General features: G+C 38.7%; 3 protein-coding genes and 1 long non-coding RNA gene across 17 annotated transcripts in view; all 4 read left to right on the forward strand.

The window, feature by feature from the left end:
* The first annotated feature begins 14,309 nt into the window (after positions 1-14,309).
* LOC133798526 (uncharacterized) lies at positions 14,310-24,331 on the forward strand. Of its 9 annotated transcripts, XM_062236854.1 has the most exons (15): positions 14,319-14,509; positions 16,369-16,477; positions 16,799-16,862; positions 17,433-17,843; positions 17,968-18,023; positions 18,448-18,556; positions 18,756-18,823; positions 19,169-19,246; positions 21,265-21,329; positions 21,880-21,946; positions 22,046-22,228; positions 22,957-23,013; positions 23,123-23,218; positions 23,567-23,695; positions 23,862-24,331. In XM_062236854.1, exons 4-15 carry the CDS (start codon positions 17,438-17,440, stop codon positions 23,916-23,918), a joined length of 1,371 nt encoding a protein of 456 aa, XP_062092838.1. In that variant the 5' UTR covers positions 14,319-14,509; positions 16,369-16,477; positions 16,799-16,862; positions 17,433-17,437; the 3' UTR covers positions 23,919-24,331. The 9 variants fall into 9 exon arrangements, 8 of the variants coding, with proteins under 8 accessions (XP_062092835.1, XP_062092841.1, XP_062092840.1 ...); XM_062236851.1 differs by lacking the exon at positions 16,799-16,862 and having other exon boundaries at positions 14,310-14,509; XM_062236853.1 differs by lacking the exon at positions 16,799-16,862 and having other exon boundaries at positions 16,394-16,477.
* Positions 24,332-31,642: 7,311 nt separating this feature from the next.
* Positions 31,643-32,587, forward strand: LOC133796127 (uncharacterized mitochondrial protein AtMg00810-like). The gene has a single exon (XM_062233608.1). It carries the CDS (start codon positions 31,643-31,645, stop codon positions 32,585-32,587), a length of 945 nt encoding a protein of 314 aa, XP_062089592.1.
* Positions 32,588-52,973: 20,386 nt separating this feature from the next.
* Positions 52,974-58,028, forward strand: LOC133798528 (uncharacterized). Of its 5 annotated transcripts, none has more exons than XM_062236860.1 (7): positions 52,974-53,174; positions 54,158-54,459; positions 55,560-55,668; positions 56,734-56,864; positions 56,961-57,032; positions 57,203-57,349; positions 57,517-58,028. In XM_062236860.1, the coding sequence occupies exons 2-7, from the start codon at positions 54,196-54,198 to the stop codon at positions 57,808-57,810; spliced, it is 1,017 nt and encodes a 338-aa protein (XP_062092844.1). In that variant the 5' UTR covers positions 52,974-53,174; positions 54,158-54,195; the 3' UTR covers positions 57,811-58,028. The 5 variants fall into 5 exon arrangements, with proteins under 5 accessions (XP_062092844.1, XP_062092845.1, XP_062092846.1 ...); XM_062236861.1 differs by having other exon boundaries at positions 52,975-53,174; positions 54,202-54,459; XM_062236862.1 differs by lacking the exon at positions 52,974-53,174 and having other exon boundaries at positions 53,176-54,459; positions 57,530-58,028.
* A 10,316-nt stretch (positions 58,029-68,344) lies between these two features.
* Positions 68,345-72,089, forward strand: part of LOC133798529 (uncharacterized) — a 5,772-nt gene continuing 2,027 nt past the window's right edge. For both annotated transcript variants that reach the window (XR_009875921.1, XR_009875922.1), the window contains exon 1: positions 68,345-72,089. This exon is cut by the window's right edge. This is a non-coding gene — a long non-coding RNA (uncharacterized LOC133798529).

Here is a 72,089-nt window from a genome sequence, read left to right on the forward strand (position 1 = left end):
CAAAAAAGACAAGGTCCTCAAGAATAAGACGATACCTTTGGTTAAGGTATTGTGGAGGAACAGCAAGGTCGAGGAAGCGACCTGAGAGCTGGAGTCAGATATGCAGAGTCAGTATCCCGAGTTGTTCAGGTAAATTTCGAGGACGAAATTTCAGTAAGGAGGGGATAGTTGTAATGCCCCTAATTCTCCGTTATGGTTTAATGGCAAGAATAGTAAGCCGGGAGGGCCATACTTGTGTTAATTAAGCCATTAAATGATATTATGCATGTATACATGAATTATATTATAATATGATGTTAAATGTATGCATGTGGGTCCACATTTTTAATTACAGGGGTGTGATGGTAATTTGACCCGTTAAGGGTAAAATTGTATATTTGTATGCATGTTGGTGATATATGATGAGACCACATTATAATGTGGGTTTGTTCGAGCCATTCGGCATGAGACGATCTTGGAATAATGATTAGCAGTTTAGTCACAACAGGTTTAAGATCGGGCCTCGGGTTGAGTCTCGGGGTGATTTTAATGATTGGAGCGTTACCGGGTATTAAAGGGTAACGAGATGTGAATTATTAGTGTTTGAGAATATCGAGAATAGCGGGAATTGGAGAGCGTTAATCATGATTAACGAGATAAGTGGAAAATACCATATATGCCCTTGGGAGCCTTTAGAAACTTTAAATTGACCTAAGGGTAAATAGTCATTTCACCCCTAGGATAGATATAAGTCATTTTGGCTGAGGAAGAGGTAGAAAAACAAAGCACGTTTGAGAGCTTTCCCGTATCATCTTCCCTTCAGTTTTCTTTGTGATCTTTGAATCGATCTTGAGGATTCAAGCTTGGGAAGCAAGCCTTGGAAGTTTGGGAGTGTGTTCCTCCATTGAAGGGCTTCATAAGCTGAGCTTTGGGTAAGTTTATAACCATAGAATTCCCTGGTTTGCTCTGTTTTAGCTTTGTTTTGCAGCTGTGATTTCTAGGTTGAGACTTTGGTTTTGATGGGAGTTTTGGCTAGGGTTCCTATGGTTGGGATGTTTGGGGTATGTTAGGATGGTTTTTGGGTTCATTTGGCATCAAAAATGGGTTTTGGAAGCTTTGGAATCAGGTGGGAATCGAAGGAGATGAAGAAGGGCGTTTCAGGGCATTCCAGTCCTGGAGGTAGCGCTATAGCGCCCACCTTAGGGTGCTACATCGCTACTCAGGAGGCAGATGGGCATGTTGGGGGTTCTGAGTATAGCGCTGGGGCGCTAGGGGTTGAGCATTGTAGCGCTACTCTGTTCCTTCAAAGTCCCGTTTTGAGTGTCTTTAAGGGTTTTTGACTTGGGGTTTCAATCCTTAAGGCCCGGGATCGAATCTACTCACCGTGTGGGCATGTTTCGAGGTCCCGAGAGTGGAGCTTAGGTTAAAACCCTATCCATGTTGATTCTCTTTAATCGAGGTTATAATTGGTTGTGATTAGGTGACTACTAAGGTATCAAAGGTCGATCGTTCTCAGGAGTCGTTCTTATTATCATTTCTCGCTCGAACCAGAGGTAAGAAAACTGCACCCCAAATGTGACATGCGTGGTTATTCATGAGGCATGTTGATTGTATAAATGTGGACATGAATTGATTGTGGAATACTTAGCAAATATTGCTCACTTGTGCATGGTACTGACTCATTAGTCAGATTTGGCAAAGGTACTAGTATCAACTGTGAAGCTGTGACTCATTAGTCAAGTTCGGCAGTGGTACTGGGCACTGGTCACATTGCGCTGACTCATTAGCCAGGACGGTCTTAGCGTGTTCAACGCAAGCCAATAAAGATTAGATCTAGTCGACTTTCTGCATTGAATGACTCAAAGAGCATTAATGCCAGACCGACCTCAAGTTCGATGAATATTATAAGCGCTTGAAGGCTAGTGGCTTACCTAGCAGCCACTCTTCCATTTGAATTAGTGACTTGCTTGTCAGTCACTCAGTATGGTTTACCAGAACCTGTTGAAGGCTAGTGGCTTACCTAGCAGCCACTCTTCCATTTGATATAGTGACTTGCTTGTCAGTCACTCAGTATGGTTCACCAGGACCTCAAGTGATATTCACTCATCTGTTCGAAAGCTATGAGCTCTGTGTGATTATAATGATAATCATTTGATGATGTTTACATATAATGCTATGTTTTCTTGCTGGGCTTTGGCTCATGGGTGCTATGTGGTGCAGGTAAAGGGAAAGAAAAGCTCACCTAGCCTTGAGTGGAGAGCTTAGGTGGTGACGTGTACATATGCGCCCGCTTGACCACCACGGCCAAGGAGTTCTCAGAGGAACTAGGGGGTTTACCCTATTTTTGCTGCTTAGGTCGGCGGGGTTTCAAATTTTGGAACAGTAATGACCTTTTTGAGTTGTAAATAACTTGTAAATGTTCTTGTGGGCCCATGAACAATTTTATGTATCAAATAAAACATATCCTTTCCTTTTTATTGGTTTTCACCTTAACCTGTTAATAACACTTAGAACATGTTTTTAACCAAAGGACTCAGGCAATGAGTCAAATTTTTGGTTCACCGTAACTGTTCTGGGGTAACCAGGGCGTTACACTTACCAGATTAAAGAAGTCCTTCATCCAGGCACATACAAACTTGCACGTTTAAATGGAGATCTCGTTCCGCGCTATTGGAATGGAGAACACTTGCACAAGTATTATCAGTAAACAGTCATTCTTAAAGGACTGGCTTGTATTAATTTTTACTTTTTACAAGTTTTGAAAAAATGTTAGTCATGTTATATGGCTAATCGCTTATAAGTGTAAGATCTTTCAAAGATCACTCGTAAAGACATGTTTAGTCCATTTAAATACGAGATTTATAAGGGACTGTGCGCAACCAGTCATTCTTGCCAAACTTTGTAATTTTTTACAAGTATTTGTTCATTACATGTGTTGTTTTGCTGTATTATAAGTTTTGCATTTTATACCGAGCAGTAATGTTCGTACAGGTTGTGGTCAAGGCAAGTGACCAAGGACCTAAAGCTCCTCAATCACTTGGGGGGCATATAAGGCACATAGAAAGCAAAGCATACCAAGAGGTATGTAAACACATGAACAAAATAAGTGAAATCATACTACGGTACTTAGAGTATTTTTCAAATTTTATATTTTGCTAAATCAAGCCAAAGTACTATGCTAGGTTCGGTCATGCGAACAGATATTATAGAAAAATAGAAATATTATAATGTCAAAGGAATACTTTTACACCGCGAGCAGTATTGCTCGGATGTAAATGTTAAATTAAAAGGTAAAGCTGCCCATGCAGCAATAAAAAAGTAAGCATTGTTTTAACATCATGACCTGTGGGTCATGCATGGAAAAGAAAACAAAACAAGTAAAAAGAAAATAGGCTAAGAAGCAGCAGGAGGATCCTGGGGAGCATTTTGGTCGACTGCATCTTCTGCAGCTTCCCCTCCATCCATCCCCGTGCCCAGCGAAATCTCTGGGGAGGCAGGAACTCTGGCCCTTTCTTCAGTAGCCAATCGAGCAGCACAACGAGCCAATTCAGCTGTCCTGGCATCCTCTGGAAGGTAGCCGAAGTTGGCACTTTGATTGTGTTTCTAGAAGTCGTAGAAACATCGAAGTGTCACATTCTTGTACCTCTCCAGGTCCTTGGCATTTGTGAGCCTGAGTTGCTCCACTTGGCACTTAAGGACGGCGATTCTCCTGTCCTTCACGAGATTTTCCTCCTAAAGCCTCTTGACTTCACGCCAGTGGGTTCAGCTGGCCTCCTGGTATTCATCTCTCTGTTTTCTAGCATTTTCCAGAGAGGCTTGTTTCTCTGCCAGGTCCGCAGCCAAGGAATCCTTCTGCTGGGTCACCACCTCTAGCTCCCCCGCATGCCTAGCCTCCACGGCTTGAAGCTCCTCTGTTAGCTTCGCCTCCCTAGCACGGGTCTGCTCGATGCTTGCACTGCGCGGGCGTGAGCAGCCATCATGGTCAGCATTTCCTGCAAGCAAAGAATAAGAGTTAGACTGACTTCAAAAGGGAAAATCAAGACCATGAGAAATAAAAGAGAAGGAAGATTACTTACACTGGCCACTTCATTGAGGGCTCTATTGAGGATCTAGTCGACTCCCATTGTTTTCGCATCAGCCATTGCCTCCTTGCAGCAGGCATGCTTAAGGATGTGAGCAAGGCAATCCTTGGCTGACCTTAGGGCGCGACCCGATAGTTTGGCCCCTGGGGGAACCCCCTCAGTTTGTTGGGTCTGGTCGGTAGGGGCCAAAGGTGAAGGAGTCGTGGAAGCAGGAGCAGGAGGAGGCGGAATTTCCTTCTCGACGGGAGCAAGAGGCTAGGCAGATGCTTGGCTAGAGGGCCCATCCTTCGCAGGATCGGTGGCTCGATTCTTCTTGGCCGAAGGCACCTAGCTGGACTCACCGTCGTGTTTCCTGGCCGATTTCCTCTTTTGGACCAAGGGAACCTCTTCCTCCTTCTGAGTGCTGTATAAATCGAAAACGTTTGCAGAAGCCATTTCTGCAAAAGAGATAAACATGCAGACAGTAAGCCAAAAATAGATGATAAGTCATGTTGCATCAGAAAAGAAATATAGAAAATTACAGAGTCAAATACTCGAGCTATTACTACTGGTCGCTACACTATTGACTCTAGTAGTCATACACTCACTCTCTGGCATGAAGAAGTTTGGCCCTAGGTTTGGATCATATGTAAAATTTCCGTCCCCATCGAATAAATGACAGGGAATTGGCAAGTTATCTAAGAGTGAAATAACAATACCATTTTCGTCAGAGGACTCGTCTAAATCTATGACAGTCTCGGCTGCCTTTTGTTTTCTCTTTCCTTGAGGGGAAGAAGACCTTTCTGCTGGGGGAATGCCAGTAGGTTCTCTGATTGTAACCCCAGTCGGTCTCCGTCGAGGAGGAGACACTAGTGGTTGCTGCTCGGGGTTTTCCTCGGTAGTGGCACTTCCTGCCGCGGGTTCCCTCACATCCTGGTGAGGGGCCAGGAGGCCAGCTAGCCTCAAGTTGGCCTCGGTGACCAGGGACTTGACACTCTTCTCAACGTCTGTCATGCTAGCCAACATGGCAGACCTCAACACCATGTCTGGTATTGGGTCTGGTCGTAACCATGGGCCTGAAAAACACAGGATATTTCAGAAAAATGCGAGGAAATTTGATGAGTAAAAACAGCGACTAGTGGAAAAAGACATTTACCTCCTCGAGTGAAGGCCAAGTTTTTCGCGACCATGTCAGGCGTGAGGAAATACTCCTGACTGTACTTCCCCACGTTGGAAATATGGGTGTTGTCACTCAGGAAGGTTCAGGTAGGGCTGAGCATAAAATCCAAAAAACCGAAAAAACCGTGTACACCGACCTACCGAACACCGAAAAAACCAAAACCGTTTAAACCGAAAACCGAAAAAACCGCCGACGGTGCAAACCGCCACTGTTCGGTCGGTTTGGAAATTTTGGGTGAACCGACCAAAAAAACCGAAACCGACCGAACACAATAAAATAATAATATAATATTATATAATTATTAATTATTAAAATTTTTAATGAAAAAAAAAAAAAACTTAAGGCACTTGTAAATGTAATTATGTTCTATATATTTATGTTTTAAAAACATACAAAAATGGATTCTAACAATCCAAAATTTTTAATTTTTTAACTAAAACTTTCAAAATAAATAAATAAATAAATAAAAAATAATCAATTCGGTTTGGTCGGTTTAACCGACCAAACCGCGATCCAAAACGGTCGGTTTTTTTTTAAACTGGTTTGGTTCGGTCGGTTTTCGGATTGCACCAATCCGAACCGAAATCCGAATTCTTGATTTTTTTTGGTGAAAAAACTGCCCAAACCGACCGATGCTCACCCCTAGGTTCAGGTGGTCTCCTGGTGACAAAAATGAAAGAACCCCGTACCAGATTGTTGGGGGTTGGACTTAAGGTCAAAGAGATAATTGACCTCATGGGGGGTAGGCTCTGGCCATTTTTTATGATTATAGAGGATATAGAGTGAAGCAAGCATTCTATATCCGTTGGGTGAAATTTGGAAGGGGGTGACACCAAAGTAGTTCGCCACCCCCTGGAAGAATGGATGGAGAGGAAGGGTAGCCCCAGCCTCTATGTGATACCTAGACCAGGCGCTGTAAACGCCTCCAGGAAAATTTGCCCTCTGATCCATAGTAGGGATTTTGTGAATTACCCCAGTTAGGCCATACTTTCTGAAGTAGTTGGCTAGCATCCTAGGGGTTACTTGGCTAAGTGGGGAAAGATACCACTCGACATCAGGAAGAATTGAATGCCAAGGGCAGGCCCTAACTTGGATGTGGGGGTCTGGAACAATGTTTTCTCGACCACTGGTCGAGGGAACCTGTAACGCCCTAGATAACCAAGACCATTACACTGTGTACTTATAAAGGTGCAAGACTCGCTAATCAAGTCAACCTTTTAAAAACGTGTCACTAAACATGTAAGAGCTAGGGTTAAAAAGGTTTTGGTCTCAAAAGACTCATTTCATATATTAAATTGTAATAAACACAGGATCCCATAAGAAAGTAGAGTTAAAATAAGTTTACAGACTCCCACAAGTACATGAGAATTCACTAGCCATACTAAGGCAAAACAGACAGTCATCAGGTTTCATGTCCTTGCCCAGACCTCAACCGTGGCGGCCGAGCACCTGGCTATGTACATTCCGCTTGCTGAGCTCTCCTGTCACGGCTGGTCCAGTTTGCCCTTGCCTTTACCTGCACCACGTAGCACCCGTGAGCCAAGGCCCAGCAAGAAAATATCTTAAACAATTCAATCAATGAAAACAGACAATCAACTTATTAAGCATGTATTCCCATCAGATATTCCCCAACAGATATTCAGCGCATATAATCAGATTCAAGATACACTCTATCACATATTACACTCATATCACATAATAATCAGGGCCAACGACTTAGGTCGCACCCTCTGTTTAACCCACTGACTTCGACCCGCTTAAACCGAGCTCAGTGCATAATAAGTTGTCCTCGGCTACCAGTGGCCGAGCCGCGCCCTGTGCGCTAGTGAAACCCTTGGCACCCTTAGACCGTTGGCTCACCAAATGGCTTGCATGGCATAATACCAACTTGTCAAGCATTTACAATAGGGAGCCCTTAGTCCCGTCACATATATTCAACCAAGTGCAGTTTTCTTACCTTTAGTCTGTACAGTTATTGATTACGAGCAACGACCCTCAAGCACTATCTGTTCCCGAGCCTAAGCCTTTATCACCTAGTCACAACCAAAGTATAAGGTTCCATGAATATTCGAGTATAGGTTTATAGTTATAAAACTAACTCCCAGGAATCCAAATTCCATCAAGCCCGATGGTGAAATCAATCCCGAGCACACTAGACCACTTCCCCGTACCTAAAACCCTCAAAGACTCATGTGTGCAACCAAGGGCTGCAGCCCCTGAAGCCTAGCCGCGGCCCTTCCCCAAAACAGAACCAACACCCATGCTGAACCACACACGCGCTGCGGCCCTTGCCTTGGGCGCCGCGGCGCCCTCCCATGGCCGAGCCTTCTTGGCTCTTTTGCATGCTAGGGTCGCAACGCTCTAGAACAGAGCCGCGACCCTCCCCTTCGAACCCAGAATTTACACCATTTCAGAGCTTAAAACCTCGGCCACAACCACCCTTAAGCTCCCTACTTCAACACCTAACAAATCCAACACCTTTAACATGACTTAAACAACTTAATTCCATAGAAAACTCAACCCAACACACACTAATCTACTCTTTTCAATTCTGAAACTCAAGAGCTATAAACACTCTAACCAGCCATTCAAACCCAATTTAAAACCTCTAAACCAAGAGTTGTAGCTTACCTCTTCTGTTGAATCACCTCACCAAGCCAAAGCCAAGCTAAATCTCCAAGTTTCCTTCTTAATTCTGCCTTAAGACATCAAAACCATGCTTGTTTCAAAACTTGACCAAAACCCAGCTAGAACTCAGAATTCAACCACATAAAAGAAGATTAGATGCTTACCTTAATCCCTATTTTAGTTCTTGATTTACTCCTGAGCTAAACCTCCAAATCCTCACCACAAATCCCAGAAATTCCAGCTTGTTTCCCCTTAGTTTTCTGTGTTTCTTTCCTTCCCTTTGTTTTCCTTAAGCGTGAGAGAGAGAGAGCTGAGGTAAAAGTGTTTAGTCGGTTTGTGTTTTCTAAAAGCTTCCTTATGTCTATCTCACACATTAAGTTAATCCCGAGGCTCGGGGTGCCGGAACCTTCCCCGAGGCCAAAATGGTAAAATCCCCCAATATTCCCGCCTAGACATCCTAACCTCAAATATATCTCCATATATTTATTTTCATGACCCGATAGTCCAAATCGCTACCCGCTATCTAAAAATACCCCCGACTCATCCAAAGTCATATCTTAAGCCTCGTTGTGACTTTTCCTGCTGTCTGACCCTAGAATCGCCTTGAGTCGTGCTTTGCAAACCTGTCCACATAATAATGTGGTTCTCACATATATCACATATTTATTTCATATCATATTACCACATAATATCATCAATTATCATATAAATATCACTAAACATATAATTACTCATTTAAACCACAATTATTCCATTAATGCCCTCCTGGCACACTAATCAAGGCCCTTAAGCCTTATTAGCGATTTTGGGTCGTTACAGAACCCCAGCCTACGAATCAGGTCAGGTTGGAGGGTTTGAAGGGTGTTCAGGTTTTTTCTTCTTTTGGGCAGTGGACTTGACACGACCCATTCTAACTGGAGTTGGTTGAGTTCTGGCATGAGAAATTCTAAAGAAAGGAATCTTGTGGACGCACTGAGCTGGCTGTTCTTCGCCCTCGAACAGCTGTGCAAGAAGGTCGTCGTCAATCGGCCTCTCACCTCCCCACAAATCTGGCATTAAAATCTGTGGACAGAAAAATGGGGAGGTGAGGAAGAAGAGCCTAAAAAGTTAGTTAGAATAACGCTGCTCATGTATAAAAGTCTAACTTTTATACAGCAGCATTCTAACAAAAAACTAAATTTTTCATGCGAACAGTTTGAAACAGATCAAAAAGTGAAAGCAAAAAGTTTTTTCTAAAAAACTTTTTCAACTTCAGTAAGGGCAGGAAAAACTCAGTTTTCCAACTAGCATAAAAATCGAATTTTTACTTCGATTTTACGTCCTAAATTTATGATATCGACTATCAAACTAATCCATAACTCCTAAATGGTTGATATACACCACCATATCTAGCCTCACTCGACAAATACCCTATTTTCATGCATCTTTACCCAAGAACACAGAGCAGTATCAGAACCTAAAAAGCTAACTTAAATCGGCATGCACGGCAGAATGAAGGGCGCAAAAGTTCTGAAGCTTACCTATACGAAGATTATGAAGTGCTGAAGAAATTCCGAGCGTAGGTGTGTGAACGGCCGATTCCTGGAACGTCGAAGAATGTTCTTCAGGGAGATTCTGGGTTCTGACTTGGGAGTTCTTGATAAGAAAATAGCTTGCGTAAAGTAAAAATGAAGTTTTGGAAGCTATATATATTTCGTCTGAGACATGAAAAAAGAGGTAATCATAAGTTCCCTTTTTTCAAGGCGTGGGAAAGAGTGATAACCATCATAGGATTGCTTGAGAACCGAAAGGGCATGATTAAACGTGAGTAGGTTACTTTTTCCAAGGAGGCACGAACTACTCTGACAGATTTGGTGGGGTAATCGAAGAGTCGTTTTCCTAAAAGTTTATTTATTGCTGGTCGTAATAAATAAACTTGGGGGGAAATGTTATCCAAAAAGCAGGCGTGGATGATGTGGCAGACATTTTTAACACGAGGCTGACACTTGGCAGAAGTTCTGTTCGACCATCGACCAGTGAGATTCCCCTAACATAACATTTGGATTTTATATACGATCAGCTTAGTCGTATACTCTATATATTTTGAGATAATCTTGTACAATTGTAATCATATCCGATTTTATCTCCCATGATCCCTGATGATCCGATTATTTAGGAAAGAATATCTGTAACTAATTCATGTAATCCTCCTTGAGCCTATAAATAGAAAGAGATAGCTCATGGAAGGGACTTTTGGCTGATTTAAGTTTATGCTTTACAAGAGAATTAGAGCGATTATCTTCTAATTGTATTATTCATCCCTCTAAGGCTGTGAAACTCGGAGAACCCTAGTTCTTTGATCACTCCTTTGAGAATTAATATTAATAATAGCTTAAGTAGACGTAGATCATTACCAATTCATGGGGCTGAACTACTATAATTTGTTGCGTCGTTTACTGTTCTTTCCATTAGATATATTTCAACACTTTCCATCACATCAAGCATTTGACTCCGTGTTAGTTAACCAAAACGAGGGTCAACAATTTAGTTCAAAAGTTTGTAGTGAAACCATCAAATCCTCTACTTTCATTGTGTCAAGATTTTTTGCCTCCTCAATAGTTGTGAGCTTAGTTTGAAATCTCTCAGGAAGAACTCTAACAATTTTTTGAACTAACACATTATTTTCCAATTTTTCACCCGAGGCAAAATATTCATTGGCAATATCATATAATCTTTCATAGAATTCGGTGAGAGACTCAGTTTCAGTCATTCTAAGATTTTCAAACCTTGTAGTTAACATTACAAGCCTAGAGCGCTTGACATCAGCAGTTCCTTCAAATTGAGTTTGAAGAATTTGCCAAGCTTCTTTGGCGGACTCACATGAAGAAATTAATTTTATATATCCTTCACCAGCATCATTAAAGATAGCATGCAGAGCTTTGTTATTATAACTAGACAATTTATCTTTAGCATCAATCCAGTTGATTTTAGATTTTACCTTTGTGAGATCATCAAATTCAGTAGGTGGTGTCCAACCTATTAAGATTGATCTCCATGCCTTTTCATCCAATGATTTGATGAAAGCTTTCATTCTAACTTTCCATTAAGGATAGTTAGAGTCATTCAACAAGGGAGGACGTGTTATTGAACCACCTTCTGCAAAGAAAGACATTTCACAAGGTACAAAACAAACGAAAAAAATACAAGAACGCACTAAGAATTTAGTGACCCGCTCTGATACCAATTGAAATTCTGTATTTTAATATTGCCAAGTGATTTAAAATAAACAACTTAATTAAATACGGAATATTGATTAACTTGTTTCGACAAATTTCAATTTTGTTAACACTACTTATGCAACTGTTATAATAGAAACAGAAAAAACAGGTAAAAATCAACACACGAGGATTTTTACGTGGTTCAGAAATTCTTTCAGATAACCTACATCTACGAGGCCACACCCAAAGAATAAATAAATTAGTAAAGAATGAAATTGTACACAAGCATTGACTTAAACAAAGTAAGACTCCCTCTTAAGCTATTGCCACAATCTTGTGGTATTTTTCTTTACGAATTTGATTTTGTTGAAACGTTGATTCTCTTGAACTCCCTTCAAATAATAGCGAGTGCTCTCTTCCTCCCGAAGTGAGTCGAAGAAATCTTCTCTTGAAGATCCTTAGGAACACGTTCACCAAAACCACAAACTTGTTATAAAGAACAAACGGTATACATACAGCAAGGTGCACAGAACACAGTTTCAAGGACTAAGGTGAACAACTTAGCCTTTACATAAACAAAGAAAAAAAATGCTCTTTAAGAAATCAAAATATTATCAAACTTTTTTCACAATTAGAGAGACAATGATTCAAGAGCCCTAACTATCTATTTATAGCTGCTTGAGCGCTCAGAAGAGGATCTCTTGACATCTGGAGCAATAAAGAAATGATTTGCAAATTTCTTTATTAAGGAAACAATGTGCCAGTCTGTCTGATTCTATCTTGATAGGTTATCCATCCGACTATGCAAATTCTGTACTTGAGAATAATTAGGTCCAAATTCATTTGAAAACTAAATCACACAAAGAACAGATAATATCTTAAGGATATGTGATTTAATATGCACAAAATTATTGTGCTGAAATCATATCTTAAAGATTTGTAATTTCCATATTGGGAATGCTTTAAGATGAGAATAAAACATTTGACAACTCAAAGGTGAGTCATCCGCGATTTTTACAGCACATAAAATCTTATTTTAATTCATAGAAAATCATGATAAACAAAATATATGGTCTAGAAAAGTATTTGCCAAACAATATTCTAACAATTTAAATAATTAAATCATGTTTATTTAAAAACAATTAATGCATACATATAATTTTTTTATCTTATAAATTTGTGTAATAGTTTATTTTTTATCAAGTGATTGAGTATTTTCTTCTTTATCAAATTCATCAAAGGACATTGTGAGATACATTAGAAACTAAAAATAGTTGATGCATGTATACTACTGTCTACACTATGACTTTTTCTATTATTAATTTCTTTTTAAATATTATTGTATTTTATATATATATATCAACATTGTATTTAGATGTCATATATGTAAAAATTATTATATAAATATCTATATATTTATATCAAGGAGAGCACCAAGAAGATGATGTGATACTCTAAAATTTATCTAAATTACTCTATCTATTTTTTCCTCATTTATTTATTCTACTTTTCTATTTTATTTTATTTTAATTTGTAAATATCTATCTATATATAATAATAGACATACATAAATATATTTAAATTATTTAAACATTAAACTATAACACAATTACATAAAAGAAAAATATATTATGATCCACTATATTTTAGTCAAATATTATTTCCAAAACTTCAATACTAACTCTTTGTTCGACAAATTTTTAATAATTTATTTTACCATTTTAAAAATAAAAGATCTAAATAAATAATCGACCAAAATATATGTGGTTCAAATAATCTATCTATACAAACATATTTGTAACGTTTTTGATAAAACACGAAGTTCAAAAATTAATTATTTAAAATAAAGGGTCTAAACAGGTAATCGAATACATGTGGTTTAAATAATCTATCTATATATACATATCTTTAACGTTTTGACAAAACACAAGGTTCAAAAATTAATTTTTTAAAATAAAACAAAATTTTTAATAATCTATTTCATCATTTTAAAAATAAAGGGTCCAAATAAGTAATCGACCAAAATACACGTGATTCAAATAATCTATCTATATATACCTATTTTTAACGTTTTGACCAAACATGAGGTCCAAAAATTAGTTTTTTTAAAATAAATTGTCTAAACAGGTAATCGAATACACGTAGTTCAAAAAATCTATCTATATATACATATTTTTTTAAAAGTTTTGGCAAAACACGAGGTTCGAAAGTTAATTCTTTAAAATAAAATAAAATAAATTTTTAATAATTTATTTGACCATTTTAAAAATTAAGGGTTCAAATAAGTAATCGAACAAAATACATGTTGTTCAAATAATCTATCTAATATACCTATTTTTAATATTTTGACAAAACACGAGGTCCAAATTTTAAAATTTTAAAATAAATGGTCTAATTAGGTATTCAAATACATGTAGTTCAAATAATCTACCTATATATACCAAAATTTTAACATTTTGAAAAAAACATGAGGTCCAAAAGTTAATTTTTTTAAATAAAATGTCCAAACAGATGATCAGCTAAAATAGAAGGTTCAAAATAGTGTGAACTCTTGCACAAAGCATATATTATATATAATTTATTTTTTATAAATAATTTTTAACATTTTGAATATATGCATGGTCCAAATGTTAATTTTTATAAATAAAATGTCAAAATGAGTAATTGGTTTAAATATAGTGTTCAAATAATCGACTTATCTATTTATTTATTTTTTATTTTTTTTGAGAAAACATAAGGTCTAAAAATTATTTTTTATAAATAAAGGGTAATTGACGAAAATAACTATTACAAAATTTATATTTTTTAGTTTATATATACTTTAAAATTATAATTTATTTTATTATATATATTTAAAAAAATAAAATCAGTATTTATTAAAATTATAGACAATATTTACAATTTTAAAATATATTATATATGTAATCACACTTATTAATGACATGAACTTCCAACAATTTTATGGAAATTTAACAGTATTTGGATTAGAAAAAATAAATTATATAATTTGATTTTAAATTAGAGCAATAAGTTCCCACAAAAAAATAAAATAAAATAGAGCAATAAGTTAGAGGTGATGATAAAGTGAAAGAAAATAAAACCAACAATAAAAAAACGTGGTTGTGAGTACTAAGTGGTCACATGGTAATAATATATATTATAATGTCAATTATATAATATTATTTGAATATTTTTGTATATTAAAACTATTGGATATATTATTTATTTTAATTATTATATTTATTGTATCAATAAAAGGGTCTCATTTCACTAGAAACCCTTGACATTTCTGCTGCAAAGAAAGAACTAGCCGCGCAAAGGACCAGCCACACAAAGGGTTCTCTCGGTACCTGCTCCATCTCCGGCGACGTGGACCATTTTAGGCGCCGACTGCGCCATTTCCGGCGGCGTCAAGCCTAGAGGACAGCGGCTGCGTTTGTATTCTCCATTTTCAGCGCACCAAGGTATTTCTCCCTCAATTATTTCCATTTCTTTGATAAATAATAGTTCCCATTCATGAAAATCTGAAATATTCTATCTAAATTTGGTTTATTTGGTTTTAATCTTTGTTTTATATGTGAGTTTGAGTGAAGAGGGTTTTGATAGTTTTGCACCCACTAATTTCATATTCTAATTTCAGATTTTGAGTGGGTAAAACTTTTATTTTAGTTTGTTTTGATGCATTTTTAAAAAAAAATCCGACTATACAATAATTTGTTCTTTTGAGTGAAACACGCTGTAGTTAATGAGAGCAATTCAATTGGAATATTAATATACCAATTTGAAGACTAAGAAGAGCATCAAAGGGGTTATTATTGTGTAGTGCCACTGTTCGTAAGACTGTTGAAGAGAAAAACAAAAGTGGCTGCAAAGGCTTTGTCTAATCTGTTGTTATATATATATATATATATATATATATACATGAATAAGAAAAATGTTTAAGAGAAAGATAAGAATGCAAATGTTGATGCACTTAATGGTTGTTCATGTATTTAGATTTATTTTGTTAAACATAATGTATACGACTTGCCTTCAAATCTTTTATTGTTTTATATGATCTGCGTCTTGTCCTTTTTTTTCTATAAAATTTTAATTGTGGAATATATAATCCAAATTTTAAACACATTTAAACTTAGAAAATTGGAAGTTTCTTTTTCCTCTGCAAACAAAAACCAAGCTAACAAAAATGTATAAGAAATACATTTGGAGATATGGTGCATACGTATTTTGATTATGATATGGTATATACTTTTTTAACTATTGGAGTGTGATATGTAATGGGATGGGGACTAAGGTTCCAACTTTGTTAATAAATAAATTAAGTGAAATCAAGTACTTGGTGGACAAAACATCTTCATTTTTGTACTTCGTTCGTTTTGTTTTGCTTACTTTGTCTTTGTTTGTACCCTTTTCTTTTGGCTTGGGTAAAGGCTGTTATTTTAAAATTTTAATTTCTACGTAATATATCTATGTGAGAGCTCATGAGTCCTCTTTTGGGCTTCTTAGTAATGCAAGCCAAATGGCTATAGACAACAAGTCTTTGTTATGGTTACTTATCTCTTTTTATTGTCTTTGTTTTATTGAGTTGATTACCGATCTTATATATTAGATAATAGATGCAATTAGTTTTCCTTATGATATGTTTATTTGGGAATTATATGGGTGTAATGATGGAGATCTTTTTCTAAAGGGAAGAAGAAATTGTTTGAGGAATCCATCACAAGTGTTGTTATTCATATTGAAATTTTTAGATTGTTATTAGGAGTTAGAGGTGGTTTGAGTTTTTGTATGTATATATTTTTTATTTTTATTTTGAGACTTTATTTTCACGAGATTTAGAGTAGTAATTTGATATTAATATTATTACATTTCCTTACAGAGGACGACGAAAGATTTAGTTCTGTATATATTTTCTTGTTAATATTTAATTAAATTTGAATTTATTTAAAATTTTTAATAATTATATTATATATCATAGAAATTACAATTGAATATAAATATAAATTAATTTTTTACAAAATTATAAATGTAATTTTTAAGGACACACTTAAAGTCCAGTTTTTAGGACGTGCAAAGAGTGTCTTACAGCTTCTTTGAAGGACTCACATTGGGTGTACTTAATACCTGTGCTTTTAGGGCACTACCTTTAAGGACTCACACTCGCACTAGGGTGTTCTTAAAACTTTTTAAGAACTCGCAAAGAGAGTCCTTAAAACTTTCTGTAGTAGTGTTGCAATGAAAAAAAATTGGAAACAAAATAATCTGACGTGTTTTTGGGGTGGAGGTTGACCGTAACACTCCTCTTCTTGATAATAACCTGCAGTTCACCATTGAATTGGCTGGTGCAGAATCTGCCAATATACCAAAGTGTTACTCTATGGAAATGTCCAAAGATTTTATTCCAATGTCTGTATTCTCCGAGTCTTCTCAAGGTGAGCATGCATCTCTCCAATGTAAATATTTTGGTATGCATTTGGAATGAGTCTTAATACGACGTCCTTGGTGATTTATTATTAGCTTGGAATTACTTTTTAAGTTGGTATAAAGTTTTGGGAAATTAGAGGGGGCTGAGTTTTAATAGTATTCCAGAATAATTATATAATAATTTTTGTATACTATTTTTATAAATAAAGTTGAAAAAACATTATGTAAATTTTTTAAGATAATAACAAGTTCCTAGAATTAGAAAACAATACAATTTAGACAAAATTGTGTTTTTTGCATCCACAAAATTAAAATTACAAAATGTCCAGAGTAAAAGAATCGCTTCAGATTGGCGTAAGAGTGAACCACTCTCCTCTTTCTCTCCATCACCTGGTAACTTCTCTCTCTTTTCAAATGTTCACAATTTTATGACCTGTTTGATTTGCGGGAAAGAGTCCAGGATCCCCTATTTCTATGTCTATGTTGAGACTCTTTACTCTCTTTGAGAATTTAATCTACAAAGAAGTTGTGTTTTTTTAAGGCAACTAAATGAGATATGGTGGTAACATTTTTTGAATTCAAACAAATTTAAAACTGATTTTTCTGGTTATGCTGAGTTTTTTTTTTAGTGGCTCTCCTATCTCAATGTCCATTTTTGGGTGAAAAGGGAAGGGGTAGAATTTTTTTGAGAAAATTTCTAATGTTCGATTTGTGCCTAATCTAGCTTTGTTTCAAAGAGTCTAGATTTGTGTTCAAGATGGGAATGTAGAAACTCCAGTTGGGTATCAAGAATTTTTGTTAGTTGGCTTGTCTGACTGATAAGTTAATTAGGTTGATTTTGACATATCATTTGAAAATTGGAACCAAATAGATTAATAGTTTTTCAATTTATCTCCTTTTATTATATAGTGCACCCCTGGTTATAAATTTTGATAATTCTAATCAAGGATTTTGAAATCATAGATAATATGGAAAACCCGGATGCAAATCAGCTTCCTGAAGTGGATTCATTGCCTGATGGATTTGTTGAGAGCTTCCCAGAACCTCTGGCTCCTCAAACTCCTAACTTAGAACAGGAGAAACCTTTACCCAGTTACAAGGAGGGAAATACCACAGATTGCTCGAATGAATCCGCAGCAAATGAGTTTCAGCATAGTCAGAGTAGGACAGAGAAGACACAAAAGCTGAGAACTTTTCCTGTTGTATTATCTGAATCAGATAGTTTTGATACTTCAATTGAGGCACCAAGTAAGAACTCTATGGAGCATACAGAAGGTTCACTTGTTGCGCCAAATTCAGAGGCTTCAGTTGGGGTATTGGAATGCTGTGAGGAAAAGAAACAACTTACAGAAAAATGTCAAAGTTTAGAGAGACGTAGTTATCTGATCCTTGTGATGTCCCACATTCCTCTGAAACTTAAATTTGCATGTTTCACCAATTATTTTTATTCCTTTGGTTTTGAATTCTTGATATTAATTTTTCGTGTATCATTTTGCAGCCATTGAAGGCCACTCAAGTGCACCAACTACCAATACTTTGAAAAACAGAAAACCCGTCAGTACTTTTCCATGTTTGCTTCCTATGTTGTAAAGACTAAACTAATAATAAAATTTAGTTTGCCTTACTCCTTTTTCTTTAATACCCAAACTTGAGTATGAAGTTTGAAGATGTATTGATAGGATAACTTCATTATTTTGAGACTCAGAAATTCATAGAGGTTCATTTTTTTTTAAATATATATTCCACGAACTCAACACTCTATGATGTTTCAATATCCTAGGAAAAGAATATTCTATTTGCTTCGTTTTTGTATGAACTTTTGCTAGTCATGCCTAGTGGACCTAGTTTGCTGTTATTTAGTCATCACTCACTATTTTTTTGGATATAAATTTTACTTGCCCTTTTCATGGAACATAAAGTGTACGTCACTCAAAAGTTACTTTATTAAGCTTTGTATGTTGGATCCTTTTTTATACAGGAAATTCGTGAGACCAAGCGTAAGAGTGTGAAGCGCACCTCTAAATCAGAACAAGAGTTTTTAGAGTTCACTTTGAAATATCAACAAGTTCTTGCTGAAAGGGATTCAGGTATATGTTGAAATCATTATAGTAACATTTTAGTTACACCTTGAGCTCCTTATTTACCAATGGGCAGGTTGGTTTTGGTTTCTAATTTTCTTAGAACAAATTTCAGATCTAATATTTCCATGTTTTTAATATGTTTGAATATAAGCAAGGTTATTTCTAATTGATAAATTTTTTGGTCGTGCCCTCTTATCTTTTATAGCCATTGCTGTTCGAGATAAACTTGAGTCACTTTGTAGAGAATTACAGCGTCAAAACAAAATTCTTATGGTAAGTAATTTTTCTGTGCTCAGCACCCTTACTATTTGTAGGTTGGTTTTTGGTTGGAAGTGTGGTTCATTTGATGCATATATTTACTTCTTCTAGTGAGAACTCGGGAAGTAGTTGTGATTGTTGTTGTTAACACAACTCGTTGAGATCATAATATATATATGTACATACATGTATCAACTTTCTGACTAATTTGCTGGCCCTGTTGTTGGATTTTCTTACCACTTTTGAGAGAGAGAATAACCTGAAAGTTCCCTCCGCAAACACCCTTTTTTCTTTCCATCTTTTTCTTGTTTTTGTTTTGTTCTTGTATGATTGTGTAAGACTTTGCTGACAATTGAACAGGATGAATGCAAAAGGGTGTCAACGGAGGGGCAAAATTTGAGGCTAGACTTATCAGCCAGGTTCCAAGATGCAATAAAGGTTGGCTCTCTCTCTCTCTCTCTCAAGTCTTTTATAAGCTCGTACTTCACAATTGTTTTATCTTTCCATGGTGAAAACTGCTAGGATGATGTTTGCATCTTTTTGTTGCAGACTTTTTCTTTGATCAAACTTCTTCCTAATTTTAATTTTTTTTTTTTGCTTTTGCTTGGATGTACTTTGGCGCCTGTAGTGTGAATGTGATTTCATAATCATTAATGTTGTATCAAAATACTTATAATATTTGAAAACTAATAACTTTTGGTATAATATATAGACTTTTTACTCAGAATTCCAGAAATAGATTTAAGCAGTGGAAACAAGGAAGTGTTTAAGGGGTAGTTAAAGTTTGGACATTACTAATAGGCCCCATATAAATAGTACTTATGTTAGGAGAAACAAGAAAGACTAAGAGGTTTTATTATGTTTTTTATAATATTATTTTTTTTAGTTAGTCCGTCCTGGATATATTCTATAAATACCCTTAATTAGTTTCAGAAGGCATTTGGGTATTGGTATCCTTGGGATTGGAATTGGGAGTGGAAGGTCTCTCGAACTACCATTGTAACTGAATCTTTATCTTCTATACAGAATTCTTTCAGCTCAAAGTTTTTTTTTCTCATTCTCTAATTGTCCTAGCTGCTTCTTTAAGTGTCTCTAAGTATCTTGGTTACTGTCATGTCTAGGTTTTGGGTCCTAACAGTGGCATCAGAGCCTTTCTTTCCTCAGACGTGGCAGTTGAGATACCTTGGCTTGACCTAGCCGCTTCCATTCCCAAAAATACTTTAGTTGTCCTAGATCCTTGGTATCAAATTCTCTGGAGAGCAGATGTATGAGATGAATCATTTCCTCTTCACAATTTCCAGTAAGTCATCTACATATACAATGAGTCTCCCACTAACTGCATGTCTCACAAATAGTGTGATCGGATTGGCATTGAGTGTAGCCATTGCCTTAATACTATTGTGAGTCTGTCAAACTAGACTTGAGGCCATAGAGAGATAATGTTTATAAAGATTAGTTTAAGCCTCAAATCTTTTATTACAAATGTATTTTTTTAACTGTATATTTCTAAACACTAATAATCAAAACTAATAAATCATAAAAACAAATCATAACACTAAAATTTAAGGCAAAACTTGAATAAATTAATAAATATCTTCGGTTAACTCCTATTGTTGGAGCAGTTTTCGCTCTAATTCTCTCTCCCTAGTTTTCTACATCTATAATTACTCTTCCCTAGTTTGAAAAGAGGCTTCGGGTATTGTGGGGATTGGAATTGGGAGAGTGGAAGGTCTCTCGAACTACTTTCACCAGTGTAACCGAATCTTTATCTTCAATATAGAATTCTATTTAATTCGTGATGCTGATATTGATAATAAGTATATATCTGTGTGTACAACTTGCTGAAGCATCTATTGTGATTTTAATTACAATTTTGAAGCTTTGTATCTTGAATTATTTTGCATATATAATGCATGGAACTTAGTATTACTTTACCTTGATTTACTAGATAAGAACCATGCATACAGGCAGTGATGGACCCAGGAATTAAATTTAGGGGGGGGATTTTAAAAAAAATATATATATAATAAGCCAATTTTTTTTTTAAATATTAATTGCATGTATAAAGTAAAAAAGCGCCAGTGGAGTTTGAACCCTTGTTAGGGTGATCTATATATGTCAACTTACCCATTTGCTTTTAAATATTAGCTTCAATTAAAAATATATACATTGATTAATTGAAATACATATATTTTTTCAAAAAATTTTTATATATATATTTTTTTAGTAGGGGCGGCCGCCCACACTCACTCCATGTGGGTCCGCCCCTGCATACAGGGCAAGCTGTTGTGATTAGATCTTAGTCAGCGGCCAAATGTTTTTGACATATTGGTGATGCTTTAATAATAAAATGGTTATGGCATTTTCCTTGGTGGTTATTGCTTATAAAGGTTTTTGACATATTGTTGTTGCTTAAATAATAAAATTGTTATTGCATATGTTTCCTTTTGTTATAGGATGTGAGCAATAAGCTAGATGAGCAAAAGGATGAATACCTCTCTCAGTTGAAGGAGAATGAGATGTAAGACCACAATTGTTCTAGAGAAACTATAACTTAATATTGTTTCATTTCATCCTCACCGATTTTAATAATAGGTGGACATGATGCTCCCACTAAAATAAAATTATATTTCTTATTTATTATCATACTATTTAATAAAATAAAATAAAACAGAATGGGATATGTGATCTATGCATACTATTTATATCGTGTCACATTTTTTTTGTAATTATTATTATTAATATTGTCAGCTATGCTATACACAAATCTATTTTCCACCACTAAAATATTTAGTTGGGGATCAATCCCAGTTCCCCGTGCATGGTTTCTGTCTTGTTTATGTCTATTACCCATAAACAACTTGTGGGTGAGTGGAAAAAGATGCAAACCTTACATAATATTTTGATTGTAAAATTTGAACTTCATCTCAGGTCTTCTGGTTAGTGTCTTTCGAGTAAATAGAATCTCCAATCTTTAAGGCCTAGCTTTCCATTAAATATATATTCTGTTGGAACAATTAACTATTAGAGAGTGAGAAGAAGAATTTTATAATATGGTGCTCTATGTTCAGGTTAAGAACGAAGCTGAAACAACTAGCTGATCAGTATACTCTTTCAGAACAACATCATGAACAAAGGGTACAATTTTTTTTTCACTTGCTGGAGTTATTGTATCAGGATATGCTGTTAATGTTGTTCTTTGATGACCAAGTAATTTGTTTGGATTATAATGCACAGTTAAAGCAAAAAAGCTTGGAACTTCAGATTTCTGATTTGAAGATTAAACAACATGAAGAGAAACTAGGGCAGGAACAGTCCCGGATAAAGGTATATGCTGAACAAGTGTCACAATTGCTAGCAACGGAAAAGAACTTGCGTTTACAATTGACAGCTGATGGAGAAAAGTTCCAACAATTCCAGGTCAAGTTTCTCCATGTTTTGTCCTACCTTGTATCATCAACTCTTTTTTAGAAGCTCATGATTGAGGATACAAGGAATGGATTCATTTACAGATATCTAGATTCCATTCCATTACTTTGTTAAACAAGTCGATGCGCAGTCATCTTAGAGTCTTCTGGGTATAACCCTTCTTATCAAGAACCTCAAATTTATACCAATCAAATAAAAGACCTATAGTTTCTGCACCATGGTGTGTGTTGTGTGTGCATCTCTACTTTCAAAGTATATACACATAAATTTATATAGCCACTTATATCTTAATTTTAGTACTTTCAAACAACAAGCAGTAAAATAAGAAGTTGGTTTAGACAAGTTCACTGACATAGAGCAAGTTCAAATTGTTTCCTTAATTGGTTGAAGGAAATCCCAAGCTTGTTGCCTTGTACTCTATTAAATGTGGCAAGGTTGCTTGCAATGGCTTGTTGCATTAATAATAATAGTTGTAGTAGTAGTAAAAATAATACAGAAGGGAATGATAGTAGATGAATAAAATAAATAGGTATTATAAAAAAATTCTCCAATCCTTCTACTTTTTCTTTTATGAGCATACAAGCAAAGTGAATCTTTGTCGACCTGTGTGGAAGGCACAGTGGTACACCACATACTTGTGTTCATATTGTAATTGTATGGCTATATTTCTGGTCAAATGTTCATTAATTTTTTCTTTCTTTTTAAAAATCATTTTGCAGGAAGCATTGTTAAAAAGCAACGAGGTTTTTGAAACTTTTAAACAGGAGATTCAGAAGGTATATTCTTTTCTTGAATCATCTGATTAAGACACTCAATTTTGATTGTTTTGGTATCATAATGTTTTAATTTACGCAGCAGTCTGCTTCTTGTGTATGTAAAACATAGATGGCAAAATCGATAAAGGAACTGAAGAAGGAAAATTCAATGTTGAAGAGCAAGACTGAGAAATCAGACATTACTCTTATTGAGCTTGTTGATGAGGTATTATATTTATGTGATTTCTAGCTTTCAAGTTGTTCATCAGTTGGTATATATTATGGTTATTCGTACCACATTTTCCTTGAATTATCTTGACATTTAATACAAGTTTGTTTCTTAAAGGGAAAAAAATAAATTCAGTTGGTGGTAAAAGATAATTTCAAACTTCAACATATCACTCGACCCCCACAAGCCCCCATGCACGCCCCACACAAATCTCTTTCCTGTCACTATTTTAACAAATATTCCTTTCTTGGTTTGCTGAACACCTGCTTTGAGTTTGGCTATGCAAGTGGGGTTGATCTTTATTTCCAGATTAAATTCCAATTGAAATTTCATTTCTCTGAGCAGCGTGAGCGGTTGAAGAAACAGTTAGAAAAAACAAAAAATCAGAAAGAGAAGCTTGAATCATTGTGCCGGTCTCTTCAGGCAGAAAGAAAACAAAATTCTGTTGGGAGCTTCAATTCTGATTATGTTCAGGTATGGTATATTGATAATTGATGTTCCTATGTATCTTGTATGAATTTATGTTTATGTCTTTGCTCCAATGAATATTGATTGTTATCAAGAAAAACTATGAAAGCTCGACATAAATTACAATGGTAATAGTTCTGATATTTTTTTGTCATTGTGATAATCACTTCAGGTTGAAAGAAAAGAGGATTTCACAGGGAGCAACAGCTCTGAATCTGTTGCAGTATGAATAGTGACAGAGTCAAGTATGCTTGTTTTTTTTTCTCTTTTGTGCGAAGAAGCAGGAACATTGATTTGTATATACTCCCAAGTGTTTTTAAAGTCTTTCTCGTGTCATTTGAGAAACGAGTACTTTAGGTATATTTATTTTCTTGAATCACCATCTATTTATGTAAGTTTGCAACTGGATTAATTGTTGTACGCAAAGTTGTCCGGGGTGGCGGAATTTGGGACATCTTTTTTGAACGAGGTAAGGATGCAATATAATATGATCTTGGGCAGGCGTACGGGTCTTCAAATTAAACGAAAACGGTGACTTGAGCCCTGGAGTAAAGCTCTACTAGTATGAATGGTTTTATTCTAATTATTACTATTTGAATGTTTACAATTAAGTTAATATGCATTGCTAGAGAATGAGAATTATTTCAAGTGTTAATTTTAATGCAACCCGATGAGAAGCCCTTTGTACTAGTTTGCAAATTTTGGCCACAATTTTGGTTAATGTTCGCATGACATTTCAAAATAACGCAAACGGTTTCTTCTTAATGTGGAAGGTCATATTAGTTTCCACCACCTGTCGGGGTTGACCTTGGGATTTGTCGCAGACTTAAAATTTCATCATTTCAGACAGCGCAGAATTGGCCGATGTTTATTTTCAGATTCTGTTACTACTTGTAGTTCTTCTATCTCTATGTGGCATTACTTTGTCAGGCTTTAGCCCGACTCAACTTAGGAGTTGGAGGTAGCATAGTAGAGGACCAATTAGAAGGTAGCGAGTCTATCAGCGTAGGGGGAAATATAGGGTAACTCTACTAATAGTATATTAACTAGGAGACGGTACAGCGCTTGTATGTGATTTATATTTTTGTAGTTTTTAAATGTTTACATTGAGTGAGTGACATAATATAAAGTAATAGTATTGTATTCTTGGAATAAATTTTTTTATAAAAGAAATATTTTGATGTGTTTGAAAGCAACAATATATATCATATCTATTGAATAAGTAAAATACATAATGTAAATTATGAATTGCAGATAATGAAAGTATTATGCTATTTTGATGCATTGGAAACAAAAATATAATATTGAACCTCGGAAGGCCACACAACTTGAAAAAAAAAAATAATAGAAAAATTGTTAAGGATAAATCATAACAGTGTTTAGGACCAAACAAAAGTAGTAGGACATTGTAAATTGTACTATTTATTTGAATGAAACAACAATAGTGAAAAAGATATCAGAGAGGATTCACATCTCCAACTTTCTTATCATTTCAGCCATACTTGACAAAATAATTATGTAGTCACAATCTCAAAATAGTTTAAAACAATAAGTGTTATATAAATGTGTTAATTGTATGATAGAAATAATGTTATTATTATTATTGTAAATCATTATTATTTATTCTTAACCATTTAGTATTATATTATATCATTAATGGTTTTTTTACATTATTTACAAAAATTAGTATCTATGTTTTGTTATAATTGATTGTTACAATTTCAGTCATGATATTAATTACATAATTAATAAACCGCCCATATATGCATCAACAATTCCTAATCCGAAACTTATATGCTTTTTTCCAATCTAATTCTAACAAGTTTAAATAAATTAATCCAATCAAGTAATAAGAAATGAAAGAGAACATGTTTAAGGTCTTTAAGCACAAATGGTTTATACTTCTATATATGCACCCCTTAATCTTAATGCCTCTTTCATTCTAGATTTTATTAGGCGTACATGTACTATCCTATACTTACATTATACCATTTCCTCAATTATTCCACCAAACATATTCTGTTTGTGGTCTTAAACCTCCAATGTTTTCAAATTTAACAAAATACCAAATAACTGAAGAGAGTCAGTGTTGAGGGTTAGGAAATTAAGAGTCTTAAAGTTTGATCTTTGAGTTCCATAGGAATAGGAATCGGTTCCTATTCTACATATGTTTCTCATTTTTGTAATTAATAGTTTAAGTCTTGTATAGCCTATATATATATATATATATATATAACCCTAGGTTGTAAATCTTAGACAGAGAAGAATATATACAACAAGAAAGTTTTTTCCCTCACCATTTGCACATGGTATCAGAGCCCTAAGACTTTTTTTTTCCTCTTCTTGGCAATCTGATTTTTGTCTAGTTCCGGTTGTCTTCTTCAGCACCGGTAGCATATGTTCTCTTCTTGTGCTTCAGCTCTCCTCGGCAGTCGCACGGTAGTTCCAGGCGTAGCTCTCAGTCGTTGTCTTCTGTCTAGGCCCTCTCGGCGGTCGTTGTCGCACGGCAGCCCAGCAGTCGCACAAGTCTTCGGCGTCCTCTCCCATCGTATGGAGCCTAGAGGTTCTCAGCATTTCAAAAGCCCAGAGGCATCTCGACAGTCTAGAAGATGTCAAGCAGTGAAGACATATCATCTCAAACTATTGGGCCCATCTCTGAAAGTATTGGGCCTCACTCAGCCCAAACTTTGCCCAATGGGTCCATAGGCTCCATTTATAACCTGGATAGTGGTTCTCTTAATATTACAACCCATAAACTTGATGGAAAAAATTACTTACAATGGGTCAAATCTGTCAAACTTGTTATATGTGGTCATGGTAAGCTAGGATACATCACTGGTGATCTCTTAGTACCACTTGTCAATGATCCTACATACAAGGTATGGCAAGCGGAAAATTCAATTGTTCTTGTGTGGCTATTTAATTCAATGGACTCAAAAATCAGCCGCATATATTTATTCTTTAAGACTGCTAAGGAGGTGTGGGATGCTACCAGGAAAATGTATTTTGATCGCGGTAACGCTTCTCAGAATTTTGAAATAAGCTCAAAGAAATCAAGCAAGGTAATCAAACTATTACCCAATATTTTTTTGACTTACAAGACTTGTGGCAGGAGCTCGATTTGTACCTTGATACAACACCACTATGTGCTAACTGCATTACGATCCAACGGCACCAGTTAGAGAAAGAACGAGTTTTTGATTTTCTTACAGAGTTAAACAGTAATCTTGATGAAGTCAGAGATCGTTTGGTGGGTCGTGCCCCACTTCCTGATACTGAAGAAGCATTCTCTGAGGTTAGACGTGAAGAATCACGTCGTCGTGTCATGCTCACTACTCCTGAACTACAACCCATTGAAAGTTCAGCTCTCGTTTCAAAATCCGGCCCACCACCACATGGAAAATCCATTCCTGACCCTCGACCTAATCGTAAGGGTGATCGACCGTGGTGTGATCACTGCCAACGTCACGGTCATACTTGATCCACTTGTTGGGTAATCCATGGTAAACCACCCAACTGGACTCCTCGCCGCCAACATGAGAGAAAGGCATACCAAACTCAGACTGAGAGTAGCACTGATCAAAATAGTGCGACTACCCCTCCGTTCAGTAGGGAACAACTTGCCCACTTATGCACTCTTTTGAGTCAATCATCCATGAAACCCAGTTCCGGTCCTGAGACTCATAGTGCCTCTGTTGCACACTCTGGTAATTTTTCTTCTACTTCCAACACACCATGGATCATCGATTCAGGAGCCACTGATCACATGACAGATTTACCACATTTGTTTGATAATTATTTTCCATGTTCCACTAAATCTAGCGTCACAATTGCAAATGGCACCCATTCTCTTATTGTTGGAATAGGCACTATTAAATTATCTGCTGATCTCATTCTTAAATCAATTATTTATGTTCCTTCTTTGCAATGCAATTTAATCTCTATCCACAAAGTAACCAGTGATAATCATTACTTTGCTAAATTCGTGTCCAATTCTTGTCAATTTCAGGATCTATCATCGGGAAGGATGATTGGCAGTGCTAGGATTCGTGACGGACTTTATTTCTTTGAAAGACAACAACCTGTCAAAGAGTCTTCTTCTCTACTGCATTTGGGTTCAAATTCTATTTCTAATTCTTGTTCATCTTTTGTTTCAAACTTTGTTTCACATTCAGACTAAAAAACAATTATGTTGTGGCATTGTCGACTTAGGCATCCAAGTTTTTTATATTTAAAATATTTATTTCCATCTTTTTTTTGTCAATAAAAATGTTGCTGATTTTCATTGTGATATTTGTCAATTTTCCAAGCATACACGTGCTTCGTTCCCTCACAAAATATATACACCTTCCAACACATTCTCTCTCATTCATAGTGACATATGGGGACCTTCCAAGGTCAATACTTCTAATGGTAAGAGATGGTTTATCTCTTTTATCGATGATCACACACGTCTCACTTGGGTCTTTCTCCTTAAAAGTAAATCTGAAACATACCAAGTCTTTCAGAACTTTCATCATATGATCCAAACACAGTACCAAATGTCAATAAGAATACTTCGTACCGACAATGGTATTGAGTATTTCAATACCACTCTCGGTCCCTATCTTCTTCAAAATGGGATTATTCATCAAAGCTCGTGTGTTGATACTCCGTAACTGAATGGGGTTGCTGAACGCAAAAATCGCCATCTCTTAGAAGTTGGTCGTGCTCTTATGTTCATTATGCATGTTGCTAAATGATGGACCCAAAACGGGTATGTTTTAAAAATTCGCAAGCACATGAATCATATATGAAATATAGTGTTCGTGTAAGCACGAGATCGAATCCAAATGAGTTGTCTAAAATAAAAAACAAAACTATTTTAAACCAAAATAAATAAATTTTAACCTAGCTCCAAAGATTGATGAGATTTAATGTCATGAACATAAAATAAAAGATTTAATATAAAGCTATTTAAGAGAATACAAAGGAAACCAATTATGATTTGAAAATAAGTTGTAAAAGAAAGATTATTAAGATACTAGAATCCACAAAATGTAAGTTTAATAATATTTATTAGTATATTGATTCCCAAGTTTTAGTGATAGTTAAAATAAATCAAACTATCATTTTCCAAATAGATTTATAATTTTAAGCACAAATTACTTCTAAAAAGATAGTATTTTTCTTCGCTTTTCAAAAAGTATAATTTCAAAGTATTTAATGTGAATCAACCTAATGAAACAACAAAAAATCAAATAACATTATTTATAAGGCAAAACATAATATTTTTGTTCTAAGCATTGGATGTGTACAATTTAATGACACATCTTACACAAAGAATATTATGTTTTGCAAGATGAAGAACAAAGTGCCTATTATCTAACAATCCAAAATATGAGATATTAAAGATGAAAGACATATATGAAGAAGAAAAATTCATAAACTTTGTTGTATTACAAGGGAAATCAACATACAACATAAATATTATCTAGTTACAAGTTGCTTCATCATGATCTTAATAATCTTACGAAAAGTATTAGAAGCACATAACTAGAATAAAAATTACAAAATAAACAAAATACATACTTGAAAATGCTCTTGAAAAACCCCAAAATGGAAGAGAGGATGGTAGAGAGAAAATGGGAGAAAAGAATATGGTAACCAAAAATTAAGCACCCTAAAATGGTCTTGAAAGTCCATATTTATAGCCAAAATGAGAGCATTAAAATAATCAACTTAAATTAATTAAATTGATTAAATTAATTAAATAAAGTAAATATGGCAGGTAGAGGTAAATTGTAAGGTGTAATGATTATGTTGTCGTGAAATATGTGAGAAAATTGGGTAAAAAGGTAGCATTTTAGACATAGGGGAAAAAAGTACAAAAATACAATTGTTGGGCTCAAAATGGGGATAAAGGCAGCTTGTGGCTGTTTGGGCTCGGGCCTGGGGTGGTTCGTAGGCCCATGTGGCTGGTGAGGTAGCTATGGACTTTGGCTGAAATGTGAGGTGCAGCTGGGTCCGTGTGGTGTGGCTGCTGTCTTGGATTGGGCCCAACTAGGTTGCTGGTGAGGAAGGCAGGTTGGTTTCGGGCCTGGGCCCGTTGGAGGCTTTGGTGGCATCAGCTGGGAGAGCTCGAGCTGGGCCAGTTGGCTGATCTTATGGCATTTTTAAAAAAATGTCCTTTCTTTATTTTCCTTACTTTTCAAAGTCCAGAAATACCATAAATTCCCTACAAAATAAATATAAAATAAATCATAATAAAATATTTTCAGCTATAAAATAAATCAAGTTAATTCTTTGAAAATATTAATTATAACTTAATTTATATTTAGCATTTAAGCTCAATAATACAACATTTTTTACCTCAAATTAAACAACAATAATTCAAATAATTAACTACAACATATTATAATAAATATCTATAAAAACACACAAAAATATATAAAATCATGATAAGACTAATAAATTCAAAATTACTTAAAAACTTAATAAATCAATTAAAAATTCAATAACTAAGCAACAATTAGCATCTAAATTATGGTAAAATAACTCTATTTTGTAGAGTTATCACTAAATACCTTTGGGGCGACACTATCCTTACCGCTGCTTACCTCATTAATCGTCTCCCTAGTCGCCCCCCTTCAGTTCAAAACACCATATTTTGTTCTCCAATCTCTATATCCTCAGATCTCTACAAATACTATATCAGTTAAAGTATTTGGTTGTACTGCTTTTGTACATGTTCACTCCCACCATCGGAGTAAATTTGATCCTTGAGCCATTAAGACAATATTTTTGGGTTACTGTCCTACCCAAAAAGGTTATCGGTGTTATTGTCCCATCACAAAAAGATCATTTATCTCATGTGATGTCACCTTTTTTGAGGATACTCCTTACTTCACTCCCACATCGCTTCAGGGGGAGTCTAACCATTACCAGCAAGAAGGTCAGTGGTCGTGGGGGTTAGAATTACCCTTAACCACTCCTGCTCCATTTTCTTCTTCCACTCCTCTTTCTTCTGAACCAGATATTCCGACTTTCCCTCCTAAACCAGAAAATCCACCAATCTCTCCTCAGACAATTACTCATAAAATCACTGAACCAGTAGGTCATCCTCAAGACCAAAACATACAGAAAGAGATTTGGGTATATTCCAGGAGAAATAAACAGGTTACGAATCGCCTACCCACCAATTTGGGTAGGCGATGAAGGCTTCGGCTGGGCAGCTGTTGGGCCTGGGGAGAAAGGAAGGAGGCAGGCCCGTGGCTGGGAGGCTGGAGGCGTTGCTGGAGCACGACTGGGCTAAGGCAGCTTCGGGCTCGACTGTGCGTGGACCTGTGGGGTGCAAGGCAGCTTCTCTTTTTAAATTCTCAAAAATACCAATTTTTTTCTTTATTTTCCTTACTTTTCAAAGCCCAAAATTGCAATAAATTCCTTGCAAAATAAACATAAACTAAATCATAATAAAATATTTTCATCTATAAAATAAATCAAGTTAATTCTTTGAAAGTATTAATTATAACTTAATTTATATTTTACATTTAAGTTCAATAATACAACATTTTTTACCTCAAATTAAACAACAATAATTCTAATAATTAACTACAACATTTTACAACAAAATAACTATAAAAACACACAAAAATAAATACAATCAAAATAAACCTAAAAAAATCAAAATTACTTTAAAACTTAATAAATCAATTAAAAACTCAAGAATTAAGCAACAATTAGCACATAAAAAGTGGTAAAATAACTCTATTTTGTAGAGTTATCAGTCAGCCTCCAGGATTTGAAGAATCTCTCAAGACAAACACAGTCTGCAAGCTGAACAAATCGCTCTATGGCTTGAAACAATCTCCTCGAGCATGGTTTAATTAGTTCCTGAAAGTTGTAAAAGGACTTGGATACAATCAAGGTCAGACTGATCACAATCTCTTTGTTAAACACTCAGAAATTGGAAAAATGGCAGTATTGATTGTGTATGTTGATGACATAATTATCACTGGTAATCACACTGAAGAGATAAATTCAATCAAAAAAATATTGGCAAAGGAGTTTGAAGTCAAAGATCTCGGCGCACTCAAGTATTTTCTGGGTATGGAATTCGCTAGAAGCAAAAGAGGTATTTTCGTGTCCCAAAGAAAATACACTCTAGACCTACTAAAGGAGACATGCATGCTCGGAAGCAGGCCCAACAAAACTCCAAACGAGCTTAGAGACAAAAAGAAAATGTTTGAAGGAGGTCCAGTTGACAAGGGAAGGTATCAACAACTAGTAGGAAAACTCATCTACCTCTCACATACTAGACATGACATTGCCTTTGCAGTAAGTCTAGTCAGTCAATATATGCATGATCCGTGTCAGGGACATCTCAATGCAGTATATAGAATTTTGAGGTATCTCAAACAAACACCTGGAAATGGCCTTTTCTTTAGGAAGACTACTGAAAGAAAGGTTGAGGTTTTTACAGATGCAGACTGGGCTGGTTCAATTGATGATAGGAAGTCTACATCTGGATATTGCACAATGATATGGGGAAATGTGGTAACATGGCGGAGTAAAAAGCAAACAGTGGTTGCGAGAAGCAGTGCAGAAGCTGAATATAGAGCCATGACCCATGGAGTATGTGAAGCAATATGGATCAAACGTCTACTAAAGGAATTAAAGATTGAATATGAAGCATCTATTCAGCTCTACTGTGACGACCAATCTACCATTAGCATTGCACATAACCATGTATATCACGACAGAACTAAACACGTGGAAGTTGACCGTCACTTTATTAAAGAAAAGATTGATGGAGGAATTATCAACATTAGATATGTGCATACTGATCAACAACTAGCTGATATTCTCACAAAGGGGCTATCCGATCAAGTATTTGATTTCCTAGTAAACAAGCTTTGACTCATCAATATCTATAGTCCAGCTTGAGGGAGAGTGTTGATGGTTAGGAAATTAAGAGTCTTAAAGTTTGATCTTTGAGGGCACGTTTACTAAATAGTAATCAGAATTAGAATAAATCAATAGGAGAAATGAATGGGAAAAAAATCTAGAAGAATCGAAATTATTATTGTATTATGTTATTTACTAAAACTGAGTGGAAAAGGAATCAAAATCATTTTATCTTGTTTATATAACCAAGAAAGGGAATCAGAATGCTTTAATTGACAAAATTGCCCTTTTAAAAAGAATTTTATTTTATTTTATTTTTTATTAATATATATATAATTAAAAAGTAAGTAATGAATAAAAATATATATTCATAAATGTATATCATATGGTATGGGTGGTATATATTTTTAAAATACAATATTATAATTATAAAATATTACACATAAATATAATAATATTTTTTAACATTATTTATACTTAGACTTACTAGATTAGTATAATATTGTTAAGAAACAAGTAAATATACACATTATTTATTTATTTATGAACCAAAAAATCTATCATATATACATCATCACATATGTTAAAGCTATCAATAATATTCACACAAAGTTGTTTATATGCAAACATTAAACACCACCTACCATGAATCCGCTTAAGAAAAAAAAAATCAATCATAAATATGTCCATCATTTCTCTAATAAAATATTTTAAAAAAATAATAATTTAACATTCTTTTGCAAAAAATCAAACTTAAAAATTAGTTACTTATGAAGTATAAATAATAAATTTGAATGTTAGTTAAATATTAATTATATATTTCCTAATTTTGATTTTCAATGAATATTTATGTATATACTTTATCAATACATTATCTATAAACTATTTTAATGATAATACGAGTATATGTTACCCTAAAAAAATACTATTTTATTTACTCATGTGTACAGTAAATTACAATATAAAAATGAATAAGAATAATGAAATTCCGTTATTTTATGATTACCAACTTAATTATTTAAATTAAATAATTAATTGTTGAACTGTTACAGAAATGTTTAAACAAATATCAAGACTGTTTGAACAGAAACCAGATATGTTTAAACAGTTTGTGACCAGAAGATAAAAACGAACATAAAGTAAAGAACACACGAATTTTTACGTGGTATCAGCAATCTTTGCAGATTGCTACTAGTCCACGAGACCACGCCCAGAGAATGAAATTTATTAGAAGAATATCTAAACGATTACAAAACCAAATTGACTTATACAAATAAAGACTCCCTCTTGAATTTGTCGCAACTGTTGTAATCTAAACTCCTAATCAAATTTCTGAAGTGCTAAGATCTTGAACTCCCTTCAAATCATAACACTTGCACTTTTCCTCCCGAAAAGTGACTCACGAACAAGACTTCTCCCGAAGCTTGATGACCAATGTCCAAGTGTGTTCAACCTGCACAATTAACACAAAGAAAACAATACAGAAGTACACTGTAATAAACCACTAAGAACTTGCTGGACTCAAGTTCTTCACATAATAAAAAGTCTCTCTAAAACTTGAAAAATATTTGGAAAATAATACACCAAGAGAGATGATAAAAAACCAACATCCTAAGGATGATTATATACATTTTAGAATCCCTTTAGGTCGTGGAAAACAAATCAGAAATCAAACAACCAATAAATGGAAAATCTTCCAAAACAGGAAAGTCAGAATCTGTTCAAACAGACTGGCAATCCGTTCAAACAGATTCATTGAACCTGGACAGTTTTTCAACCCAGTTTCCTTAAATAAATAAGGAAACAATATATCATTTATGATTGCAAGCTGTACACGATTTCTGGGCAACCAAATCAGATAAATAAAATAAATACTAATAATTTCCAATTCAAGAAAAAGATATTCTTTTATAGGAAAATATATATATTTATTTTATTAACACATAAATAAAAATCTGAATATAGAAAGACATATTTCACCAAAACAATAAACTACCCATTTTCGAAATTTACCACAAAATATTACAAAAGAGGAAACTACTAATTTCGAAAATACCCTTTTAATTAATTTTGTCTTTATTATCAAAAATGCCAATAAAAGATTTTACAAATAAATTTCAAAATTCTATAAAGAAAATGAATAATAATAAAATAATTAAATTATGAAAAAAAGTATTTTTCGTTCACATAAAAATAGTTTTAAATAATTGAAAAATTAAAAAAGTAGCACTAAAATTATTTAGTAAATTTTTTTTCTGAGAAATGTTTTATTTTTTTTTATAAATATATATATATATATATTAAAAAATATGTTAAAATATTTATAATAAAAAAGGCCATACATAATCCTAAAACTTGGATAATATTTTTCTCACTTTCCTAGACAAAAATTAATAAATTATAACTAAGGACAAATCTCTCTAAAATACAATGCAAATAACAATAGAAAAAGAATGAATAAAGTATAAAAACAATAAAATAACGTGATCATTATATATATATTAGTTCTAAAATAACGTGTCTACCAAAATTTTATTTTAAATTTATTCAAAATAATACTCATTATTAGTTGAGATTTTCTTGCATTCTAGTTATATATGCATCTTTATTTAAATTTCCAACAAAATATTTATCCTAAATAATAATAATCACAATAACATTAATAATGAAAATAATAACTTTCCAAATTCAAATTCTTAAATATCTGTTTGAATATCATATATCGATTTTTTTTCTATTTTATTTTTTTATATAAAAAATGGAGTAAATTAATTTTGATTAACATCATTTAAATTTACTTCTATCATATATTGTTTTGGAAGGTGGATAATGAAAAAAGATTCATAGAATTTAATGTTCACTATATATATGTAAATAATTATACATGGGTTAACATGTTGGGAATTGAAACTATCCATATATACATCATAAATAAGATGCAAGAAGATTAATTACAACTAAAGTGAAAAACACAAACACAAATCTCTACCATAACATAACATATCTTTAATTTAAAAAAATTAAAAATTAAAAAAATATATAATATGTTACCTAAAGGTGAAGTGCACGTCTGAAATAACCACAATGGAAATAAAATGTAGATTTGATTGTGTAAACAGAAATCAAGAAAAAAACCAAGAAGAGAAAAAAAAAATGATGAAATCACAATAACAATAATGAAACAGAGAAGAAGTCAGAAAAAAACGATAAGAAGAGAAAAATAATGATGCTTACTTTAGATAAATTAGATTGATATTTACAGGTAGAATTGTCTATTAATTTTTAAATATAAAAAATAAAAAGTAAAAAATCAAAATACATTTTCAACGTAATCTCATTCATTAAGAAGATGAGGGGAGAACCTTTCATTTTCTTTTCTCCTAAATTTATGTGAATCCCACTAGTCTTTTCCATTCCTATAATTTAGTAAACACTTGAATGGAAAATGATTACTGTTATCCAGATTTCCGGATAGCGTTTAGATTGGTGTCCTCGGGGAAGCAGAATTACCAATGTCTTTCGCGGTAGGTGACCAGAGCTCGCGGGTGGACAGAAAGGCTTCGCCTCTCCTGTTTAGTGTCCGGATTACTCTTTCAAGCAAACACGACACGGAGGCTCGTCGACCCTCTCGGACTCCCGAAGGGGTATCCTTCAGGGAAGCTCCTTCCAGGAGGAGCTCTTCAAGTGGTCTTCGCGGAAACAGTTCCGTGCCTCGCACGGAACAAAACCAAGCGGTCGAGTCATGGAGGAGGCATGTTTGGAATGATATCCACCTGACACAGGATCCCGCCTGACACGCCCGACAGGTCAAAGCCGCACACATCCCAGCACGCCTAAGGGTACCTTTTCGCCTACTGTTCCGCTGACAACTTGGAAAAGACGGCTGACTTTGTGTGTTCCCCATACTTTCACGTAAATATACCCACATAGAGTCTTGTAGCCATGCTACTACAGTAATTGTATCCCCTATTTATGGCTGGTGTAATTAAGACTCATGTACGTAGAGAAAAACCCTAATCCAAAACCCTAGCTATAAAGACCCCTTCATTTTACAAGAAGGGGGACGGTCAACAGATCACATAGCAAAAACTCTACACAAATCTCTCTAGCTTCATCTTCTTCAAGAGAACCCGAGAGAAACACTGTGAGTGTGTGAAGTTCTTATACACCAGCCATCTTACTGTAGTCCTTTCCAAGTATAATAACATCGACTCGTGGACTAGGGCTTGTTAACGCCTGAACCACGTAAAAACACTGTTTGTTTAGTTATATTTCAGCACTTCTATAGTCCTTATCTTTTTATTATTCTGTTTGTATTCGTTTCCGAAAAACTCGGTAAACATTTTGGTGCTTTCATTGAGAGCTGTAGGAAGTTATTAGCCAGCTCTTTTTCTGTGTGCATTTTTTGTATTCGCTCCGTGCTAAAAAGATGGTGACTACGAGAAAATCCGCTGTTGACAAAAGTGCTACGGTCAACCCCGATACCGTGATGGAAGATGCGTGACAAAACGAACCCTTGGACTACCAAGGTGAAGACCCGACGTCCCGCCAGGATCGGGTCAGTACTGAAGATACGACATACTTAGAAGACGAAGAGGAGTATGTCCAAGACGGTTACTACAAAGACGGCTGCTACTATGAGAAGGACCCAGAACTGGTCCAAGTAGCCGAAGAACTGGTGGCCACTAAGGCCAAGCTTGCTGAGCAGGAGCGCGTCTCCGAAAAAATGCAACGCATGATGGAGCGCCTCCAAAGTAAGTTCGGAGATCTAGGCGACTCGGACGAGGATGCCTCTGTTCTAGGTGGTGCTGATGCCCCCATGCCGGATCCAGCCGCTGCTGGACCATCCAAAGCCGCCCCTAACAAGGGCAAAGAAAAAGTTGGAGAGCCTGTGCGCGCTGACGCCCCTGCACCTCCTAAAGGCGTGAATCACCAGGCCGACTGCCCCCCCCCCCCCCCCCCCGCGCGCGCAGAAGGTCTCTGGCGCTCCTAAGCCCAGACGTCCTTCAGCCCCAAGGGGGCACTCTGTGCCTAAAGGGCCCGGTGCTAAGGCACCCAGGCCTAGGGGAAGGAACAACCGCCCCAGTGATTCCGTCAACCAGGACGGTCGGGCTGCGAACTCGCACTCCGAAGATAGCTGGTCCACGGTGGATCTAAGAAGAAAGTTGGAGGCCAAGTATGAGAAGGCCAAAGGAGAAAAGGCCCGGCCTCGCGGAGCTGACCTCCGAAATCATATTAATGACAAGCTCCGGGGACGTGACCTCCCGGAGAGTGATACAAAGAGGCTCGAGGAACAGATTGCTGCCTTGACCAAGCTGGTCCGGAAGCAAAGTGGGGCCCTGTCAGACTCTGAGGAGGAAGACCCGGAACCATGTATTCGGAGGATCGCGGAAACGTCCCTCCCAGATAACTTCAAGATGCCTCACATAGAATTATATGAGGGGAGGACAGACCCGCGCACCCATCTAGCTAAATACAACAAAATGATGCAAGTGGCGCGTGTCAGTGAGGACGCCAAATGCATGTGCTTCTCACTCACCCTTACCAAGTCTGCGGAGGACTGGTGGAAAAGATTAGCTCCCGGATCAATCCACAGTTGGAAGGAGCTACAGTCCGCATTCAGGAGGCAGTTCATTGCTGCCCGCGACCACGACATGGAGGTTGGTTCCTTAACCAACATCAAGCAGCAACCCAATGAGAACCTCAAAGCTTTCATTCAGAGAATGATGGAAGCTGCTGCAAAGACCAAGGTCAGCGATGACATGAAGCTGATCGCCCTTCAATCGGGCCTTATTGTCGGCTCCCTGCTATGGGGGGAAATGCAAAGGAGACGGGCAGAAACGCTGTTCGAATTCATGTCAAAAGCTCAGGGAATCATCAACCTTGAGGATGCCTACCAGCATGCCTTTGGAGTTCCCTTGGCTCCAACACCTTCCGTGACTGCGCCGAGCTTTGCTTCGCAAGCTCCCGCACCAGCCCTCACGCTTCCCGGAGCCCAATTCACTCCAAGTGTGTATGGGCCTTCTGCGTCTGCTCAGACGCCGAGTCAAACCCATTTCTCTGGGTACGGAGCTGTACAAATCGGATGTAGTATCGCTCCTGGCATGCCGCAGCCGCAAGCGGAAGGCCCAGAACGAAATTTGAGCCAATCGCGGAGCAAACGAAGCGGAAGAAACTCCAACCGGGGAGACCATTCAAAGAAACCCCGGAAGGACTATGAGCCCAAGTTCACGGAATATACCAGTTTGATAGACTCGCGAGAGAATGTCTATCGGGCGACCTATAATACGGTCAACTACAGGAAGCCCCCGAAAGTGTCTCACGGAGGAAGGCGTCCGCGAGACTCTAATAAAAGGTGTGAGTTCCACGGAGACGTGGGGCACACCACGAATGAGTGCCTTCAGCTGAAGGATGAGATCGAGTCCCTGGCAAGAGTGGGACACCTCGGTCAGTGGGTGAGGATACCCATTATCTATCCCGGACAGGGGGTAGTTCACGGAGCTGCATATTCCCCGGGACAGAGGGGGACTGCTAGCGCTCCTGGAGCCGGTCACCCCCAAGCTCCCGGGTCTCAGTTCCCAGTGCTTCCTGCTCCACCCGCTCTGACACCCATTGCCTTGTTGGCTCCAGGACCGGGCAACCCATATCCGCCCGGCCTTGCTCCGCCACCCGTTGACGGACACGTAGCCACCATTTCCGGAGGACCGCACCTTGCCGGAAGCACCCGCAACTCCCAGAAGAAGTACTTGAAAGAGTTAGAACACACCGGGGAGATGTGCGCCTTGGTTCAATCACCCGCTCAACGTCCCCGAATGATGGACCATCCCATCACGTTCACGGAGGATGATGCTCGACATGTGCACTTCCCCCACAACGATCCCCTCGTGGTGGAAGCCCAAATTGCCAATAAGAAGGTCTCACGGATCTTGGTCGACAACGGAAGCTCCGTAAATATCCTCTTCAAAGCGGCCTTCCATGCGATTGGATTAACCGAGACAGACCTGACCCCATGCCCCATCCAGCTTCAAGGGTTCAATGGGGATGCACTCATGCCATTAGGCAAAATTCAACTTCCAGTCACCCTCAGGGGAGAAAGCGACGCTTGTGCCTTCAAGCACAGCACATTCGTGGTGGTCGACTGCCCCACGGCGTATAATGCCATCCTAGGCCGACCGGTCCTAATAGATTGTGGGGCCATAACCTCGATACGCCACTTATGCTTGAAGTTTCCATGCGACGATGGGCGTATCGGCACTCTCCGAGGAGACCAGCGAAGTGCACGAAGCTGTTATAACGTCTCCGTCCGATCCGTCTACACGGTCCAGGAGACGGTTGCTGCCATTCCTTTGGCGGAAGAATTACCAGAAACTGGGGGCGCTCAAGAGGCATACTTTGACGAACTTGACCCAAGAGTGGGAATCGAGAAAGCAATAGAGCCGATGGAGGAAGTCGAAGAGGTGATCCTCAACCCGGGAGATCCCACCAAAGTCATCAGGTGGGGAAAAACCTGCCGTCGGCCATTCGAGATAAGATCGTGGCCACTGTGAATACTAATCTTCATATCCTGGCATGGTGCCACGCTGATATGACGGGGATTAATCCTAATGTTGCGTGCCACGCACTCAACATAGACCCATCTGCAACTCCAATTCGCCAAAAGAGGAGGCCGTTAGACCCAGTGAGGGCCGAAGCCGTCAAAGCTGAAGTGGACAAGTTGATGTCCATAGGCTTTCTCCAGGAGTCACACTATCCCGTGTGGTTGGCCAACCCAGTTCTGGTCCCGAAACCCGATGGGTCCTGGAGAATGTGCATTGACTTCACGGACCTAAACAAAGCCTGCCCGAAAGATTGTTTCCCTCTTCCGCGAATCGATCAGATGGTAGACGCTACTTCTGGGTACGAACTCTTATCCTTCATGGATGCGTACTCCGGATACAACCAGATCAAGATGCATGTCGCGGACCAGGAACACACCAGCTTCCTCACGGACAAAGGTGTCTACTGTTACGTGGTCATGCCTTTTGGTTTGAAGAATGCTGGGGAGACGTACCAGCGTCTAGTAAATAGGATGTTCAAGGACCAACTGGGGAGGAACATGGAGGTGTACGTGGACGACATGTTGGTAAAGTCCAAGACCTCCGAGGACCACAGTGACGACCTTGAGGAAGCTTTCGCCGTGATCCGAAAGTACGGGATGAAACTGAATCCAAAGAAATGTACTTTCGGGGTCTCGTCTGGGAAGTTCCTCGGTTTCATTGTCAGCTCCCGCGGAGTGGAAGCCAACCCTGAGAAAATTAAGGCATTCATAGATATGCCTTCCCCCCGGAAGCATAAGGATGTCCAGAGTGTTACCGGAAGGATAGCTGCTCTCAGCCGCTTCGTATCCAAGGCCACTGACAAGTGTATCCCCTTCTTCAACGTGTTGCGAGGAAACAAGAAGTTCGAGTGGACCCCCGAATGCGAAGCAGCCTTCCAACACCTCAAGGAACATTTAACCCGAGCTCCCATTCTGTCCAAACCTGTCGAAGGAGAGGCGTTGTTCTTATACTTAGCCGTGACTGAGCACGCAGTGAGTGCCGCTCTCGTCCGGGAAGATGGCCGTATCCAGCTCCCTGTGTATTACATAAGCAAGAGGTTATTGGACGCCGAGTCCAGATATTCAATGATCGAGAAACTCTCCCTCTGCTTGCTAATTGCTTCACGGAAGCTGAGGCCATATTTCCAGGCGCACACCATCAAAGTACTCACCAACCACCCTCTCCGACAAGTCTTGCAGAAGCCCGAGTCTTCTGGCAGATTGCTTAAGTGGGCCATGGAACTGAGCCAGTTCGACGTCCACTACCAACCACGTGTTTCCATAAAAGGTCAAGCTCTCGCGGACTTTATTGTGGAATGCTCGGGAATGAATGACCTCCCGGAAGATCCTGTCCCGGAACTTCCCACATGGAAGGTCTATGTAGACGGAGCCTCAAATGAAAAAGGAGCTGGAGCAGGGGTCATCCTAATATCTCCCCAAGAGCATCAGCTCCAGAGCGCCATCCGTTTCGCGTTCCCAGCATCCAACAACGAGGCAGAACACGAAGCCATGTTAGCTGGATTACGACTGGCCAGAGAAGTCGGAGCCCAAAAAATCGAAGTATATAGCGACTCCCTACTTGTGGTAAACCAAATATCCGGGGAATACCAGACGAAAGGCGAAAGAATGGCTGCCTACGTGTCTCTCTCCCGCGACCTACTGCAACATTTCAAAGGCTACCAAATCCGCCAGGTCCCCCGGGACCAAAACTCACTCGCGGACACGTTGGCCAAGCTTGCAACGGACCCGGAGATTGAACAGTATGGCCTAGTCCCCATCGGGCACTTAGAAGCCCCCAGTACTGAGACGCGAAGGATAAACGCCATCATCGACCATTCCCACTCCTGGATAGGACCCATCCTCAGATTTCTCACCACCGGAGAGCTCCCCACTGATAAAGCTGACGCAAGGAAGCTCCAATATCAAGCTCCCCGATACGTGGTTATGGATGGAAAGCTTTACCGCAGGGGGTTGTCCATACCCTTCCTTAGGTGTGTTTCCGGAACCGAAGTCAGCACCATCATCCATGAGGTTCACGGAGGCTTCTGTGGCGATCATACCTCCGGGCTGAGCCTCTCCAAAAAGATCCTTCGACAAGGATACTTCTGGCCCACCATGAAGAAGGATTGTGTGGATTATGTCAGGAAATGTGAGCAGTGCCAGAGGTACGCCAAGGTTCCGCGAGCGCCGCCTACAAAAATTACCTTAATGACCAGCCCCTGGCTGTTCGCCGTTTGGGGCATTGACCTAGTAGGTTCCCTCCCAACTGGAAAGGGTGGAGTGAAGTATGCCATAGTCGCAGTAGACTACTTCACCAAATGGGCTGAAGCTGAACCTATGAACACGGTCACATCTAAAAAAGCACTGGACTTTGTCATCAGGAATATAGTGTGTCGTTTTGGGCTTCCACGAAAAATTGTGTCCGACAACGGAAAGCAATTTGACAGTGAACACTTCACGAACTTCTGTGCTTCGCATGGAATTATCAAAAGCTTTTCCGCAGTCGCCAGACCCCAGGCTAATGGGCAAGTGGAGGCTGTAAACAAAATATTAAAGACCACGTTGAAGAAAAAACTCCAAGCCTGCAAGGCTCACTGGCCGGAAGAACTTCCGCGAGTACTTTGGGCCTATCGCACAACAGAGAGAACTTCGACGGGGCACACGCCTTATTCCATGACCTTCGGTTGCGAGGTCGTCATCCCAGTAGAAACTATGATCCCCTCTCACAGGCAAGATACCTACGACCCTACCCGGAACAATGCCCTTCTCCAGGAGTCCTTGGACATGATCGAAGAGCTCCGGGAACAGTCGCAGGTCCAACTAAAAATGTACCAAGGCAAGGTAGCCCGACACTTTAACATAAGAGTCAAGAGCCGTACATTCGAAGTTGGGGATCTTGTCCTACGAAGAGTATTTCCTGCTACGCAGGATCCGGGAGTGGGAGTCCTCGGACCCAACTGGGAAGGCCCCTATGAAGTCCAAGAAAAAGTGGGCCACGGGACATATCACTTAAAGAGACTCGACGGATCTAAAGTCCCGCGCGCCTGGAACGCGGAGCACCTCCGCCGTTACTACCAGTAGGCCCCGGACCATCTAGTCGGAAGTCCTTGGTGAAATTAGCAAAAGTGAAAAATGTGGAAATAATCCTCCCTGTTGTAAAACTCACGCCTAGCAGGCTAATATAATGAAACACGGAGAGATTCACTCCGCTTTTACTGCACTTTTCATCCCTATGTTCAAAGCTGCGTTTTAACAAGTGACCACGCGGTCCGGAGACGTCCGGACCCCACGCTCACTTGGGGGGGTATACATGGCTAAGGCATAGCCATACGCCCCTTGAACAAAACGTACACAGAACACCACTATTGTGCTAGCATTGTGTTTGAAAATTTTAAATTGTTTGAAATGTTTAAATTGTTAAGCTTAGGTTTATTTGTTGCCATGAACATGCTTGCATTACGTGTCCTATGTGCATTATGTGCTTATGTGAAAATTGCCATGGAAATGCCTGCCATTATGTATCATGAAAATTATCTCCTGTGTAGCCCAGCGATGGACAGGACTGGGGGTTGAGGCACGTTCATAGAGCTACGCCGAAACACCCCCAACTCCCTGACAAGTCCTTTGCAGAATACTCCGCGATCGCTATAGAGCTTTGCTTCGCAAGCTCCAGCTCCGGGTCCCGCAAGGCGAAAGATGGCAAGATCCGCGATCGCTGTAGAGCTTTGCTTCGCAAGCTCCAGCTCCGGGTCCCGCAAGGCGAAAGATGGCAAGATCCGTGATCGCTGTAGAGCTCTGCTTCGCAAGCTCCAGCTCCGGGTCCCGCAAGGTGAAAGATGGCAAGATCCGCGACCGTTGTAAGCCTTGCTTCGCAGGCTCCAGCTCCGGATCTCACAAAATAATGCATGGCGAGCTCCTCGACCATTGCAAGTTTCAGCTCCAGGAGCAGACATGGTCGATCCACCACTCACAGCAGGCCTTGCTTCGCAAAGCCCCTGCTCTGGGATCACACCTGGTGGGCGTGGCGATTTCCCCGACAGCAACGAGCCTTGCCTCGCAGGGCTCCATGCCAGGTCCCTGAAGTCAGCCACCATGAGGTTCGCAACAACGGTTAGTTTTGCTTCGCAAAGATCTAACCTTAAGTCTAGCGACGCTCACCAAAAGAACTCCCGTTCCAAACCATGGAACGGCTCACCTTAGCAATCCCAGCGAACAGTATAACTACAAGTCCCGGGATTGGCTATCTGCCTTAGGAAAGCTAAAATACGGTGAAAGGAGCCTGGCCGTTGGAACCAGGAAACCTTCGTAACCTAGAAACTACGTGGGAAAAGACATCAGCCGTTAGAGCTTCAAGTGGGAAGTGCATAGGTTTTGGCCGTTGGAACCAAAACCTCATGCGCCCCTACAACAGTTTCTACCATATAAAAGTCTACCCTAAGCGCAAAGATAAATAAAGAACTCGGCAGAAAAGAAAGGAGAATGCTATAATTATGGCAAATATGTCCACAGTGAAAAACTCAAATGAAAAATAAGTAAGGATAAAACCCCTTCAAGCATTGGGGGTAGCTGCAGCTTCCACGACCGCGGCCTCGGGGGCATCGGCTTCAACTGAGGCTGGCGGAGTCGGCTCATTGGAAGGCGGAACTTTGTCATGGGAAGGTTCAGAGGTCCCCGCCTCTCCAGGATATCCCGCCTCAGGGGCTCCAGCACGTTCGTCAATATTGTAAGTTTGGACGTACGCCTCTGGGCCTTGATCCCATACGAGTAGCTTCTCCCTCATGGCTTCGGCATCCTCTCCTAGATAGCCTAGTACCTCCGGGTTCACTTTCCAGAGTTGATGCATGAGGACCACATGCGATATATTAATCGTCCTGTTCAGTATCACCTCAGCATCCTCCTTCTCCTTCAAGCGCTCCGCCTCGGAGGTTGCCAGCTGTGCCTCCGCGGCAGCTAATTGAGCCCTTACTTTGTCTATCTCGGCCTTGGAGGCATCCCGCTCCCCCTTAAGAGAATCAATCTCCTTGCGCTGCTCCCTATTTTGGTTCAGCACGGATTGCTTCTCGGTCACATGCCCCCTGGCAGTGAATTGCAAGACCCCGATCTCTTTATCCTTCTCGGCGAGCCCCAACTGCAGCATAGACACGAGATCCCTGCTCCTCTTATGGAGTTGCTCCTCCTCGTGCAGCTTACTCTGAAGAGTGGAATATTCCTCTTGCTGCTTAAGGAGGAGATCATTTTTTGATTGCAAGCGGGCTTCCAAGGTATCCTTCTCCACCTTGGCTTGGGACAGCTCTTCCCGGAGCTTGGAGGTTTCGGCCTTCATCCCATCCGACCGCTGTCTAAACTCATTCTCTGCCTTGGCCCGGTACTCTTGATATTTGGCAAGATATTTCTTGTCCGCCTCTTCCTCAGCCGTGCGCCGGGCCTGATCAATCTTCTCCGAAGCCTCCAAGGCCTGTTGGGTCAGTTTCTGCTTCTCCGCCTCCAAGGCCTGGCGAGCCAGCTGGCTCTCCTCCAGCTGAACCAGAACTGCACCAACCTCCCGGAACGAACGTTCCGCGATCATAGAGGCCTGCAAGAAAAGACAACAGAATGAGTTAAACCGGACCAAAAGACAGATGATCCCAAAACACAACAACTGACGGCTTACCCCGGACAATTGCTGCTTCACGGCATGTGTCAGCAACACCGGATCCTTACTGCTACTGATGGCCCATTTCTCAAAAGTGAGCTCGCACAAGCTCAGGGCCATGTCCTCCATCATCTCCGCTCCGAACGGCGCCAATGCACGTCCAAGCCTAGGCACCAGCCTCTTCTCCAAGGCTGGGCCATCCAAAACCGCTCTGGCCGGGTGAAGGGATCTCACCCCCTCGGCCAGCTCAGCTCTCTTCACGGCAGACAAGTTATCTGCCCTTCCCTGAGTAACAGCCTTCTCCGCCTCTAACCGCCTCTTCAAAAAACTATCGGCCCGTCTTACACCCTCCAGGAGGGCAGCGGGGAAACTGGTTGGCTTCCGAGGGAAGTGGAACTTCAGGCCAGGCAGAGGAAGGTTTGTTTGCTGAGAAGAAGGAGACCCCGAAAGGTTGGACTCCCTTTGGGCTGGAGGAGGAGGAAGACGGGGTATTAAGGCCCCGGTCTGTTGCTTTTGCTGCTGCGGCAGCGGAAGTAATTGCCCTTGTTGCTGCTGCTGGTTTGGATGTTGTAGTTGCTGCCGCTGTGGCGTTGGTGATTGTCTCTGTTGTTCTCGTTGCTGTTGTTGTTGCCTTCGACCAGGAGAAGAGTGTCTAAGGCGTTTCTTCTTAGCGCCCTCAGCATCATCTCCGGGACGCTTGCTCACCCCAGTTGTCTTCACGGGGAACACAAGCCCTTCCCCGTCGCTGCTGCTACTCGAGACCATCATAGTCTCGGAAGGACCGTCAGCAGGAGACTTCTCTACCCTCGGAGACGCTTGCGCCTCTACCCTCGATGTTTTGGAAAGAGGCGAGTAGCCCATACTCCCTCAAAGATTCGGAGGTCACAAGTCCCTCCACTTTCAACTCTTCCTCAGAAAGCCCTTCGTAGAACTTGGACCTCCTTATCATCTCCGCACAGCGAGGTGTCCGCGGAACGACTTCTGCAAAATTCAAATACAAGCATTAGAGATCCTCCCAAAAGGCAAATCAAACGCAAAGAAACAAAGTTGAAAAGGAGAGGAAGGAGCACTTACCAGGGATTTTGAAGTCCAAAGATAGGGCTGGCACCCTCTTCAGCGGAAAGCCAGTCGTCAGGAACCAGTACTCCCGAAGGTCTGGAACCCTCGCGGTATGACAGGTGGGGCACATCACGTCCGGGTGCCTTTCCAGCCTGTAAAACCCCACCTTGTCTGAATGACCCCTCATAGGCTGAGACTTCAACCCGTAGAAGTACAGCACCTCCTCCGGGGTAGGAGCTTCCAGTTTCCGGGACTTGCAAAAGATGAACCACCCCGCTAGGAGCTTGTAGCTGGGAGGAATCAACTGGAAAGGGGCAATCCCCGCCTTCACGCAGAAATTGGCAAAGTAACTCCTTAGGGGCAAGTGCGCCCCACACACTATGTGTGCCCAGCTCCAGGCACCGAAGCCCTCGTGACTCTGGCTAGCCGACTCGCCCAGCACCGACAGACGGTGCCACATCAGACCTGGGATGTTCTTCAGGCCTGCCTCGGAGGAATACAGCTCCAGCATGCCATAATTCCTGAAAAGGTTCGGCTTTTGGTCCATCTCCCAGATTGAACTATTGGAAGTCGGTGGGCTAGCCGCGACCACTTTCGCCTTTCCTTTCCCCTTTGCACCAGCGACAGGGGAACCCTTCTCCTGGGCAGAATCAGCCTCCCCCACAGCAAGGAGTTGTTCCTTTGAGATGTTCGTCACTGGACAAAAGAAAGAAAGAAGAAAACACTCTAAGCAGTCAGCACCCTTGTCATACCCTAGTGGTATCAAAGGCGTCGGGGAGACCCTCCCCGAAAACTTCTTGGAGAGGCTCCCACCGAGCTTGCCGAGGGATTGGCACCATGCCACCCGAAGGGCAGCAAGGAACCAGACTCAGACTCCGAGCCTAAGCCCACCAAAAGAAGTGTTTTTCCAGAGAAAGACACCCTAAAGGCGTTCATGCTTATGCCCTAAAACAGCAAAACAAAGAACGACTTTCCAAACGCAAATCGTCAAAGCATGCAAAAAAGGCTACTTATCGACTCACATCAATCACATGCCTACCAAAGCCCTATTCACGCATGCACATAAGCGATAATGGCAGAAACCCCAACTCTAACAACTACCAACAACCTAAGGTTTGGGAGGAAAGAGCAAAGTAGAAATACTTACTGATATTCGGGTAGTTGGAGGTTGAAGGAGTAACTGGATCACTGCACAGCACGATCGCGAGAAGTAAAAGCTGCAAAGACGAACGGCGATTCAAACCAGGAACTTCAGCGAATAAACCCACTGCCAAATCAAAAGAAAAGTTTCCAGATCCTTACCAAAAGAAGTGGCAAGTTCGGAGGAACGGAAGCTGGGAAGCCTGAGAGTTCGAAGGTTTGGAAATCTGAAAATCCGAAAGATAGAGAATTTGAAAGCGTAAAGAGGAAGAAAGGTCCTTTCCCTCGTTTTTATAGCAGGGAAGAAGTCGTTTCGAATTCCTCAAATGGACGGTCCCGATCTTCCCGTTCCGTGTGCATCAGATCCAACGGCTGGAGATGAAGCGACGCTCCTATTTATGACTCCTCGGATGGGAATAAAGTATTTATTTCCCATCATTACACCACCTCGGGCCCGGAGTACCATTAAAAACCGTCAAATCATTACTCAGATGACTGACGCACGCATACTCAACCAGTCGCCTCACGCACACGTCTTGGTCGCCGAACCATTCCCGGCATGACACGTGGTCCTTGCCGCACTTGAGTACTTGAGTTCAAACAGAAGAAATTCCTTTTCTTTTTCATACTAACACTCAGGCGGGAAAAAGGAACCCTTCCGGGAACACAGAAGGTGGCCCCTCGCCTAATCTAAGAGACCGAAATACCCGGAGGACTGTACAAGCTCCCGGATCTCTCAAAGCTCCGTGACCTTGGGGGGTAAATGTTATCCAGATTTCCGGATAGCGTTTAGATTGGTGTCCTCGGGGAAGCAGAATTACCAATGTCTTTCGCGGTAGGTGACCAGAGCTCGCGGGTGGACAGAAAGGCTTCGCCTCTCCTGTTTAGTGTCCGGATTACTCTTTCAAGCAAACACGACACGGAGGCTCGTCGACCCTCTCGGACTCCCGAAGGGGTATCCTTCAGGGAAGCTCCTTCCAGGAGGAGCTCTTCAAGTGGTCTTCGCGGAAACAGTTCCGTGCCTCGCACGGAACAAAACCAAGCGGTCGAGTCATGGAGGAGGCATGTTTGGAATGATATCCACCTGACACAGGATCCCGCCTGACACGCCCGACAGGTCAAAGCCGCACACATCCCAGCACGCCTAAGGGTACCTTTTCGCCTACTGTTCCGCTGACAACTTGGAAAAGACGGCTGACTTTGTGTGTTCCCCATACTTTCACATAAATATACTCACATAGAGTCTTGTAGCCATGCTACTACAGTAATTGTATCCCCTATTTATGGCTGGTGTAATTAAGACTCATGTACGTAGAGAAAAACCCTAATCCAAAACCCTAGCTATAAAGACCCCTTCATTTTACAAGAAGGGGGACGGTCAACAGATCACATAGCAAAAACTCTACAAAAATCTCTCTAGCTTCATCTTCTTCAAGAGAACCCGAGAGAAACACTGTGAGTGTGTGAAGTTCTTATACACCAGCCATCTTACTGTAGTCCTTTCCAAGTATAATAACATCGACTCGTGGACTAGGGCTTGTTAACGCCTGAACCACGTAAAAACACTGTTTGTTTAGTTATATTTCAGCACTTCTATAGTCCTTATCTTTTTATTATTCTGTTTGTATTCGTTTCCGAAAAACTCGGTAAACAATTACCATTTAAGTGATTCTCATTCCTTCTAAGGAAACATGCCATGAGTTCCATAGGAATAGGAATTAGTTCCTATTCTACATAAGTTTCTCATTTTTGTAATTAATAGTTTAAGTCTTGTATAGCCTATATATATATATACTAGGTAAAATCAACGTACAATGCACGTTTGCTTAATTTTAAAATTGTAAATATTGTATATAATTTTAATAAAACTCGTCCATCGCCGCTTTCCTCTTCTGATAACCCTTCTCATTCTGTCGCCAAGGTCATCGTCTCCACCGAACCTCTGCATTCCAATGAAGATTATGCTTCTCCTCATGTCACTCTTTCTTCTCTCTTTTCAAATAAATTCTTTGCATTTTATAAATTTTTGTTTGGTTCTTCGTGATCTCTATGCTTTTTCTTTTGGTTTAAATGTTGTGATTTTTAGGGTTATTGTTTGGTTCTCTCACCCATGCATTCGCTTTTTAATCAAGAATGTTTAGTAATCTCTAGGGTTTTACATTTCATTTTTTTTAGTGTTGTTATTTGTTATGTTGCCCAAAATTATAGTTCATTTATGAGTGACTAACACTATCTAAAATTGACCAATATTGAATTGTACCAATAATAATATGTGATATAGTGGGTTTTTTGTTTTTGGATTGATGTTCTTGGTTTTTGGTTTATTCTCCTCCCTTTTATTCACTATTTTTATTTATTTTTATTTTTATATGTTAAATGTGAAGTTGATTGTTGAACTTTTTATATAATGTTGTAGTGATTGTACATGGATATGAGTGAGTGATGAGTTATGGCCATTTATATTTTACGTTAAAATTATCTCTTCTTTGTAGTTATTTTACTTTAATTAGATTCTCTAAATTTATTTATATATATATATATATAAGTTCAAAGATCAGTATTAATAATTGTAAGGTAGAATAAAATACTTAAAAGAATACGGGAATGAAATTTGTTTGAGATACTAAAAAGATTATGTTTCTTCGTAAGATGAGTGCTAGCAATAACTTTTTATTTCAACATTTTAGTCAACTTTTGCCTTAAAAAATACATGTTGGATGTTTTTTACATAGCAATGTTTATTGTAGTTATAACATACATCCTGTAATTTTTCAAGAAATTATGAATAATTTACTATGTCGAAAATATATTTGTATTTCAGTTTCTGTTTTGGACATTGTAAACTATTTAGAATTTCTCGAGAATTTGAAGGAAGGATGCTGTAACTACAACGAATATCGCACTACTACAAAATATCCTTTTTAGAACACTTTTTAAGCACACTAGTTTAAATGTGTGTTTTTAAAAAGACCATTGAAGTTTTAAGAACTCACATTGAAAGTCCTTAAAAAAATCATTTAAGGACAATGAATGCCATAATTAATTAGGAAATTTTTAAAAAATATGGCTTTTATACCAATGTACAAAATTATGGGAATTATAATTTTTTTAATTTGTATGAGAAAATTTATTAAAGACAAAATTAAAGTATGAAAAACACAATTAGTAGCTAATTAAAATATAGAAATACCACATTTTTTTATCATAGTTATATTTTCTTTAATTTTGAAGGTTATTTTATTTTATTTTTTTTCAATTTTTTTTATTTTTTCCTTCATTTTTTTAAATTATTTTTCAATTATTTTTTCTTTCTTTTTTTACTTACTTATTTGTTCTTTAATTTTTTCCTTTCTCTTTTTTTTTTTCTACCAATTTTTTCCTTTATTCTTTTTTCTTTCTTTCTATTTTTCCATTCTCCTTCTTTTCATTTTTATTCATTTATCTTTTTTTTTATTTAATTTGTATTGTTTTTTTTTTCTTCATATTTTTCAATTTTTTCTTCATTTTTGTATTTATTATTTTCTCCACCCATTTTTTTTTCATTTTTCACACATATGAACTTTTTTCTCTTTCTTTTTTTCTTCTTCCATTTTTTTTTTCATTTTTTTCTACAAATTTTTTCATTCATATTTTTCTTTCTTTCCATTTTTCCATTATCTTTCTTCTTCTTCTTTTCATTTTTATTCATTCATCTATTTTTTTTCCTTCATCATTTCTTTTGTTTTGTTTTTTTTTTCATATTTTTTAGTTTTCTTTCCTTTTTTGTACTTACTCTTTTCTCATTCCATTTTCTTTTTTTTTCCTCATTTTTTCACACATATTTTAACATTATATAATTATTTTAATATTTTATTATTGTAATTTTTTCTTATAGTTTTTTCAAATCAATTTTTTCAGCATTTTCTTTTTATTGTAACCCTTATAGGAATACCAAAATTTAGAAAGAAAACTAATAAAAATATGAAAACATGAATAGGTAACTAGTTACCCTGATGGAAACATTCAAATCTAGAAAAAAAAATTATATGAAGAAGATGGGAGAGAAGGGGAAGGGGGTGGATCTGGTTTTTTTTTTTTTTCTATCTTCAGATTTATGGAAACTCGTTACCTTTGTGTTTTTTGTGTGTATATTTCTGGGGGTAACTGGTTACATTCATGTTTTTTGTGTGTATATTTCTAGGGATAATTGGTTACCTTCACGTTATGCTGCGTGTGTATATTTTTGGGTTCTTTATGGTAACTGGTTACCTATGTTACTAAAATCATAGTTACTTCTTCTTATTTTTAATGAAGTGTTCTTCCTTTTTTCCATTCAAATTTAATGTTTCTTTTCATATTTAATATGAGTAATCCGTCACCCGTCTTATGGTAACTGGTTACCCCTTTATGGCAGAAGGTTGCTCCTCTCAGGGTAACTGGTTATTCCTCTGGTACATGTTAATTAACCTAGTTCTAGAATTTTTTTTTATATAATTATCAAATATCAATACCTCACACAAGATTTGAAAAAAGAAACATACAATATAAAAATAAGGAAAAAATGTTTATAATAAATAAAAAAAATAATAAACACAATTAATGTCACAAACAAAATTGTAAAACAACCAAAAAAAAATTTAATATAAAATTAGTTATTTAAAAAAATAAATAAGCTAAAAACATAATAATCAAATTACAAATATGTCCTTCCAAATTAATAAAATTTGATTAAAAGTAAAACTATGACATAAACTAACTTTTAAACAAAAATATGAGAAAATAAATCCATAAAAGTTAAAAATCTAAAAAAAAACGTCATAGATTACCTTAAATAAAAAAAAAAAATTGTGAAGTCTATTAAAATTCTCATATAAAATATAATTTCTTCAATTAATTATGCTACTAATATGGTATTCCATTGGCTCTTTTAAAGGCCCATTTTGGGTGCCCTCAAAACGTATTAAGTATCACTTTTGGTGTCCTCAAAATTGTTATAGAAATAAAAGGGTTTCATTTCATTAGAAACGCTTGACATTTCTGCTGCAAAGAAAAAGCTAGCCGCACAGAGCGCCAGCCACACAAAGTTTTCTCTCGGCACCTGCTCCATCTCCAGCGACGTGGACCATTTTCGGCGCCGACTGCATCATTTCCGGCGGCACCAAGCCTAGAGGACAGCGGCAGCGTTTGTATCCTCCATTTTCAGCGTCACCAAGGTATTTCTCCTTCAATTTTTTCCATTTATTTGATAAATAATAGTTCCCACTCATGAAAATCTGAAATATTCTATCTAAATTTGGTTTATTTGGTTTTAATCTTTGTTTTATATGTGAGTTTGAATGAAGAGGGATTTGATAGTTTTGAACCCACTAATTTCATATTCTAATTTCAGATTTTGAGTGGGTAAAACATTTATTTTAGTTTGTTTTGATGCATTTTTTTTATTAAAATTCCGACTATACAATAATTTGTTCTTTTGAGTGAAACACGCTGTAGTTAATGAGAGCAATTCAATTGGAATATTAATGTACCAATTTGAAGACTAAGAAGAGCATCAAAGGGGTTATTATTGTGTAGTGCCACTGTTCGTAAGACTGTTAAAGAGAAAAAAAAAAAAGTGGCTGCAAAGGCTTTGTCTAATCTGTTGTTATATATATATATACATGAATAAGAAAAATGTTTAAGAGAAAGATAAGACTGCAAATGTTGATGCACTTAAAAAAATGTGAAGAGTCAATGTTGTTGCAGGTGGTTGTTCATGTATTTAGATTTAATTTGTTAAACATAATGTATACGACTTGCCTTCAAATCTTTTATTGTTTTATATGATCTGCGTCTTGTCCTTTTTTTTCTATAAAATTTTAATTGTGGAATATAATATCCAAATTTTAAACACATTTAAAGTTAGAAAATTGGAAGTTTCTTTGTCCTCTGTACACAAAAACCAAGCTAACGAAAATGTATAAGAAATACATTTGGAGATATGGTGCATACGTATTTTGATTATATGATATGGTACATACTTTTTTAACTATTGGAGAGTGATATGTAATGGGATGGGGACTAAGGTTCCAACTTTGTTAATAAATAAATTTAGTGAAATCAAGTACTTGGTGGACAATACATCTTCATTTTTGTTCTTCGTTTTGTTTTGCTTACTTTGTCTTGTGTGTACCCTTTTCTTTTGGCTTGGGTAAAGGCTGTTAATTTAAAATTTAATTTCTATGTAATTTATCTATGGAGAGTGGCCTGGTGTGGCCAATGGAGGATAACAAGAAGCTGCAGAAGCAGGAGGTTGGGAACGAGCACGTGGAGACGAGCAGAGCCGAGAGAGCAGTGTGGCTCATGAAATGCCCTCCGCTCGTCTCTTGCTCTCTTCGTCAACCTCTTCATCCTCGTCCATTGCCGCTTTCCTCCTCCGATGACCCTTCTCCTTCCGTCGCCAAGGTCATCATCTCCATCAACCCTCTGCATTCCAATGAAGATTCTGCTTCTCCACAGGTCACTCTTTCTTCTCTTTTTTCAAATAAATTCTCAATACTTTACAAATTTTTGTGTTTGGTTCTTCTTGATCTCTTTGCCTTTTCTTTTGGTTTAAATGTTATGATTTTTAGGGTTACTGTTTGGTTCTTTCACTCATGCATTTGCATTTTAATCAAGAATGTTTAGTGATCTCTAGGGTTTTACATTTCATTTTTTTTTGAGTGTTGTAATTTGCTATGTTGCCCAAAATCACAACTCATTTATGAGTGGCTAACGGTATCTAATATTACCCGATATTGAATTTCACTAACAATAACATCTCATATAGTGGGGCACCAGTAGCAATACTCTTTGTTTTTGGATTGATATTCTGGGTTTTTGGTTTATTCTCCTCCTCTTAATTGGCTTTTTTTTTTACTTGTATATGTTAAATATGAAGTTGATTGTTGAACTTCTTATATAATGTTGTAGTGATTGTACATGGATATGAGTGAGTGATGAGTTATGACCATTTATATTTTATGTTAAAGTTATCTCTGCTTTTGTAGTTATTTTATTTTGACAGAATCTGTAATGAAATATATATATATATATATATATTAAAAGAAAAGATCAGTATTAATAATTGTAAGGTAGAATAGAATACTTAAAGAATATATGGGAATGAAATTTGTTTGAGATATTAAAAGAAAAGATCATTATTAATAATTGTAAGGTAGAATAGATTACTTAAAGAATATATGGGAATGAAATTTGTTTGAGATACTAAAAAGATTATGTTTCTTCATTAGAGGAGTGCTAACAACAACCTCCTATTTCAATCTCTTAGTCAACTTCCGCCCCAAAAACACGTCAGATTTTTTTTTCATAGCGTGTTAGTTGTAGTTACGACATCCTTTGAATAGTTTACTGTGTCCAAAATATGTTTGTATTTTGGTTTTTGTTTGGGCACTGTAAACTATTCAGAATCTTTCAAAAATTTGCAGGAAGGATGTCGTAACTACAACAAATGCTGTCATAAAAAAAAATTCGACATGTGCTTTTGGGGGCGGAGGTTAACTAAGAGGTTGAAGTAGGAATTTGACCGTAGCACTCCTCTTCTTGTTAATAACTTGCAGTTCACCATGGAATTGGCTGGTGCAGAATCTGGCAATATACCAAAGCGTTACTCTATGGAAATGTCCAAAGATTTTATTCCAATGTCTGTATTCTCAGAGTCTTCGCAAGGTGAGCATGCATCTCTCTGATGTAAATATTTTGGTATGCATTTGGAATGAGTCTTAATACGACATCCTTGGTGATTTATTATTAGCTCTGCTTTGACACTATGCCATAAAGATTCCATTGCATCGGCAATAATTAACAGCCAAATTGACATTATGTCAATTTAAATTTGGACCCCCATGGTAATAATCGAATGTTGGAAATTTAGTAGCATTGTCAATAGAAAAAGGAAAGAAAGAGTGAAAATAGGAGGTTTTATGACAATTCTGAGTGACACCAAAAATATATAAAACATGAAAGCCAGCTATGAAGATTACATTTTACTTGACCAATTATTGTATGTGTAAATTAAACTTGCACTGAATTGTAAAGGAGCTACAGGAATCTAGTAGGCTGAAAATTTATAATTGGGAAATCAGTTAAAAGTTTATCAAAGGATGGGGTGATGTGCACCGTACACCTGCAATAATTAGAATAATAGAACAGTAGCCAAATTGTACAGAGAAAATGGCAGAGGAAGAGAGAGTAGCTATTATTGAATAAATGGAAAATAGCTCAAGTACAATCCCACAGATTTCGCGAGGCTGGGACTCTCCTAGATGCTAGGACCAAATGACTCAGCTCAAGCATACCCCTCTCTCTCACCACAACACCCTATATCAGTCTACCATAAACGCTCCACACACAATTACAAAAGTGCCCTTAGCATCCCAAGGCAGACCAATTTACCCTTGCGTTTTAGGCTTACCTCTCCTAGCATAGGTGAACCTGATATCAGTCCTAACATGGGGTAAGGAGAACTTTGAAGTACCTCATGTTGGTTGGTTCATATTATATCAGAATTGAGTTTTTAACTCAGATCTTCATCTTGCTTGTCAATTGTCGTTTTTTTTTAGGATTGCAGCCAAAAGTACCAAATGTAATGTGGCAAAATTAATAGTCAGAAACAGCTCCGTCAAACTACTGCAGGATATTTATAAAAGTTTATACTAGCTATGAGATGTTAATGTCTTAATTTGGTTTACTGTAATCCCTAGATTGAATGGTGAATTTACTTGCTCAATATAGGAAAGATCTCAGTGGAGGGGAAGATACTAAACAAATTTGACATGAAGCCTCATCCTGAGAACCTTGAGAGCTATCGAAAGCTATGCCGTGAACGGACTAAAAAATATATGACTAAAACTAGAAAGATTCAGGTGCCACTTTCTTCACTTGAAATTTTGTCAGAATACCATGTCTTTAGTCTAATCTCTTACATTATTCCTCCATACTTTTCTACTTTCTTGTTTCAGGTGATCGACAATGACAATGGAGCTCGAATGAGGCCTATGCCAGGAATGATGGGATTTATTGTTTCTGGACCTGTAATTATATTTTCACCTTTCCTCAGTATCAATATTTTTGTATTTAATTGTATTTTGCTACTTGCATCTCTAGGGAGCATTGCATTAGTTAACAAACTTTGTTTATGAAGTCTATTATCCTTCTATTATCAATCCTTGACTAGGAGGATGCTCTGCCTTTGATCAAATAGGATAAGAAGAAAGCACCAACCAAGGGATCTGAAATGAAAAGAACGAGGAGGGATCGTGGAGAAATGGAAGATATTATGTTTAAGCTGTTTGAGAGGCAACCAAATTGGACTCTAAAACAACTGATTCAAGAGACAGACCAACCTGAAGTATGCCCTATGATTTCTTTCTTTTTTCTTAAGCTTCTGTTTATATTTACTTAGAATTTCAAGTTCTATTTATAGATATTCCCAAGGATGAAGTTGTGGGAAGGGAAGAGTAACTTATTGAGAAACTTTTGTATTTCCTTGATCTTGAGGATAATAAAGTATATCAGCGTCCTTTTGCAGCAATTTCTGAAAGACATACTGAAAGAGCTGTGTGTGTACAACAACAAAGGAGCAAATCAAGGAATGTACAAGCTGAAACCAGAATACAAGAAACTGAGCGACGAGACAAGTACCAAATTATCATGACTTCACGACTAATGAGGTCGAAGCCTTTTATTGCTATAACTTCTTTTTTATATTTAGATTCTACTAACACAGTGACTTCTTTTTCCAAAATTGTAAGTGCGACATGTCCTATACATACCATGCAAGGCAGAGGCTTCTTCACTTTCTCTGGTTAAATTTGTAGATAGAGATACCATCTGATTTGTTCTTTTAATTTTGCCCTCTTGTTATTGTATTTATTATGTGCACTCTTTTCTTGTCAGCATGGTTAAAGCAGTCTTTTTTGGGGGAATTGTAAATATTCTTTGTAAGTTGTGTTTAATTCTTTTCCTTTATGATCAAGCCACTGGGTGTTGTTTTTAGATGAAATGAGTGCAAACAATTTGGTATTGAATGTGTTTTTGGTTTCATAATCACATCATGAACGGCCAATGGCATAAATGTGGATCCTTTCACCATTTTTTTTTCTCACTCCCTTTCTTTTTATAATCCACATGAAGAAAAGAAAAAGATTTTGAGAAGTTTATATGAAAAAAATATTGAACAAACTTCTTTTCCTATTCTTCTATGATCGTTGTATATTAGTTGCATTTAGCTGTCAATTAGCTTAATTTTAGTTTCCTTAGATAGCTTAATTTTTGTTTCCTTAGATAGATTTCTAGTTGTGCATATACATGTTCATCACTTTTCAATAAAAATGAAGAGAATTTTTTTTCCACCTCAAATAACATGCTAAGGTTTCAAAATTAGAGTTTTGTTACAAAATTAGGATTTTGTTTTGGCTCTCTTGCATAAACACAAATTAGGGTTCCATTACGGCAACCTTATTTGGAGTGGCCTTTTATTTTCACCGCCTGTCTAGGGAGGAAGCCCAATCGTTTGCCTGAGTTTGGTGCCCATAATACTTGCGTGTGAGCCCTACGCGTTGTTGCCTCGTCCCCATGCGTCGGTGTGTGAGCACACTTGGCTTAACCTTCGTCACCTGTTCTTTTTTTGGCTGTCCTCCTTTGCGTTCCTTGGTGCACTATGCTCCGTTTGTGTTAATCTTGCTCAGTACTTGTGTTTGTCAAGGTTTGATCTCGATCCTTTGTTGTGGTTTTAGTGGTTGTTGCCTTGTCTTTTTGTGTAGGCGTTATGGCTGAGAATAAGTCTTCTATTGTTATGGGTGTGGTGCCAATGATGTCCAAAATTGTCGACCATAAGTTCAACTGTTTGATCTATTTCGATTGTGGCAAGACTCTTTGCCTTTATCTACAAAGTATTGATGAAGATACTCATTTGACTTATGACCATCTTAAAATCAACTGTTTGATCTATTTGGATCGTGGCAAGACTTTTCGCCTTTATCTACAAAGTATTGACAAAGATACTCATTTGACTTATGACCCTCTTAAAAATTATTTGAAGGAGAAATATGATTCGAAACAGACTTGACTCGGAGAAGATGCTCGCTTGTTCTTTCATATTCAGAATTAATATGTAATTGGCTTGATCAATCACTATGAGTTTGTTAAAGGACTGATGGATTGTTTGGAATTTTTGTACTATGGAAGGGGAATCTCTCTCGCATGTATGTGGTTCTCAAAGCATTTAACAGTGTGAAAAAACAAGATTAGTCCCTTACAAGCTATTTTATGGTGTTCAAGAAGACGTATGAGAAACTTAATATGTTGTTGCCCTTTAGCTTTGTCGTGAAGGTTCAACAACGCCAATGGGAGTAAATGATTATCATGAGTTTCATAACTAGCCTCTCTCTTGACTTTAAGTTGGCTAAGTCACAAGTTCTCATCTTTGCAAGACATATTTAATCACTTTTTTCGCAGAGAAAGTACTCCACCTGTTTCGCTCAATAGTAATTTGGTAAGCTGAAATAATAAGTATGTGCATGGGAGACCAACTAATCACAATGGAAACAAAGGAGGTGACTCATAAAGGATTTGAAACTCGAGTGCCAGATTTTGGAGGCATTGTGTGCAACTATTGTCATAAGCTAGGCCATATGAAGTTTGAGTGTAGAAAGCTTCAATACAAAAATAAGCAAAAACACTCGGCCCATGTTGCGTTCGCTAATGATGCCTTTGCCAAATCGCTCCTTATCTCTACCGATGAATTTTCCAAGTTCTCATAGTATTAAGAGTCACTCAAGTCTTCATCTTCTTTTGTCACTGCTATTGTTGAGTTAGGTAAACTCAATGCATGTCTTTTTTCCTCATCCTCCAAACAGGTCATTGATTATGGTGCCACCAATCATATGGTAGGTTATTCTAGTATCTTTTCTACTTTTCAGTCACATACTTCCACTTCTACCATCACATTAGTTGATGGGTCGTAATATTGTGTTCGTGGGTTTGACACCATTAGTCATATCCCTTTAGCACGTGATCTCCAGTCGTGCGTCATGAGGATCTATGGGTTCAATGGTGCGAGCCTGGCCCCCATAAGTTCCATTAAACTCCTTGTGACACTAGGCGATCCTCCTCAAAGGGCGACTTGCATGGCAACGTTTGTAGTTGTCGATTACCCGTCGGGATACAATGTTGTATTGGGGCGACCAGTGCTCATTGAACTGCTACCCATAATGTCAATTTGGCACCTCACCGTCAAGTTCCCACGAGCGAAGGTATCGACTGTATAAGAGGAAACTAGAAAGAGGCGCGAGAATGCTATAATGCCTCCATTAACAAAGCTAGGAAAGGAAAGGTTGCTAACACGAATATGATTTTGATGACCAAGGTACCGAAGACATCGAGGATTTGTTCGACGAAGAAGTCGTCGTATTGATAGCGAAGATCTTGAATGGCAAGGCCATGGTTGGCGAAGTTACCATTAGAGTGCCGTAGGTGACAGTGCCACTAATGCCAACCTGAGTCCTAATGTCTTATGAAGTGAGGCCTAAAGCAGGGAAGAGTTGGATCCTCGCTTTGGGGATGAAGAAAGATTGGGAGGACAAGTCAAAGAACTTGATGAGGTAGAGCTAAAAGAAGGCAACCCTACTTGAAAGGTAAGGGTCATCAAGAACTTGAATGGCGATGTCAAAGTTGAGCTGATTGACTTATTGCAGAAGAATCAAGATGTTCTTTCATGGTCCCATAATGTCATGGTAGGCATTAGCCCATTTGTCATAAGCCATGCCCTGAAAATAGTCCCAAAGGTGCCCCTGGTTTGGCAGAAGTGACGGTCACTATAATGCCCCAAATTTCCTAATAAGGTTTAAAACCTTGATTAGGAGGCCGGGAGGGCCATAATTAATTTATTATGGTATTTAATGATTATATGCATGTTTACGTGAATTATATTATTATATGATGGTGGATGCATGCATATGGGTTCCTATTTTAATTATGAGGGCATTTTGGTAATTTGGCCGCTGTGGGCGTAATTGGGTATTTTGGGTGCATGGTTGTGATTAATTAATATGGCCATCTTATAAGGTGGATTGGTTCGAGCTACTCGGCATGAGACGATCATGAAATGTAAGTGTTCGGTCTAGTCATAACGGGTTTAAGTTCGGGGCTCGGGGTGAGTCTCGGGGTCATTTTGATGACTAGAACATTACCGGGAATAAAAGGGTAACGGGATATGATTTATTGGTATTTGAGAATGTTGTGAATAATGGGAATTGGAGAGTGTTAATTATAATTAACATGATAGGCGGGAAAGGACGGTTTTACCCTCGGAAGTCTTTAGAGGGATTTAATTGGCCTAGGGGCATTATGGTCTTTTGACCTTAAGGATTTGTATCAGCCTTATAGTTTTAGATGGCTGTGGAATAGTTAAAAACAGAGCATCATTATCCTCAACCTTCTCCCTCACCCGTACACCATTTCTCCTTCATCTTCCTTTCAAATTTTGAGAGCCATCTTGAGGAGTTAAGTTAGGAGATCAAAGGTGGGAGCTTGGGAACTTGATTAAGCCATTAAAGGGGATTCAAAATCAAGTTTGAGGTGAGTTCCAGTTATGAATTTTATGGTGTGCTCTGTTTTGGGCTTTAGTTTTCAGCTTGTGAATTCCTTGTAGAAAGTTTGGATTAATAGAAGTTTGGTTGATGTTTAACTTGGGTTATGATGAGGGTGAGTTGTAGATGATGTTTGGTGGTTGAATTGGGTGTTAGGTTGAGGTTTGGGACAGGTTTGAAGGGAAAACGCAGGGGAAGTCGAGCTGGTGCGTGCTGAGTTTTTGGCTGGTCTGGGTTAAGCGCCGCGGCATGGCTGTGGTGCGCTGCGGCCCTTGGCGTGTGACAGAGAAGGCTGCCTCTGTTTGAGGGGCGTGCCGCGGCGCAGCTGGGGAGGGCCGCGACCCTTAGTGGGTTTTTGGCCAGAAATGTGTTTTTAGCTTGGGGATTCAAGCCTTAGGCCTCGGGGTCGAACCTATTACCCGATTGAGTAGTGTTTGATGTCCCGGAGGCTAGATATTGGTTTGGGAACTTATGTTGATCATTTTTATTGATGGTATCCTATATTTGGTTATGACTAGGTGACCGCTAAAGGACTAAAAGTTGATCGTTCTCAAGGGTCGTTCTTTTAATCATCCTAGCTCGACTCTGAGGCAAGAAAACTGCACCTTGTGTATATGTGACATGCATGGCTATTCTTGATGCATGTTGGTTGATTATTGGGTATGACATGCATGGCTATTCTTGATGCATGTTGGTTGACTATCGAACGTGACATGCATGGCTATTATTGGTGCATGTTGGATTGTTGACTATAATGCATATGATGCATGAGAAACATGTGATTAGGACATGCTTTGAGTACTGATTATGATATTGTTCAGAGCTTGTGCCTCTGGGTTTGTGCATGGTCCTAATTGTATTAATACTTGTTGAGTAAGCATGCTGAATACCTTGTTTATGGACCGACCCTAAAGTCGATGAACATGCATTGAATGGCTCTATGACATTAATGCTGGATCGACCCTAAAGTCGATGAACTTACAAGCGCTTGCCTGGTCTAAGACCAGATGTTCATAGCCAGGGCATATGGCCCCGGTGACTGTTTGTCACATGGCTAGGGGACGCTGTCCATAGTTACGACTCTAGAGTCGGGAGGAAGGTTATGTTGGTGACCATTCACCATGCACTTGTCCTGATCGAACTTATGAAAGGTGTAACGACCCAAATTCGCTAATAAGGCTTAAGGGCCTTGATTAGCGTGCCAGGAGGGCATGATGGGATTTATGTGTGACTTTGATGAGTTAAATGCATGATTATGATTTAAAGCATGTTATATGACTATTTGCTTATCTGAGATGCATGACTATGTATATTAGTATGCATGTAGGCCCGGATCGTGTTAGAAGGGAATAATTGTAATTTTAGCCCGCTGAGGGCATATATGTGATAATTATATTCTGTGATTAGTACCACGTGAGTATGGTGTTATTATTGTGATGCACGTGCCGAGACGGTCCTAGAGAGCAAATTAACTTAAAGGTCACAACAGGATTTTATACTCAGCTCGGGAGGAGCCTAGGGGTACCTTGGGAATTCTATGGTTAAGTTGAGATTTTGCGGGTAATGGTTATTGGTGATTGAGTAACCTGGGTAACCATTAGTTACTGCCGAGAGTAACAAGTTTAGGTGAAAGAAATGGTAGAATTGCAATATAGGAGAAAGGACTAGAGTGCCCTTGAGGTGTAGTTAGCAAAGGGTTTTGATGAAGGGGTAAATTGGTCATTTGGCTGGGAATTAGATATGTTGCAGCTGGGTATTAAGGGGTACACGGTTTGGGGCTTGGTCATTGTTTGGTTTTGTTAAAAATAAAGAGAAGGAAAGTTAGGGCAATGAGAAGAAGAAGAAGAAGAAGATGAGTGAAGGAGCTGAAATTTGAGACTTAGGAGATGAATCAAGGGAGCTTAGGGTGGGATTCTTCATTCAAGGTAAGGATTTTATGTAATTTAAGGCATGTTTCTGTTATGGTTTGAGGAATTTAAGCATGGTTTAAGTTTGAGTTTTGGGTTTTATATTTTCTGAAGTTGAAAATCAAATATGTGGATTTTGGGGATTTGATTGTGTGTTTGGGTTTCTTTAATGATGTTTCTGAGTTGTTAAATGGTCTATGTGGGGTTTTGAATTGATTTTGGGGTTTGGGTATTGGTTTGGTATGATTTGGAGAGGTTTTAGCTCGGAGAAAACGCAGGAGAAAACCCAGAAATCTGGGTTCGCGTATGAGCGCCGCGGCCCTGTTCTTGGGCGCCGCGGCACGAGGTTGCATCAGGAGGAGGTCAGGCTGCTGGGCGCCGCGGCCCTTGAGGGGAGTGCCGCGGCCCTAGGCCATTTTGGCAGGCAAAAATTCTGGTTTTTAGGGCTTTTTCCCGGGGACTCGGGGGATGGTTCCAATGTATCGTTTTAGGGAATTAGAGGTTCCGAGAGTGCGGGATTGGTCCCGGGAAGTGGTTTTGGGTTGGTTAGTATTAAAAGTGTTATATGTGTGTTGTGACTAGGATTTCGAGGAGGCTCGTGCTAGAGGATCGTGCTTGTGGCCTTGGTGCATCGGAAAGCTATTGAATGGAAAGGTAAGAAAACTATAACACCCATAGGATAGGGCGTGGGCCCATAGTGTGATTGCGGGGCACGGCCCTATATTGCATGTTGCATGATGAGATGATTGCCGGGCACGACCCTATATTGCATTACATGTTAGGGTGCAGATTTAAATGAATTGTTAATTGTTTGAATGTTGTTTGATTTATGCTATATATGATTATAGTGAAATGAACGGCTATGGCCGAGGGCGGCATGGCCGAGAACGGCAGCGGGGCCGGAAGTAACACTTAGCACATGGGATGCTTATAGTCAGGGTAGGACCCAGAGGATACATGTGAGATCCTTACGGTGAGGACCGAGACCCCAGGCTGTGGTAAGGGTTCTGGGGCGGCATGGCCGTGTTTGCTTAGTCTAATGGTTGACTTGTTTATCTGTGGATTATCTGACTTGATAAACTGTATAAATTGCATATGTTATGTTCTGCATGAGTTTTCTTGCTGGGCTTCGGCTCACGGGTGCTCTGTGTTGTAGGTAAGGGCAATGACTGAGTCAACCAACCATGAGTACGGAGAGCGTGAAGCGACGCGTACATGTTTGGCCTGCCTGACTGCTTTGGTTGGGGGTTTATTAGAAAATGGCTGTAATAATCTATGATTTTTATAACTGATCAATTGTAAACTTATTTTTAGATGTAAATAGTTTTCAAACCTTATTTTGGGATCCCAAATGTTTAATACTAGAAGTTTTATTGAAACAACGCGTTTTTTTTTAAGATTACAGCCTTAACTTTTAATTAGTCACACTTTTGTTCCAAAACCTCGGTTAGCGAGTTCATTGCACACTGGTTTGTCTTAAAACTCACTTAGTAACGGCTCTAAGGAAGTAGGGCGTTACAAAAGGACAACCTACCAGTTAAGCCCTGGTGACCCTATCGTCACATGGCTAAGGGTACCGTCCCCACATTTGTGACTCTTGTACTAGTCACCTATTTGTTTGAATTGTTGGTCCTGAATAATCAATACAATTACTGTTGATATTATATCATGTTATATTGTGTTTTCTTGCTGGGCTTCGGCTCACGGGTGCTATGTGGTGCAGGTAAAGGCAAAAGGAAGCTGGACCATCCTTGAGTTGGAGAGCTTAGGTGATGACGTGTACATATGCAGCTGCTCGTCCGCCACGGTCGAGGTTTAAAAAGGAACTAGGGTTGAACCCTGTTTTGCCGCTTATAACAGCCTGTTGTAAATATCTTTTAGTGATAGACTCTGAAATTATATTTTTAGGATCCCAATATATATTAACCATTCTAGTGAAACGTTACATCTTAACCAAAAGTTTTAATCCCTAAACCGCTAATCATACTTAGTACACAATTTTGGTCAAATAACTCGATTAGCGAGTTTAGCACTGTTTACAAGGCACATCGTAACGGTCCCTGGAGTTTGGGCGTTACAGTCACTTGATGCCGAGAGATGCGAGGTGCTGAAAGCAAAGGTGAAAAAGTTGGAAGAAAATTGTTTTATTCAGGAAGCCTTCTATATAGGTCGCAAACTCGGTGCTCGTTTGCAAATTGAATGGAACCTAGTGAGTGTGCATCGACTTTAGCGACCTCAACAAAGCATGTCCCAAAGATTTCTTTCCACTTCCTCGGATTGATCATCTTGTTAATGCAACATCGGAGCACGATTTACTGTAGTTCATGGATGATTACTCCGAGTACAATCAAATAGCAATGCACCCCTTGGACCAAGAACATACATACTCATGACAAATATGGACCTATATTGCTACAAAGTTAGACCATTCGAACTAAAGAACACAAGAGCCACCTATCAGCAACTGGTCAATAAAATCTTTAAAGATCAGATAAGAAGGAATATGGAGGTCTACTTTGACGGTATCTTGGTGAAGTCCAAGAAGGTTGGGGGGCATGTCGCCGATCTAGAGGAAGCTTTCGCCATTTTGCGCCAATACAACATGAAACTAAACCTACAAAAGGGTTGAGATTGGTTAACTATAATGATTAAGTTGTTTACACAATGTGGTGCAAAACACTGAACGATTTTCACTTAAGTTGAAGTAAAAATATGATATTTTATTGTAGGCATCTATAATTGACTTTTATGGGGCTAAAGTGATGCAATGAACTATCTAGGTATGCTCAAAAAGTTTGGGAGCATTTGAAGGTGTTTAAGGTCAATTTTGAGAGTTTTGACTTGCCCAGGAGGCATTGCATTGCCACCTAGGAGTCGATGCATCGCCTAAAACCTTAGGGCTTTGAAAAAACCCAGCAGGCAACACATCGCCTATAGACTGGCGACGCGTCCCTGACTTGTCCGTATGAATATATGGGCGACTGATGAGAAGCTTCTAGCCAAACTCCCTTTGCATGTTTGAGTCTTTTCTTCATGGTGTCCTTTATCTTCTTATTCACCGCTTAGACTTGCCCACTTTCTTACAGATGGGCGACTAATGAGAAGCTTTTATTTATACCATGTCGTTCACAGAAATCGATGAATAGGTCGTTCTCGAATTGCGTGCCATTGTCTGCAATTATTTTATTTGGCAATCCATCTCGGTACACTATGTTTTTGAAGATGAAATCTATAACTTTCTTGGTCATGATTGTTGCGAGCGGCTCAGCTTCTACCCATTTGGTGAAGTATTTGACAACTACTGCTACGTATTTTAAACCCCCTTTTTCCCGTTGGCAAAGATCCGATCGGGTCTATTCCCCAAACTGCAAATGGCCAAGGGCTTTGCATCTGCTGCAGCTCATTTGGGGCTGCTCGAAGTATTTCAGAAAATCATTGGCACTTGTTGAATTTCTTCACGAATTCTGTTGCATCCTCATTCATTGTAGGCCAAAAGTACCATTGTCACAGAATCTTCTTTGATAAACTGTGCCCCCCAGTGTGGTCTCCGCAAAACCCTTAGTGTACTTTTTGTAATAGATCCTTAGTTTTTATTTTGGGAATACAACGTAATATGGGCATAGAATATCCTCGTCGATACAAAATTTTGTCCACTAGAATAAATTGGGCGGACTGCCTTTGTAGTTTCTTTGATTTATTCCTTTTTGTTGGCGATAGTCCCTCGTTAAGGTATTGGATAATGGGAGTTGTTGACGCGGTTTTTCGCCAACAGTGAATTAGGAAAATAACAAGGTTGAATTAGTGCTTGATAATAAACCAAAATAAGAAATTAACTCTCAAGAACACAAATCTTTTTACGTGGTTCAGTGGTTAAAATCCACCTAGTCCACGAGTCTATACTATTATTTTTTTTCTCTCTCTATTTTGGAAGAGTTTCAGTATTACAGAATAATCGTCCCTCTTCCTGTCCAATATTCTCAGTATTTATAGAGAAATTACTTGGACAAGTTTGGGTAACTGCGTGAGTCAATCACGGATTTACATATTTATTACATTTAATATTAAATATTCCCATTTATACTAGGATGTGATCTGATCATGAAATAAATGGTCTCCTAATATCTGGGACATTAAATATTACAGACTGTCCATAAATGATCGTATAAAATACTCGGGTCTTTGGGGATCCGCGGATTCGCCATATGCTCGAGTTACCACGAACTGAATATGTCTCCGAGCTCGTACTGTGGAGGCCGTGCCATATGAATATCATAAGCTCGCCCTTCGCAACTTATGCATTCCTAGCTTGTATAACCATCGTGAAAATTGTGTTGTCCACGTGGATAATATATTGATTCCTTGGCAATTTCTTCCATGTATTTATTTGCCAGCTGTACCCGAGCTGAGTGAAAGACTCATCCTGAAAATAGGGTACACATTTTCCCCCCAAGTCCCTGCTCATGGTTCATGACTGTAACGCCCTACTGCCTTAGAGTCGTTACTGAGTGAGTTTAAAATGTGCAATTAACTCGCTAATCGAGGTTTTTAGGACAAAAGTGTAATTAAATCGTAATCAGAGTCATAAACTTGAGAATAAACCATTCATTGAAAATTTATAAACGTTTAACATTTGGGATCCCAAAAACATTGTTTAGATATATGTACAACTCAAAAATAACCAGAGTCAACTAAACGACAAAATTTAAGTTTAGTACAATCATCCCCCAAAAGCACCCCTGGCCATGGCAGCCAGGCAAACCAGACATGTACGCGCCGCTCGTCACGCTCACCATACTCAAGGCTGATCGACTTTCCCCTTGCCTTTACCTGCACCATAGAGCACCCGTGAGTCGAAGCCCAACAAGAAAACCCTCACAAGCAGATAACACACTAAACACTTAACATAAAATTAAGCCTTCAACAAGCTATACATATACGACCATGTCGTCCCAGGTGCTTTACCAAGCCCTGGGTACACGGTCTATACCGTAAGGATATCCCAGGTATCCCTTGGGGTCTCGCCCTGGAAACTCTCACTTCGCGTGCTAAACGCTGCTCCCGGCCCCTTTCCGTTCTCGGCCTTTGCCGTTCCCGGCCTTCGCCGTTCCCGGCCTTTTCCGTTCCCGGCCATCACCGCTTTATCATTTATATACACACATTATATATAACTAAACAGATATTTAAACACATATAAATGCAATCAAAGGGCCACGCCCTGCAACACAGTTATATAGGGTCGAGCCTTGCAACTTAATCATATAGGGTCAAGCCCTGCAACAAAAGCTCTATGGGAACAGTAGTTTCCTTACTTGTGTCCCAAGCTTTCCAAGCACCGATGTCTCGAGCACAGTTCCCTAGTCCGAGCCTCACCGAAACCCTAGTCACAACGCATTAACAATTTCCACCCATCATGTTCTAATCCATTAAATAGCTTTGGGTCATAATTCTAATCTCTGGAACGTTGAATTCTATCAATCCGGGTGATAGAATCCATCCCGAGCCTTAACTGTTGAATTTCCGAGCCTAAAACCTCTTAAAAACCCAAAAATGCACTGAGTGCCGCGGCCCTAAGCTCAAATAGAGGCTCAATCTCTTTTCTGCCAACACGCGCCGCGACCCTACTATAGGGTGCCGCGACACGCCCCTTCTATCAGGTCACACCATTGTTCTAAAAGGTTGCGGCTCAGCAAGAACAGGGCCATGGCCCAACCCTTCGAACCCAGAAAATTCCTCCATTTTCTCTCCTAAAACCAAGCCAATTATCCATAAAAGTCAACCTAACTATCCAAACATTCATCACAGAAATTCTAACACAGCCGTAGCATCAAAACCTAACAGAAACTAGCCTCAAAGCTCAACCAAACACTCAAGAGCAATTCACCACTTACTCACATGAAAACTCTGAAAATACCAACAGCTATTCAGTACAATTTACTAAGATTAAAGCTTACCTTGAACTGAGTTAGATCCCTGGATTAATTCCCTAAGCTCCAAGCCACTAGCTCCCAAAATCCCAGCTCCACTTCTTAGTCTTTGGTTGATTTCACCAAGAGTTCTCCCATGCTTCCAATGGAGAGAAAATCTTCAAAAGAGATGTGAAGGAAGAGACAGGGTCGGTTTAGAGAAATCTTGGGGTTTCCTATATTTTGTTTTATTTAACTTAAGTCTAAGAGGTTACCTCAAGGCTCGGGGTGCCAAAAACGTCCACGGGGGCAAAATGGTAAATTTCCCCAATACTCCCTCCTAGGCATTCTAACGTCGAATATATCTCAAAATATTTACTTCTGTAACCCGATAACCCCATAAGATTTCTAATACCCAAAATACCCCTCGACTCGCCCCGAGTCCGATTTTCGACCCTGTTGTGACTTTCTAACTAACTGCTCCCTAGGACTGTCTTGGATCACGCAATACAGATATATCGCAGGTATATCACAATTATTACATTTATGCCCTCAATAGGCTAAAATTGCATTCATGCCCCTAATATCCAGACGGGGCCCACATGCATATTGAATTCACCTAAACATGCATCACTAATTACATATTCACATAAATTCCCATATTATAACAATAATTCACTTATTGCCCTCCTGGCACGCTAATCAAGCCCTAAGCCTTATTAGCAAATTTGGGTCGTTATAATGACATCACCTTCTGAACTACACAGTAGGGACTTTTGGACTTCTGCTGCAATAAACCATGCCTACCCACTACTCAAGTACTGGACACGTGGAACCCTACAATTAGCATCTGTTCGCGTTTTGAGGACTGCAATAATTGTCTTGTCACCTTTTTGTTATTGTTTTGTCTTTTGAAACATAGCCCTTTGATTTTGTATAGACCAAATCAGATGGCTCAAATTGATCTATGTCGTTTACGTATCAATAAGGTAGGCAATTTTCACAGTTCACCACCTTTTATTGGAAATCTTTCTACATCTTCTCTCTTCTGCATTTTCAAACCCTTCTTCTTTCTCAGAGAAAACCCGAAAACCATCTGTTGCAAAAACTCTCAGAAACCCAGTTACTCAGAGTCTTCCAGGAACTCTCCCCTTCAAAGTCTACTTCTTTTATCGATGAACACACTGTAAGTCTTTTTGTTTTGAAGAAACTTTTCTTTTATTGATTTCTGTGTTTTCTTTATCATGCTCATCCACACTTTACTGTAGTCAATATTAGGTTGTTTTCTCAATGTTTTTGGCACATAGGCTTCGACTTAGGTTTACTAAGTAGGTCTTAAAATATCTCTTAAAACTATGATATTCATAAAACTGGGTAATTTCTGGGTAAATCTAGGTAATTTATGGTGAATTTTAGGAAATACCCATTCGGGATATAGAAGATGAAAAGTTTTTAGGGTTCGAAACCTGGTTTCTTAGGGGACACGCTTCTTGTGTGGTTAATTGCCCCCAAGGATAGTAGTGGCCTGATTTTTTGACACACGGATCCCTAAACATCAGGGTTCTGTTAGGAAATCGAGGCGCGTAGTGTAGGGTAGCGTGTGGCATCACGCAACGGGCTGAGACTAACTCAGCTCGTATATCAGAGACATCATTCTCCTTCGTACTTCTGTGTCATAACCTTTACAAACTCTTAGGTTGCCAACTAAGTAACTCGTCATTCTTGTTCATTAGGCGATCTGATGGCACCCAAGAAGAATGCATCAAAGAAGAATGCACCCAGGTTGTTTGCTCAACAAACGAACAAAGGGAAAGAGATTGCCTTAGAATCTCCCCTTCCTCACTTTGGCCCAGTGGTGGAGAGGGAAGTTGTGGTTGACCCCAATGCTTTCTTCGAGGCGGAGACAATCGCTTCCAAGATTACGATGCACGGAAGGGTCAACAAAATTATGTTGAGCCATAAAATTAAGGTCGGGTCCGGAGTCCTTATTGCCTGACCTCCGTTTGAAGGGGAACGGAGCTGCTCCCCTCTCCAGGATGACTTCGCAGCCTGGAGTGATGAGCATTTGAAGGCGGGGGCCTTTCTTCCCCTGGATCAATATTTTGCCGACTTCCTGAATTATGTGAAGTTGGCACCTTTTCAGCTCCCCCAAAATTCTTACAGGCTCTTGGCGGGGCTGAAATACTTATTTTTGAAGCACGAGTGGGAGGTCCCCACTCCGGCAGATATACTATACTTTTTTTGCCTTAAAGCCAACCCAAAACAAAAGGGTTGAGGTGACAGATTCTATTACCTCACCAGATACCTAAACTCTGCTTCGGTCATCGAGCTCCCAAGCCACCCCAACGACTACAAAGACCAATTCTTTATGTCGAAAAGGTTATGAAACTGTGAGCATCGATACTTCAACCATCCTCGTAAGTTTTTTTTTCACTGATCTCAGCTCGTAAAATTATTCTCTTTTCAAGACATTTTCCTTGCACATGTGCTAATTGAGTTTATTTTTTGAGCAGCCATATTCGCGAGGATGGGGAAGTCAGTGACCCTCGGGGGTCAATATACAACATTTTTTGGGCTCCGACCCAGCAAGAAGGAATACCGCCAACTCATGAATGACACCACGATGTTGGCGTGTAAGTTGATTGGCAAAGGTCAGACATTGGCATTAAGAAGGACCCAGGCTCCCCTTC

Source organism: Humulus lupulus, chromosome 8 (assembly GCF_963169125.1).
Source record: "Humulus lupulus chromosome 8, drHumLupu1.1, whole genome shotgun sequence".
Taxonomy (NCBI): Eukaryota; Viridiplantae; Streptophyta; class Magnoliopsida; order Rosales; family Cannabaceae; genus Humulus; species Humulus lupulus.

Excerpts from the sequence above, each read along its gene's own strand:
- LOC133798528 (XM_062236860.1), top strand. The coding sequence starts at position 54,196 with ATGGAGAGTGGCCTGGTGTGGCCAATGGAGGATAACAAGAAGCTGCAG. Across the intron at positions 55,669-56,733 it reads ATTCTCAGAGTCTTCGCAAG|GAAAGATCTCAGTGGAGGGG; the intron begins GTGAGCATGCAT and ends TGCTCAATATAG. Across the intron at positions 57,033-57,202 it reads GATTTATTGTTTCTGGACCT|GATAAGAAGAAAGCACCAAC; the intron begins GTAATTATATTT and ends TTGATCAAATAG.
- LOC133798526 (XM_062236851.1), top strand. The coding sequence starts at position 16,423 with ATGGAAATGTCCAAAGATTTTATTCCAATGTCTGTATTCTCCGAGTCT. Across the intron at positions 18,824-19,168 it reads GTCAAAACAAAATTCTTATG|GATGAATGCAAAAGGGTGTC; the intron begins GTAAGTAATTTT and ends ACAATTGAACAG. Across the intron at positions 23,014-23,122 it reads TTAAACAGGAGATTCAGAAG|ATGGCAAAATCGATAAAGGA; the intron begins GTATATTCTTTT and ends TGTAAAACATAG.
- LOC133796127 (XM_062233608.1), top strand. The coding sequence starts at position 31,643 with ATGGCAGTATTGATTGTGTATGTTGATGACATAATTATCACTGGTAAT.